General features: G+C 42.3%; 1 protein-coding gene across 1 annotated transcript; it reads left to right on the top strand.

Moving 5' to 3' along the window:
* The first annotated feature begins 3,686 nt into the window (after positions 1 to 3,686).
* HAS2 (hyaluronan synthase 2) lies at positions 3,687 to 21,480 on the top strand. Its single transcript, XM_068158624.1, has 4 exons — positions 3,687 to 4,377; positions 13,397 to 14,023; positions 18,256 to 18,357; positions 20,359 to 21,480. The coding sequence occupies exons 2-4, from the start codon at positions 13,397 to 13,399 to the stop codon at positions 21,286 to 21,288; spliced, it is 1,659 nt and encodes a 552-aa protein (XP_068014725.1). The 5' UTR covers positions 3,687 to 4,377; the 3' UTR covers positions 21,289 to 21,480.
* The last annotated feature ends 50,609 nt before the right edge of the window (positions 21,481 to 72,089 follow it).

Below are 72,089 nucleotides of genomic sequence, written 5' to 3' on the forward strand. Positions count from 1 at the left end.
CAGGAAGCTACCACTCCTCCTCATCATTCCGACAACTGATAAAGAAAGCTCGCTATTAAATGTGCCTCATGTCTAGCTTGAGTATGTCTACCTCCCACTTCATTCTTACATGAAAAAGATTATTATTATCTCTCATTTTCTTACTGTGAAGACAACTGTGCATTGCAAATAGTGTGACTCTTGCTTTTCTTTTTGTTAAGCTCTTCACTGTAGCTGATCTGTAATAAGAGTCTGTGTAGATCCTTATCTTAGAGAAGATGCAAGATAAGAGCCCTTCAAAAGTGGATGGGCTCAGTCAACAACTCCTTGCTGAGAGGTCAGTTCTGTTCATATTTTCCCAGCAGCAATGATACCAAGGACATTGTTTAGAGCAGTTCTGCTGCCAGTTATCACCAGCTGCTCATTTCTACCTAAGAACAGCCCCATCCCTCTCACCCTGCACACCTAGCTCATACATGTGCATAGGAGATGGCTTTCATACTTTGTGGCTGCTGAACACAGATTGGTTCACTGAAGCAATCACTCAAGCACTGAAAACTCTGCTTGTCCAAGTGAGGGAGCAGATTGATGTGTGTGTGGGAGAAGGATTGACACATATAAGGGTGGCAGGAAAGAATTGGCAGGAAAATTGCACATAGAGCCATCCCCTCTGGATAAACGCAAGTATTCAATAGTTGCTGAGAGTAACAAACATGCCATCAATTCATTCCTTAATTTGCTCTCTGGTAATCGATTTATTTAACCATAACCTATGTCAAACTCCCCCCAAAATATCTTTTGTCTGATCTCTGTCAAACGAACCCTTTGCTTGATTAGAAAATGAAGACAGGTTAGCTCATTAAGATTATTCTTCTACTGCTGGTGATCAGCTATGCCTGTGGACAGTGACAGCCAAGAAGTCCCTTTTCTCCACTACTTGCAATCATAACTCCCAGTTAGAAAATGTGATTTTTTGATAATGGTAACCATGTAGACATAACATAACATATAAACATAGATGTGATATACTTTCAATGAAACACATCTACATCTGTTTTCTATAGTACTGTGTGGAATTGCATTAATCATATCCCCCTACTTTTAATTCCTTCCTGGTAGGCAAACCTAGCTCCAGCGACCTACGTTTATCCCACTTGCCCTGAAAGCGCAATCACAACATGAGCTATGGCTGAAAAGGAAGTAGCTGTGGACATAAGAGACTCACCACTCCCATTATGTCATTTTCTAAAAGAAAGTTTAACAGTGATTTAAGTGCTGCTATTGCTACTCCTGTAATACAAGCAGGACGCAATGATTTGTGCCTTACCAGACTCTTTCCCTTGATTCCCGTTCAAACCTAAAGAGCACAGGATTAAGCAATGGGACACTACTCGTACACAGAGTCATCAGCAGAGGAGACATGTAACCTCCAAATGTAAACTACTAAAAGGTGGAATGAAAGAAAAAAATGAATTAAAAACTCATTTCATTCCTAACAAATGTTTATTTGGAAAACCCATTTGTAATATTTGGTTGCCATAAAAAAATAATAATTTCAGACATGATTCTAGATGTGAAATCCCCTGTGCAAGACATTCATGTCCCTGAATCAAGACAAGCCAAACAAGTGCCCAAGGAGCTTGAGAGTGGCTGACCACAACAGCTCCCGAAGGCAGAGCTTTTGGGGTAGCCACATTCAAGGATGAACCTGGGATACCTGTGTTACAACTTAATCCTCTTCTGCCTCTGAGCACCAGAGAAAGTTTTATGTCACAAAATCATACTACACCAACATTGAGGACTTGGTTATGTGTATGATGGTAGTTGAGCTTGGTGATAGCTCCTTGCCTGGCTAAATGATAAATGTTCATCAGGTTATAAGCCAGGTTTACACTAGGTGTTTGGGTGGTAGGAAGACTAGTGTGGACAGGGGGTTCAGTTGACCTCTTGACACCCTCCTGGTCTCCAGCCCTGCTTGGAGTAGACACTACTACTTGCACCTTGTCTGATGAAAGCAATGTACTGGGCTCTGAAGCAAAGGTTTGTGAAACACAGCATTTAGAGGTGATTGGAGTATGGGAATAGTGCTACCTAGGGAGGAAGGGCTGAAACAGAGGAACATCTGAAAGCCCTGCTGTACTTCATGCTTTCTAATCCATTATGTACATTCAAGGACACTCTAAACCGTCATAAATCACATTGTTTCCAGGTTGTCCTGCCTTCTCCCTGCAACAAATTACATGTTCTTACTTTTTTTTTTGCTGCTCCCTCTCTCCAAAAGCTGTTTAAAATCTGGGCCAGGTCTCCTGACATAGTGATGAGGACAGCAAAGGGACAAGAATGAGGAGTCAAAAGCAAAAGAAGGGTGAGACAGCTGCTTTCCCTGGCACTACCAGGTGAAAACAGCCCTAAAACTCTGACTTAAACTACAGTCATATTTGTTATTTGAGGCAGACCAATTGCTCTAGGAGCTCAGCTTTGATGCACATCTTAAAGCCACCCTTCCTCCTTTTGTGGTGACTGAGCGCACCTGAAAACCTGATCACTTTCCCAAGGTAGCAAAAAAACCCTCCCGTCTAGGTAACCACCGACTAGGTAACCATTTACTGCACACAAGAAGCCCCCAGTGCACTGCCAGGTTTTCCCCACACCTGAAGGTAACCCCCGGTGGTAACTCGGCAAGGAGTTGCTGGCATTGCTGGGTTTCCCAACGATATCTGGACACGGTAGCCATTGCGGGCTCGATGCCTCCAAGCAGCGACCTTTGTGATCGCTGAGACAACAGAAAGGGGGAACGAGAAGGCGATCGCCTCCCCTCCATCCTCCCCGGAGAGTCCCTTCCAGAGAGTGGCGAGACACGGCAGCGTCCAACCCGGCTCCACCCGCCCAGCCCCGCTCCGCGGCGCATCCCAGCTCTCGGCGTCACCAGGCTCCGTGTTGCTCCTCTCACGTCAACAGTGCCACCTAGTGCCTTTTTAAAATCATTTCGAGTGGAAATGGGGGCTCGAAAGTGGGAAATCCGCCTTTAAGGCAGAGGAGTTACAAAGGCAAGGAACCCGTGAGAGCTGCCGGCCCGCGACCGCCGGCGGGGTGTGCTGGTAACTGCTGCTGGCCCCAACTGACTGGAAGCTATCAACAGAGCAGAGTGAACATTTCTGGTTAAAATCAAGAAAAATAAAAATACAGGGGGAAAACCCAACAAACAGACAAAATAATAATTAAAAAAAAAAAAAAAATCGACGGAAAACAAACCACAATTGTCCAGTTCTTAAATTGCCTAATGTGTTTGCTGGGTTTTAACACAAATGACATGGGTATTAATGCCAGTGGGAGTTCCCCTGGGTGTTTACTACAGTAAATGCTTCTGAGAGTGAATGGGTAAAGCAGGACTGGAAACTGAAAAGTTCATCCATTCATAGAGGCAATTCTCTTATTAATAAAAACCAGCAGCGGCATAAACTGTCCCAGTCGAATAGTGGCTGTGAGAGGGACCAGTCCCACACTCCAAGCCTTGAGATGTAGGGAGTGGGCAAAGTGGGGGTCCCCCCCTGACTGTAGGGCATGAAGAGAAAATGAGGTGGTGGCAACATATTGTGCATTTCATTTCTCTGCAAAATTTGCAACTCAGCTAACTGAATTTCTGACGCTGAAAGGGTCCTTGGCTAAGATCATTTCAATGGGCAGGGTTGGTTTCGGTTTTTTTTTTTTTTCCTCCTTACAGGAGTTCCCTCCCCTCCTTCTTCCCATCCTCCGCCTATTAAAACAACTCAAGTCTCACTTGTTAAAAGACCCCATAACGTGGAGGAGGCAGAAAAGCAGCAGCAGCAGGAAAGAAAAAGACGTCTGGAAAATATTACCCGTTTGCTGCTGTTGCTGCTCAGAAACCTCATTGAAACAGTTACTTGGTCAGCAAGGCATCACCAAAGAGACTTTATCTGATGCTGTACATCTCAAACTTTCAGAAGCTGCCTTAGAACTTCTCCAAGCTCCTGGCTAGCTGGGTTTGAAATAAGATCTTCAGCTTCGACCACGACAAACTAATACCTAATTTATTGCTTTAAACTTTTTTTATTATTATTACTAGTATTATTATTTGAAGAAAAAAAAATATATCCCACAACTTCGAGCTAGAAACTGAAGCAAAGAAAGACAAATACGTGGTAATCGTGAAAACACGTGGGATAAAATGAGTAGGACTGAATAGCCTTAAACGATTTTTATTATTATTTCAATTTTTTATTATTATTTTTTTATTTCTGAGCGCCTCACTAAGCCCCTGAAAAGCACGATTTGATCTTTTACCTCAAACTTGGAAACTGTTCAGCGGGAGCAACGGTACGTGAGACCACACAGCTGGCTGGAGCCCCTCTATGACCAAAGGACAGAAGGACAAACAAGGTAGGTGATTTATGATTACGCTTCCGTCATCTCATGAGAAGACCCTCTCCTTCCATCCCCACTATTCAAGGGAGGAAAGCTGAAACAGGTCCCTAAAATAGTACCGGGGTTGGGGGGAGGATCTTACCGGCTCCACACTACACCTATGCCAGCAATGAATAGGATGAATGAGGTTTTCAGCTCCAACCCCTCCTCCGTGTCATCATTTAAGATACCGCTGAGCTTTAAGGTTTTTAGTATTTGGGGTTTTTTGGAGGGGGGGGTCCCCCCGGGGTCCCCCCCAAACCCCCCTCCCCCCCAAAAAAAAACCCACCCAAAACCAAAAAATAGCAAAACAAAAAAACCCAACCCAATCATAACCCCCCAAACAAAACACACACAAAACCCCCCTCAGCACCCAGCAACCAAACCCCATCCAAACCTAAAATTAAAATAAAATCGAACAGGTTAGGCAGCCGCTGTATGATCCAGGGTGGGGAAGGGACAGTCCAGGCTTCTCCCCGACTGTTCTCTGCCTCTGCATCCCGGGCCGGGAGGGGGGACGTGACAGGAGTAGTGGGAGGGATGGGACTTCAGGAAGCAAAGCAAGGAGGAGGCCGGTGGGATGAGGGCTGAAGTCCCGCCTCAGAGTGGAAGAACCAACGCGACGGAGCTGCCCGGCCGCCGCGTTGAGCGGAGAGGGCGCTTCCCGAGGGAGGAACGGGAGAGGCGGACTGCGGTGGGGCGGGAGCTGCAGGCTTGCCCGCGAACTTCCAGCGCGGCACGCCTGAGACCGGCCACGCCCCGTCGGGCAGGCCGCCGCGCCCGCCGGCGAGACCCCGGCTGGCGTCCGGCACCCGGCGGCGGTTGCGAGGACCGGCTGGAAGAAGGTCACGCCGAGAGGCTGCAGTGGTGGCGGGCGAAGGCAGCTCCGGCGCAGCCTTGAACGGCCCCCTGACCGGCCGGCGGCGGGCGGGGAAAACCGATCCCGTCCGCCCGGCTGTTCACAGGGATCGTAGCTGGCCCCGCCGGCCCCGCCACCACCAGCGGGCGGGAGCCATCAGGCGGAACCGGCTCCGCCCTCCCAATGACGTGGCGGCGCGGGGGATCCCCCCCGGCACTCCGCCCCCCCCCCCGCTGTGACGCGCCGCCCCGCCCCGCCCCATTGGCCGCTTGCGCCGGGCCGGGGTTCCCCCGCAGGAACAGCCCCGCCGCGGCGGGTGGGGTCACACGTGGTCGGCCGGGGCACGGCGCCTCCTACTCTCTATTTGGCCCTCGGGAGGCAGCGGGGTTGTAGGGTGTCTTTTCCGGCTGGAAACCATGCCAATGGCCTTCTGCAGACCTCTGTCCCTGATGGCCCTTCCCTGCACCTGTTCGAGTATCAGCTGTTGTCTCTAGGACACGAGCGAAACCCAGTTCTTGAGTCTGAGAGCCCTCCATCATAATCATCGAGTGGTTTAGGTTGGAAGGCGCCTTTAAAAGTCATCTAGTCCAACCTCTTAACCGCAGGGACATCTTCAACTTGATCGGGTTGCTCAGAGCCCCATCCAAAGTGACCTTGGATGTTTGCATGAATGAGGTTTTACCGCCTCTCTGGGCAACCCATTCCAGTGTTTCATTACTCCCATTGTAAAAAATGTCTTCCTTGTAAGTAGTGTAAATCTCCCATTTTAGTTTAAAACCATTAGCCCTTGTCATAATACAACAGGCCCTGCTTAACAGATTGTCCCCATCTTTCTTACAGGACCCTTTAATCCTTCAAAGGATGCAATAAGGTTTCTTATCTTGCTCAACTCCATAGCCACACCAGCAAAGAGGGATAAAAGGGACCTTAAAAGATAAATCACCCCATTTCCCCATTTTGAGAGATTACCTCAATGTACTTCACTGCACTGTCTAACCCTTGCTTTAGAGCCTGCAGTGTTAGCACATCTCCCAAGATTCCTGTGTGTTAGTGTTCTCCTTCCTTACAGATCTTTTCTCCATAGGTATACGCTCATTTTCTCCAGCACACCTTGCATATATCATGGGTGTCTTGGGGCTTCTTTCTAGAACCAGATAGATCGTTTCATTTGGGGATGATAGTGAAATGTGTTCTTTTTTCCAGAAACCATAGCAAGGTTAGAGTAGTTTTGTCGCTGCTGTCAATAAAGTCAGGATTTTATCTCATGCTGGTAAATCTTTCTTATTCTACAAGCAAGTGGTGAAAGGCCTAGGAAAAGGTCTTCCCAGGGGGAAAAGCAGCTTTTATGGATTCAGTTCATATTTATAGTGTGGAAACAAACTGACTACATTTTTTTTGCTACTCAAGATTAGTGTATAAAGGCAGCAAATTACTCCTTCATTCATTGTGGTGGGATTGACTAAGTCAAAAAAGGTATGACCTGTGCTTGATAAACACATTGCAAGATAGTGAACAATGAACACCAAACAAATACTTATTTGCTGGAAAAAGGCATGGAGTAGTCAGTCTTGTGCCAAAAGCAACCACAGACTTCATAACTAGCAACTGGAAAACATTTCTAATCTAGATTTTTGTTTAACCACAATCCAAAATATCTGGATACAAATTCTATTATTTCTTAAAACATTTGTCTGGGTTGGTTTGGTTATTTTTGCTTTCTTTTATTTAATTTCATAGCTGCTGTATAACTACATTAGAGACAAATCCAACCCATTCCACACTGGTTACTTGAACCTGGAGGAGACGAAATTTGGTCAGCTCAATATCCATTGAGCAGACAGGAAATTCTTGATTTGATGATCAAAGCCCGTGCATGCAGATAGAGTTTGCCATCATTACTAATCCTGTTTTTTATTTTAAACCTTACCCCCAGAGTTAATTTTAGTCTCTTGTGAGCCCTTTCCAGAAGATCAATGGTATGATGAAATCTGGAATTGATAAATAACCAAAAGCACCAGCTATGGTAACTGCTGTAGTAAAGATATACAGATGGAACATAACTTTTCAGTTTCCTCTCTGCAGGCTGTAAAATACAAGTCTGGACAGCTATTTTATGCTTGTAATTAATGTGTACCTGGAATCATTTGTACTTCAAAGATAAATTATTTTGCCACCAAAATAAGGCTAATAATGAATTTAATCATTGACTAATCCTCAGATAACTGTTTGCATGTATGTATGTAAGGCCACATACAGTATGTCAGCCTGTGTGTGCATACATTCACACCTGCACTCAGATATGTTTGTGTCATTGAAGCAGCTGCTTTGTTGAAATCAATGCTATTCCCACAAATTAGGTGTTTTTTTTCAAGGCTCACAAAAGATAGGTACTCTTATGTTGCTTGTGTGCAAAACAGCCTGCAGAGGCTGTACACAAATCTTCATGTGTTTTATGCTGCCAACCTCACTGATCTCAGACACACTGCTGAGTTGAGAGTTGTATGTTTATTGCAGATAAACCACTACTGGCCCTATTCCCCCTTCAGGTGAATATAGGCAATGAAAATAGGAAGTGGTTTGTTGGCTTTGTTGGTTTGGGGTTTTTTTTGTTTGGTTGGCTGGGGTTTTTTTTGATAAAAGAAAAAACAATTATATGGAACTAGAGAACCAATTTGTTCCATATCACACCAGAAAGAGTAAAATTGCAAATAGCAATAACCTAAGCCTTCAAGAAAGAAAGAACCTTTGTGTGATTATGATTCCCATTTTAAGGTAAGAAGGCTCAGACAAAGAGAAGTGAATTCACTTGCCTGAGTTCACCCAGCAGGTGAATGGCAACAACAGGGACAAAATCCAAACTGTCTAGGTCCTGGCCTGCTCTTAGAATCCCTAATGTAAGAAATGCAGTGGTGAAGCAATAACCCATCTGACAATCTTCACAAGGAAGGTGAATCTCTATAAGAAACTTGTCAAATGTATGCTTACATTTTTGTCATGAGTATCCCAGAAAGAGCAGCTTCACAGAAAAAGCTTTTGTTTTACATTTGCACTACAGAACTGCAAGATAAATCGCTCACTGATTCTCCTCTTAAGCAAAATACTTAAGTGCATCCTTATCTTCAATGACATGCTGACATGCATTGCTGAATCCAAAGCCTCAGCACTTCAGTTTCAGAGGACCATGACATTCAAGAGTTCAGCTTCTATACAGACATGTGAAAATGAGACAGTTGCAAAGGTTTACAGTGTTCAGCACTTCTGGTTGCAACAAAGATTTGCAAAATCTGATGTGCAAATTAGAGGCTGGTTTATATTAGCAATTTATTTGGAATCAGGGGTGTACTATTGTAGCCAATGCTACAAGTGCTCCCCTCTCCAACCAAATTGCTTGGGTTTGTATTGCAAAGTGATCACTGGGCACACAGACTGGATTCCTCTTGAATTAAGCTAATTGCAAATTTTACCCCTGGAGCACATGTTTCAGGTTTGAATAGACTTTCAACCCATGGAGTTTTACTGAATTTAGTTCACAGTAGAATATGGAAACATATGAAGGGTTGAGGTAGGTCCTCAGCACCAGGCTTTCCTCTTTGCAGAACTGTTCTTTTAGTATTAGACCATTTGATGTGGCCATAGCCCTAGGTGTCTAGAGAGGCACAGCTCCTTTGAGCCTTTAGGGGTGAAGTGGGCAAAGTTAGCATACTTGTGATTGAACCTTTACTGTTTTCTCCTGGACAAACACTGACACTTTTGCAGTGTAAGTTTCTAAAGATATGTCTGGAATTAGTAAGTGCTAAGTCATTTAAACAACCTTCCAAATCATTCTGTTTGTTATGTATGAACTCCCTGTGTCTACTCCTCTTGCTTTTTAATCTTCTTGGGGAAACCTGGCCAGAAGCACTACCTGGCAATATGAGGCCTGTACATGAGAGGTGACTTCTGAAATAGATGGTGTAGTGAGCTGCATCCCCTGTGTTGCAAGCAAATCTAACTTCAGGTTGACTTCAGGTCAGTTCCATGTCCTGTATCATCAGGTGTCATGGACCACGTGGTTGCTTCCTTAGCATCTACATAATGCCTGTTGCAGAATATGTGAACAGACTGCAGGTAATACTAATGTGTTTGGGCATCAATACTTTGAGCTTGTCTGGATATGTATTTATCCCTATTCTGTTTATTACTCTCTTGATGTGTTTGTAACAAATTAAGCTTTTTTCTTTTTTTCTTTACCTCATTACTTTGTAAATGGGTGAACTATCTCCACGTCCTGTTACTATCAGAGATGTATGAAAGCTGATTAATAACCATATGGACATGACTGTACTATATGATCTTGGAGTGGGGAAAAAGTGATACTTTACCATGGAACTTAGCAGGTTTCTTTGCTGAATAAAGACCCAGTCCAAAGCAGGACAGAAGAACCTGCTGAATTTTCATCAAACATTTAAGTCTTATTGAAGTTAGATCTATGTGCCTTTTAACTACAGTTAAATGCTACCCTTTTTCAGACTAGAGAGAAGTCAATCATATTTTGCTATGCTCTCCTAATTTGAGGTCTAAAGAATTATTCAGTGTAAGAAAGGAGTATGATCTCTAGTGTTATAGTTAATATCTCAGTCACTATATGTATAATGTAGATATCATCCAACTCTTTGCTATCCTGATTATTTTTTTTAATGAAAATAATGATGGAAGTCTGTAACCTTTAATTATGCCAGTTGTTAATATTAATGTAGAGTAAGTTCTCCTTCATCAATGGTGTGACCAAAAAAAAATTGCTCTTTGCATGGCTTTATCACGAGACCAAAAGAAACACAATGCCAAATAAGTCACTAGGTGGACTCTGATGTCAAGTACATGCAAAGTTTTGTTTCTTGGCCATGTTTTCCATAGGAGCCTCCAAAGAGAGGTACACATTGCCTCCTTCTGTACAGCTGCTACAAGGAACATATATACTTAGGACTGTCTGACAAATCTAAGTGTGCCACTGAATCGGCAACAACCTACATAGCATTAGGATTTAGCATATGGCTTTCATATTCCATATCTACTGGTTAATACTGACCAGCTCCATGGAAATAAACAGCTGCAAGACCATGAAAACAAATTGCTGAGACTTTGTAGTCTGTCTACATACCCATCTTATGCACACAGACCCTGAGCCTGTTTGCTGGAGGCCACGTTCAGCGTTGAAGGGTTATGTGAAGGTAGAGTAGAATTAGGAGTCCTCAGGCTTCCTGTGCAGTAGTACATGAGTGACATAGGCATCTCCAAAAAAACAGTCTAACACAGCCAGTGCAATCTTACTGCCCCCTAGGAATGTCCTCCAGGGCTGATGCAAAGCAGTGGATCCTCTATCTTCTTTCACAGCTAAATAGCTTTAGTAATAAAATGTAGTAATAATAATAATAATAATAATACAGGTACTATCTTCCTCCTCCTGCTTTATAGAATTGGCTAAAATCCACTTGACCTTAAAATCTCTGATGCAGCTGTTCCCTACCCTCAGTGCTAGTATTTGACTCAGCAGTTCATTTTTGGTCCCAGACTTGTACAAGCATCATTTCCTTTTAACTTCTTGGCTCAATTACTTCAGAAGGGTGGAGAGGTTTTGGCTTCTTTGCCATTGTTTGGGCACATTCAAGTTGATAAAGATCAGTTCTGCTGGGCCAAGCTATCAATAGCTCACGTGTTAAAGCTTGAGCAACTTTTTCCAGACTTTCCCTGAGATTCAGTCAGTTAAAAGACTATACATAAAAACCTCAATTGCACATACAAAGGGGAAGGTTTCTTTGAAGAAAGCCAGGAATTTAGATCAAAACACAGTTTATTTTCCCAGGGTTGATAGTGAAAGGATAGCAAAAAAACACCCACCCTGTTTTATTAAGACCAGAAAACCATTTCTTGATCTTAAAGGACCAGGTTTTTGCAAGGGAGGGAAGCTGCTGTGTGCTGTAATGACAAATGAGAGAATTCATTTCTTCTGCTTTTTTACGTTTTGTGTGGACATACAAGAGAGAGGAGAGAAAAGCAATAGCAAATTAATGTGAAAGAAGAAAAGTACAGTCAGTCAAATCTGAAGGCTTCAGATTTTCATCTGAGCCCTGTGAATTTTAGTTGTACAAGTAATCCATTTATTTAAACCATGTAACTCTCAATGTAAGCAGACTTTGACCCCTACTCACTAATAGGGATATGTGGCAAGAACAAAAATTCTGACAGGAAAAGAGAAATTAGAAATCAGAGAACAGCTTCCCCATTAATGAAACATTTACCTTAATGCTGGTGACCTGTGTGCTTGAGGGATTAATAAACACACAGGCTATTTGACTTCAAGGTAATCTAGAGGGGATCTATTGCTTAATCTGTTTTCTAAAGTGAGTCTATTTTGGGCCCTGAGTTTTAATTCACCCATAGTGGTGGTAAGAATAAGCTATCTTTTGTCAGCTTTCTTTATGACCCCTGTTGTGAAAGACTTTCAGACAGGCCAGAGAAGGATTGGTCCCTTTTGGTGGGTGATTACAGCACCTGTCAGAGTCCAGCCATAAGTATTCAAGGAAGTCTTAAGAGATAGGGTCCAATTTCTTTAACAGTGTCTCCAAATATATATTTAAGAGACTTTCTGCAGTCTTGAAACTTAAGACCCTAAATAGCCAGTGGAAAAAAAAAAAGCATAGTCTTTGTAACCTCAGGCTTTATATTTGCCTGGTTTATTTATATTTTGAGGGTGATTCTATGCTGGCCTTTTTTTTTTTTAATTACTATTTTATTTTCCCCCCAAGCCTGTACATTTTCAAATAGAAATGTAATTGCTGACAGCTATACTGCTGCAGCTTGGAAGCGTTTCTCCAAGAAAGAGTTAAAGGCATATCTGATGTAAGGAAGCGCTGTTCCAGCTTCAGCTTTGGCCAACAGATGGTGAAACAAACATGGTCAGCAGACAAGCAAGATGATAGCAGCAGGGAAAATATGAATAACAGTAAGAAAACACAAATATTGAGTCCATTACTCTGAGGGGCCTTAATTCATCAAAATATTCAAGCACGAGTTGCACATTCATTGACTTGCAATGTACTTGCTGGTTTAGCCTTACGCAAACGTCATCTGATATTGTCCTTAATATCAAATGCATCAACTGACATGAAACACTGTCATTAACTTTCCTGTAATTCTGAGAAAGCTGTTGCATGTAATGGTTAATGTGATTGTCAGCAAAAAGCAGTTAGGTACCAAACGTTCTGCCTGTCTGCATTGTTTGTCACAGGAACACCAGAGCATCCTCTGTGCCAGCCAGCTCCTCAATAGCCCAGAGCTTTAGTTGGAAGTGTTTACAACCAGGTAGTTTAAATATGCAGAAGGGGTCAGAATTAGCTAACGTTGTAATGGATTACTGAGTCCCAGGGTGGAGTCTTGGCTCTGTTAAATTAATGCGTACTTTAGCCACAGACTTAGTCTCAGTCAAGCTTTAGCCCTATAGAACACGCTCACACGTGCATATATCTATGTACACAAATGTATGAAGAATACGTTTTTGCAATGGTATTGAGAAGGCCTTTTAAAGCAGATGTCAGGTTATATAAATATAACTTATAAATATAGTCATACATCTGCTTAACAAATTATAAATACATGTAAACATCTGCTTTAAGAATGCCTTTCCAATATTTTTGCAAACATAACTAAGTGACAGAAACAATTCCGGGCAGGAGGCAGTCATGACATGGATGGGGGATGGGGAGGGGCTGCTCAGACATTCAGCTGTTCTGCTCACCCTCGACCATATTGAAGTGAGTGGTGGCTCAAAAGCCCCTTTTCCACACCCTCCAGGATAGTATGACAGAGTGTCTCATTCAGCAAGCCCAGCCTGACAAAATAAGACCCTGACACAGACAGCAGCTTCTGCAAAGACATTGCAAATGGTAGAAAAAATCCCTGGTACTTTAAGTGTGTCTCAGAGAAGAAGTACCGCAAAAAGAGGTCAAGCTGGGCAAGATGATGCAGTAAGTCCATGACACAGCCAAAAGCACAGGGTGTATCTGTTGATACTGAGCTCTGTGTTGTAGCCACGTGTAGTCATTACAAGGTCTTATATTAGCAAGTGGTGGCTCTGCTAAGGGTTTCTGTGCTTCTTTGCAGATGTATTGTGAGAGGTTTATATGCATCCTGAGAATACTTGGAACCACACTCTTTGGAGTGTCCCTCCTGCTAGGAATCACCGCTGCTTACATTGTGGGCTACCAGTTCATCCAAACAGACAACTACTACTTCTCTTTTGGACTCTATGGTGCTATCCTGGCATCACATCTCATCATCCAAAGCCTGTTTGCCTTTCTAGAGCACAGGAAAATGAAGCGGTCGCTAGAGACTCCAATCAAACTGAACAAAACAGTTGCCCTTTGTATTGCTGCCTATCAAGAGGATCCTGACTACTTAAGAAAATGTTTACTTTCTGTGAAAAGATTGACCTACCCTGGAATTAAAGTTGTTATGGTCATTGATGGGAACTCAGAAGACGATGTTTACATGATGGACATTTTTACTGAAATCATGGGTAGGGACAAATCTGCCACTTATATCTGGAGTAATAACTTCCATGACAAAGGTCCGGGTGAGACGGAGGAGTCTCACAGAGAAAGCATGCAACATGTATCTCAGCTGGTCCTGTCCAACAAAAGTGTTTGCATCATGCAGAAATGGGGTGGAAAAAGAGAAGTAATGTACACAGCATTCAAAGCGCTGGGGAGAAGCGTGGATTATGTACAGGTAGGTATTAGAGCACCAGGTCAGTGCCAATTCAAACACACTTTGAAAGAAAGCAGCTTTTGTATATTTTGTGCAGCATGTTAGAGGCCATCCTAGTCCCTGATGAACACAGTGCTCCTTTCAGTCTGTTTGGAAACAGCTTGACCGTTAAAAGCATATTTTGCTGCCTTTTAAAATGGTCAGCCTATCTGTGAACATGTTAAATCTGTGCACCAGCTACTGGAAATATCTGAAATCCTTCCCCAGACTTCAGTACTGCCCCTCCATCCAAATGGTTTTGCTTCAGACAAAGCCAGCTGTCTCTTCAAGACCCCATCTCTGCTGCTGCAGGTCAAGCTCTTGGGTAAGATTTTGTTTTGGGAGGTTGTTAGAGGCCCCATATGCAAGCTGACAAACTGGTGGCACCAGGGAGTATCTCAGAGCAGTGTTGGAGTCTGTAAAAAAGTTGGGGATATATTAAAGGCTTCAAAGGCTGTGCAAAATATTCAATGTGCAGCCTTGAAAGAAAGATTTTTTTTCTTCAGCTAAAGCCTGCAGGAGCTTTTGCTTCATCACTTACAGCTGCATTACCTCACTCACTGCAACTTGGCCTTTAAAGCTCTTATGACATTATTCACTTAAAAATGAGTTGGGCTGGGTCCTCTCTCCCTGTTTCCAAAGCAGCAGAGACACATTTCTCTCCAGCTGCCTTGGATCCTGTGAAAGATTTTCTGTTTTTGCCTTACACATGGAAGCACTTCTTGCTCCTGCAAACAGCCCTGCTGACTGTGGGAAAGGGAAGAGGTCATGTGTGGAGGAAGGTGGGTGGCATCAGGGTCTCTGACTGGACACTGATGTCATCTTATCAATCAAGGCCAGCAAGGCTCATTTGACTAATCCCACCAAACATGGGATGCTATTCCTAATTAATCACCCTTAGCCCTTTCCAACTTCTCCCAGCCTCAGAGCATCCAGCATTCTCTTCTGGTGGAGTGGCAGCACTTCATGAGATGCTCTCTGCTGGCTCAGGGTGGCTACACAATGAGAACAGTTAGGCATTGGAATAATCTCTCAAGAGAAGTAGTGGATTCCCATACACTGGTCAGTTTTAAGACTCAGCTGGGCCATCTCATTTAAACTTTACTATTACCTACAAAGATTGAACCAGATGATCCTTAAGGTCCCTTTCAACCTGGCATTCTGTGATTCTGTGTTTCTCGGGTCCTTCTACAAGTGCATGTGTGCATGCTCTGCATAGCACAACATCCACAGGCACATGTCCAAAGGACATGGAGAGGCTGTCAGCAGCTGGGCCAAGAGCAGTGAGCCCACTGCATACAGGATGGCAGAAACTGACAAGTGCCATGAACCTCTCTGTTATTGGAGCTGAAAGATTAAGGCAAAGATTAAAAACCCTTCCTCTACTACTTCCAAAATTGAAACTGATTTATTCTCTGGAAACAATGAGCTTAAGGTCTCCATTGTCAGCACATTGGTTCTGTACTGTGAGGATCTATGCTGGGATAAAAATACTGTATTTCTTTATTAGCATGGTTTTATAATCACTTCACACAGGAGCATCATAGCAGACAGAGAGGAAACAGATTCATTGCAACTTCCGTTCCTCAGTCCTGCTCCTGAGTTTGTGTGGGGAACCTGGAAAAAGTGTTTCTGTCTTTTTCAACAGTCAGAGTATAAACTGAGAAGATGCAAAAGGCATTTCTGGCCTTTCAGCCAATTAACACTCCTGACCTGGCTTAGAAGTCCTAATGAATGTGTTAGGGTCTAATGCTGATGTAAGCAGCTACAGAAGGCTGCAGTAATGATTGATGCCACAGTCATATCTATGTCAGAAATGCAGCACCACGGTGGCCCTGGCTGCTACATGGTGACAGTGCAGCTAAAATGTGACTCTGTTTTATGAATGAATGAAAGTTGAGATATTTCAAATACTTAATTTGAGCTCCAGAGTAAATTACTTTATACAGCCCCAACATTTTAGGGACTAAGAAATCTGCATTAGTGATCAAGCACTGAAAGAATTGGACTATTCAGTACTATTGTGCACCTCTGAAACTGTGGGCCTTATGGATCCTAAAAGAAACTTTGGGGTTATGGACAGACAACCATAAGCAGTCAGACCAATGCAGATAATAAGCTGTTATAATTAGTGGCATCTCGCTAAACACCTGAAACTGCTGTGAAGGGTTATTTCCATTCTGGAGGAGGTCAGGAGGATGCAAGAAATCAGGTTAGAGGAGTTAAACTGGCAGATATCCATGCAGAGCTGACCGGGACAGAGTGTGTAATTCATCTTGGCTTGATGGAGGTACCTGTGTGGACAGTCCAGCACAGCCTGAACTTCTCAGAGCAACTTGGCTAAACTGCCTTTGGTTATAATATCTGAACAGCTCTCTTAAGGCTGAGTGTCCCTTTCATGCAACTCTGTGACCCAAGTCAGTAATTTCTAGGTCACTCAGTCCTTAAGAGGAAAGATGGCAAATTGCCTTGTGGGCTGTGTGAGGCCACCCCGGTTGGGCAGACCTTGGTGTGATTTATTTGGGTTCCTAAATGTCTGTCTTTCTCTGTGCAAAACACTCAGAAAGCCCCAGTTTAAAATATAGTCATCCTTTCCCTTCTTCTTGAGTAGAATTGGTTTTGCTGCCTTTTTATCACCAAGTGTTGTCAGTGATGGCAGCTTTCCACCAAAGCTGAAGGCACACCTTGGCTAGGCTAAAATGGTGCTTCTTGGGGTGGGCCCTCTGAGGAGAGGAACCGGATGCATGAAGTTAGTGGGAGCTTGAGATGCTTGCAGATTTTCTCCTGACAGAAATAAAAGAGCTTTCATCACTTTACTCCTCTCAGTCTGCTCCAAGCAAGCATGCTGGCAGACACTCACCTGCATCCCAAACTATGCAGCCTAACTGTCCCAAATAATATCCTCACTTGCAACTGGTCCACATTAGAGTCCAGAAATGTTCTCCTCCTCTTCCCTAGACCAGACATGAAGGTTTCTGCTCCCTCAGAGTGAGAGGGCTTAGGGTGAATTGAAAGCTTGGACAAAAGGACACCAAAAATTAGAATAGCTAATATGAAACCTCACCAGAATCTGACTTAATATTTCCTTAATGCAGAGCTACTGACTTTTGCCCCTCTGTCCCCAGCTTACAGGGCAAAGCTTAAAGCAGTACTAGAATTTGTGTGGCAGGATTCAGCCAGCCAGAGAGGTGTTTCTGGGACAGCCTCCTCTGCTCCAGTTTTTGCGCATCTGCAAAATGAGTTTACACATTGTGGGGGCACTGCTTTCAGCAGCAACAGCTGCAGCAAGGAGACACCCGCTTCTTTTAAACAGGCTGCAGCTCCTGTCATTCTCCTCCAGGCAAATGAAAGCGATGCCAGCTGCCTCACAGACTGGTCAGCCTGTCTGAGCCCTCCTCCTACTCTCCAGGGGAAAGCCAGTTCCTAATGTACACAACGTTTAGTTGTCTAGGCGTGCTTGTGTGGCTGAAACGCCTTGTGTGTGTCATCTATTTCTGCCCTGGTCTCACGGAGGACTGCACTTCAGCACTCGCTCCCTCTGGCCTTCTGTATTTTTAGTAAGAACGCCAGAGGAAAATAGCAAATCATTGCTGTATATCAAATATCAAATCTCTGCACTACTAATAGCACACCCGGCATCTAAAATTAAAAGTTAGTTTGTTCTGGAATCCATAATACATATCTTACATGAATTGCTAAAGCCTTCTGTGAGTCAAAGAACTATTAGGTTTCTTCCCAGACTCCTAGCTGCATTTTTCTTTTTCTCTTTTTATAACGAGTGTCTGGAATTTAACTCCTTGCTCTTTCCCTCATATGGCAGTGGGAAACATTTGACCAGGGTGCTCTAACCCTGCAGCTGATACAGGGAAGCCCTGTGTCAGAGGCTCAGCAGGAATCTGCCACACACCCATGAATGTTGTCTTGCACTGCAGTGCCCCATCCCTGAGAGCATATCTTATTCAAAGAAGCCAGCCTAGTGTGCTGGTAAAGCTGATACAGAAGAGTGGATTTCATGCGCAGCCCTAACAAGCGCTATTTTTGTTCAGCACCACTCCATGCTGTGTGATACAAATGGTCTTTAACAGAACTACCAATGCAGACTGCAGAGAGAGATTTAATTGCATTCAGGAGAATATACAGTTAGATCACATGGTTTTTATTCCCGTCTCTAGAGTACACAACCCATTTTTGTTCTTGTTTTGCCTTACTTGTAGGTCTGTGATTCAGATACAATGCTTGATCCTGCCTCATCAGTGGAAATGGTAAAAGTTTTAGAAGAAGATCCAATGGTTGGAGGAGTTGGAGGTGATGTGCAAGTGAGTACAACAATTTTCAGATTGACAGAGGAGTTGCAGCAACTATTTTCACCACAACAGATTTCCCTGCCTGGAATATAGTGTGGTACCATTCTAGAGGCTTTTATGAACAATGTCATAACCTTTCCCTCTGTTGAATGGAAACTCTTATTCTTAGATGTGAGCACTGTATGATTTAAGCACCCATAGAAAGCCAATAAATATTTTTCTCTCCCATATATGTGAAAAGTGGAACACTGAAACTGTCAGGACTGTTGCAGCATCTTTAAGTTTCTGCTTGCTCAGGGAACCAAAGAAAAGCTATAGGTGAGCAGAGAATTGAGGAGAGGTCTTCCAAAGCAAAGTCCAGCATCCAAGCACTGTAATTATGTTACTAGTGGCAGCCAAGATTGCTAGAAATAAAAGCCTTTTAGAAATGCAGTGTGCTATGGAATCTGCATCTCTGTCAGAGAGGACAAGAAGCCCAAGTCAGCTAACTCTACTTCTGTTTGGATTTCCAGCATTGCTAAGTTTGGCTGACAACTACAGCAAAAGGCTGTCCATTTCTTTTGGCAAAATTGTTTCTGTTGTAGTTTAGAAAGAAAAATGCATATGAATGTTGCAGTTGGCTTTAGGATCAGTCTCCCATACTCAGCTGGGCTTTTATGTGAGGTGAAGGTGAAAGTGCCATCTGTATGAGCAACCCCTTATTAATGAATGCCCCAGTAGTAAGAATTATTTCAGTCATATGACTATTAACACCAGAAATTAAGATTCCCACAGAAGCCTGAATAGTCTTATGGCTCTGGACTGACTATGAAGCAGGTGTCAGACTCACTCTACACCTATGAAATGTCAGGGATGTGTAAGAAAAACTGGAGGAAGGCAGTTTGGTTTCAGTTATGACAATGGAGCTTCATAAGCATCCCAGTTCACTTTCCAATATACACCAAATACATTGGAGCCAGGCTTGAGCCTATGCCTCAGCCTTGCTGCCTCAAAAACGTTTTTGAATGAAACAGACACAAGATTGGCCCTTGGCCTTCAGACAAGGGACTATCAGAGCAAAGGACTAATTTTTATCTAGTTGCAGGGAAATGCTTTCTAGATGTAGAAGGCTGCAAATTGCCCAGAAAATCCCCATGCTAAAAAGGTGTCAGTTGAGAGCTGGCACAGCCATCCTGCTACAAACTTCCTTTCCCCATTTTTCCACACAAGCTGTGTACTGAGAACCCAGATGTGAGGAGACAGACTTGGGCATCTGCACACACCTGTAACTCCATCGAGTGTTCAGACTCCTAGTATATGTCTGTATTGTATTTTAAGTGTGGTTTTGAGCTTCAGGTGGTCTTTTGGCATATAGAACAGAAATAATGAGTCCTTTATGGTGGCCAAAGCAAGACTATTAGAAAATCACAGTATGTCTTGGGGTAACATAACAGGGCTGGTACTGCAGACACAAATCAGAACAGACTGTTCCTCCAGAGGCCTAATGTCAAATGTTGAGTCCTAGTCCAGGGTCAAAACTTTAGGGCCAGAGTTTTGATACCAATAATGTTGTCCGAAGACCATGTGCTCAGACTTTCACATGTTCTGGCATAACTTTTGGAGGGCTGGAAAAAGTTCCATGAGTCCAAAAGTAGTCTATGGGGTGCCAAGAAGCAGGACGCCAGGCTTGGACACCACCACCATTTCTTGGAAGAAATTGAGTCCAGCAGGTCCTTAGAGAAAGAAAGAATGAGCCAGAAAATAGCTTTCTGGGCAGAGAATAGTAAAATTTGCAAGGAACAAGAGAACATTTTCATGTAACAGACTTTTGAAGGGTTCATCTTGTCCTTTCTATCAATGTCCTGGACTGTACAGGTAGCTTCTAGATTTGCCACGAGTGACACAGGAGTGACATTCCTCTTGTACTTCAGGCCAACGGTGCTCTAGTCTCTGCAAATTCTTTATTGATTCAAAGTGTACATTTTCTGTCTTGTGAGCTCATCTAAATGAAACTTTTTTTTATTTATTTTGCAGATTCTGAACAAATATGATTCTTGGATCTCCTTTCTGAGCAGTGTGAGATACTGGATGGCATTTAACATAGAAAGAGCCTGCCAGTCTTATTTTGGCTGTGTGCAGTGCATCAGTGGACCTCTGGGGATGTACAGAAACTCTTTACTCCATGAATTTGTGGAAGACTGGTACAATCAAGAATTTATGGGCTCCCAGTGCAGCTTTGGAGATGACAGGCATCTAACTAACAGAGTGCTAAGTTTGGGCTATGCAACAAAATACACAGCTAGATCCAAGTGCCTTACCGAAACACCGATAGAGTATCTCAGATGGCTGAATCAGCAGACTCGCTGGAGTAAATCCTACTTTAGAGAGTGGCTTTATAATGCAATGTGGTTCCACAAGCACCATTTGTGGATGACCTATGAAGCCGTAATCACTGGATTCTTTCCTTTCTTCCTTATTGCCACGGTCATTCAGCTCTTCTACAGGGGAAAAATCTGGAACATCCTCCTCTTCTTGTTGACAGTTCAGTTAGTGGGCCTGATAAAGTCTTCCTTTGCCAGCTTCCTTAGGGGCAACATTGTCATGGTTTTCATGTCACTCTACTCAGTGTTGTACATGTCAAGTTTACTGCCAGCAAAGATGTTTGCCATTGCCACGATAAACAAAGCAGGGTGGGGCACGTCAGGAAGAAAAACCATTGTAGTTAATTTCATAGGACTCATTCCAGTCTCCATTTGGTTTACAATCCTCCTAGGTGGCGTGATTTTCACTATCTACAAGGAATCAAAAAAGCCATTTTCTGAGTCGAAACAGACAGTTCTCATCATTGGCACAATACTCTATGCATGTTACTGGGTTATGCTTTTGACTTTGTACTTGGTTCTTATCACCAAATGTGGCAGGCGGAAGAAAGAGCAACACTATGACATGGTGCTAGACGTATGATGTTTCCATGGGAAGTTACCCAGAGAGCTGTAAAGCAACCCCAACGACCCCGTAGTATCTGTGTCGTCAGATGAATGTTGCCAAGGGAAATGGATCACTGCTGCTGGGAATAGGACATTTATATTCCTCTGGGTTCATTTTCATCCTGCCAAAGTAAGAAGAACAAAACCATTTAAAAAATGATTTTTTTTTGGGGGGGTGGGGGTGGGGTGTTCTTTTGTTTTGTTTTGTTTTTTTTCCAAGGGGGAAAGATGCAAACCATCCACTTTCAACCTGTTCACAAGCAAATGGGAGAGCTTCTACGTTTATGCACTTTTAAACTGTGCATATGCCTGACAGTGTTACGTTCTATATACCTCACTGGTCATGCTTATGTGTGTCGACAGGAAGGAAAGGAGTTTGGAGAAGCGAGAAAAGGATCTTATAACCCCTTGCAACCTAATTTATGAACTTCTCTTGTTTTGTTTTGTTTTGTTTTGTTTTTTTTATATAGTTCTGTTTATAGGAAGGGTCTTTTGTGTTAGGCTGGCAAATGTAATGCCAAAGTTAAATTTTAAAACGCCATTGGCTGAGCTGTATTTTTATATTATTGTATTTTTTTTTTGTTTGTTTGTGTGTGTGTATTTTTAAGCCAAGTTTTTGATTATTATTTTTTTTATTAAATCACATATTTTATATTTTACTATCTGCCACAAAAAAAAAAAGAAAGGAAAAAAAAAAAAAAAGCTGCCTCCCCAACGTTTTGGTTTTGTGTTTTTTTTTTTCAAGTCTTTTTAAATACATCTGGGATAATAAAATAAGATCCTACTTTCTCCCTTCAGATTTGTTCTGCATTTACATTGTTCACAACAGAAAGAATTAAGAGTCTCTCTGAGTTTTTGCAACGATGAATGGTTATTTCTGTGAAAAAAAAGCAGCATTTAAATGTGGTCTCTGAAAACACTTAAAAGGAAAGGCCCAACGTTGTCTGGTTTTTGAGCATAAAATGTGCTCTCTGAAAACACTTATAAGGAAAGGCCCAACATTGTCTGGTTTTGAACATAAGCATATTTGTGCATTAAAAACAAACAAAAAAAAGGCCAAAGAGGTAGCTATGTGCAATTTGGGGTTTTGTTTTGGATGACATTGTAAAAGGGAAATTTGCTTCTCTGCTGAGGGCGTAATATCCCTGGCGTGCACAATAGCCATACGGCAAGGCAGGCCTCCATGCCACTACAAAAGACGTTGCTATAGGAAAGCTCCCACTGATTTTTATATGGGACATGAGGAGTCAGAAACTTCTGATCCAAAGAAATACTAGACACCCAAAACTACTACTGACTGCTCTGGTGGGTCATAATTGTTCATAATCTGCTAGTACCAAGCAGACAATTCATATTTTTGCGTTTATATATATATATATATAGATTGAAGGAAAACTGATCAACACTTTCAAAATGTGTTTTAGAATTAAATTTCTGAAGCATCCTTCATGCAGTTTCCCAAACCCCAAACCAACAGCTTCTCTGACATCCAGTGTCATACAGACCCCAGTACTCAGCTCAGAAATTTGTTTTTGACTAAAACATATCTACTGGAAAAGAAGCCAATTTTTTTATGAGAAAACATCAAGCCTTAGCAAATCCATCACTGCCTTGGTGCCTAATAATCAGTCTTGGGCATTTATTTTGGATCCTGGGTTTGAGAAATAACATTCAGGACTAAATTATGTAGTCTTTTCACCAGCCAAAGGAATGTGGCATTGAGCCCTAGCATACTTTATAAGAGCAACAGAAAGCCAGTTGCATACAGACATATGCCCATTGTAGATTCTGGTATTAAAAGCACTGTGGTAAAGCAGAAATCAGCATATGATGCTTAAAGAACTTAGAAGCATTTTCAGCTTCTCTTGTTTTATGCAGACATGAACAGATTCTGCTGTCTCTAGAATGAACTGCACACACACTACCTTACTTGTCTGGTTATCTTGAGGTACATGATTGCTTGAAGGTTGTACTGATACTATGTTAATGATCGGGGAGTTGATTCACGTTGATTACAAAATAGAACAGTATTAAAAAATGCAAAAGACACAGTAAAAATACAAAAACTTGACTATGCCTTTTAACTATTTATGATGTAAGTTAAAGCTTGGTTAACATTCAAATGTCAAATAAATCCTCTCATTCTATAAAAAGGTTGAATTAATTGCCTGTATTTATTCTAGCCATTATTCAATGTACTTCCAATATAGGTTGTATAGTATAAATGTTGCTTTCATAAATAAAATATTTTTGATAATATTATGACTAATTCATGGTATTTCTGAAGCCATAAATCTGCATGGTTTGAAGGCTGTTACCTTGTCACCAGCAGGAATTCGCCATCATGTAGCAGAGCAGTGTGTGCCTGGAGAAGACAGGGACTAGCGCCTGTTCTGAGGGACAGCACAGTGTATGGACAGCTCTCAGAGTCTTTGCCTGCCTCTGCCAGCAGCTACTAGATAAATTCAGTTAGCCTGGGGAGGTGGTGGAGTTGCCATCACTGGAGGTGTTCAGGAAGAGACTTGACAGAGTGCTTGGTTGCGTGGGTTAGTTGATTAGGTGGTGTTGGATGATAGGATGGACGCGATGATCTTGAAGGTCTCTTCCAACCTGGTCTATCCTATCCTATCCCATCCTATCCTATCCTATCCTATCCTATCCTATCCTATCCTATCCTATCCTATCCTATCCTATCCTATCCTATCCTATCCTATCCTATCCTATCCCCTTTTTCCTCAGCTTCCTGCTTTGTATAACAAGAACAGAAATCCAGCTTCCTTTTGGGAGCCTGAAGAAGAGGAGGCTCAGGGGAGACTTTATTGCCATCTACAACTACCTGAAGGGAGTTTGTAGCCAGGTGGGCTTGGTCTCTTCTCCCAGGCAACCAGCACCAGAAAAAGAGGACACGGTCTCAAACTGTGCCAGGGGAAGTTTAGGCTCAAGGTGAGGAGAAAGTTCTTCACCGAGAGAGTTATTAGCCATTGGAATGTGCTGCCCAGGGAGGTGGTGGAGTCACCATCCCTGGAGGTGTTCAAGAAGGGATTGGATGTGGCACTTGAAGCCATGCTTTAGGAGTCATGAGGTGTTGGGTGACAGGTTGGACTTGATCTTTGAGGTCTTTTCCGTCCTGATTGATTCTATGAAGTTTATGGTGAAAGTGCTTTACATGAAAGCTAGTGTTTTCCACCCTTCCTGCCCACTGGAAGTTACTACCCTCCATAGCTGGGTCAGCAAAGGAGAACTCATACATGGCCTTCCAATGCTCCTCAATGCTAATATTTTCAAGCCCACTTCACCCTGGCACAGTTGAAATTTGTGTATGTGTTTTTCATGAGGGTTATGGGTAGCAGCCACTGGCAGAGGGACAGAGTGAGCAGGGTGCAAAGTAACATCTTAGTCATCTCTCCGATCATAATAGGCTCCTCAGAGGTCAATTACTTAGGAGTCAGCTTTCTTAGCACTCTGTTTTTACCCCATGTCTGAATGCTCTGCCTAGTTTTGAGTTCCCCAGTGCACCGAAGTCACTGATAAACTGGAGCAAGTTCAGTACAGGGCCAGTGTGATGACTGGGCTGGAGCAGAGGGTCTGAGATAGCAGGGCTGGCTGGGATGGAGATCAGCTGGGCTTTGGCAGGAGGATGCATAAGGTGTCCTACAATAGCTGTAGGGAGGTCATCAAGAAAATGGAGCCAAGATCTTGGTGGGTGGATGAATCTCACAAGTTTTAGTTGAAAGAGGTGAGATTCAACCTGGGTATAAAACAGGACTTTCACGAGGACAATCAGGAATTGAAACAGGTTGACAAGAGAGCCAGTGCAGCCTCCATCCTGAGAAGGTTTCAAGACTAGTCTAGATAAAGTCTTGGGATGCCTGGTCTTCTCTCACAGATGTCCGTGTTTTAAGCAGGAGGTTGGACTAGAGACTCCCAAGGTCACTTCCAACACCTATTCTCTCATCCTTTCTGAGGCAGGTGCTGACAGTCTGCTTCCTAATGACATTTCCCACCCACACAGAAGCTTGTTCTCATCTCTTTCCCCACACATCCACCCTGACTCTCAGCACAAATAGCTCAGCAGCAGCTGAGTACCCAAAAAGTCAGAGCCCTTTGTATGATTCTGAGGAGTCACTCTCCTCACCATGTTCACAACTGTGTATATAAAAAAAAAAAGAAACCCAATGGCTTCAGCAAAAGCCAAGACTGCAAAACCATTCTTGATGAAAGTATGCTTAGACAAATTAGATTATTCAGTAACTTTTCCTTGTTTTCATTAGTAGCAAATAGAACAAGTTTAAAAAAAAAAAATCATGCTTTGATTGGAACTTTTCTAAAAACACAGACATTTTTCAGCCACTTCTGCTGGACAAATGTTGCTGAACACTCTGTGAGACTTCCACAAACTACAAATTCTACAGGACAGTTAAAACCCAGTGCTATAAATTGGCAATACCTGAGGCTAGCACCCATTTCCAGAGTAAAGCAATTTGGGTTCGAGAGCATCTGTTTGCAGAGACCAGGTGTAAAGCAAAACCTGAGGGAATCAGAGGTGCAGCAGGGAGGAAAGAGCCCTCCTGTTCTCTCAGCTAACAAGCTTCAGTTTGGCCAAGAACCAGGTTTCTTTCAATGGGAAGCACATTAATATTTAGCAGAACGTGCTGCCAAGCATGTCCCGATGCACAAGCTGTTGTGAATCTGTCTGTTAGAAAATTCGGTCTGAATTTTATTCTTAGCAAGAGATAGGATAGCAAACAGGAGATGAGATATACTGAGAGCTGTTGATGAGGTTTGGTATCCCTGAGGCTTTGTTAGAAATGCCATTATTTTATTATTATATTTTTTTTTCTGGAGTTAACACAATTAACTTAAATACAGTGCAATTTTTTCCCCAGCTTTTACTTGGCCTGAGTTTGCTGCTTCAGTTTCATATCTGGTTTATGGATGAGTGCCCCAAATTGTTGCTGCTTCTTTCAGCTATGGTATTTTGTATAATAAAGTATTCTGCTTCTCCCAAAGAAATTCAGCTCGATTTTTCTCCTAGAATAACCCTGACATTTCTATGAATTACCCTGGTCTGTGGCATTTTTTTTACCACAGGCCAGCTAGTGTAGCCCCAGATAATCTTGGACACAAGTAGAAGAGACGCATGAAGCAGAAACCAGCCTGGTATGGAAGATCATAGAGCTTAGTTGTGATCTCAGTCATCAGCTGGTCTCAAAATCGGAAAACAGTCTGTGGCTTTTGTTGTTTGGTGTGGGTTTTTTCTAGATTCAATATAAACTATCAGTATCCCTCTGAGGACAACAGCACAGGTCATCTTGCCCCTTACTGGACAACATACATGTGGGATTTTGCTCTTAAGAGATCAACAGATGTCTGTCATTAGTTCTGCAGTACTTGAAAACACCTCCCTCCCTCCCTCCTTCCCTCCCTTCCTCCCTTCCTCCCTTCCTCCCTTCCTCCCTTCCTCCCTTCCTCCCTTCCTTCCTTCCTTCCTCCCTCCCTCCCTCCCTCCCTTCCTCCCTTCCTCCCTTCCTCCCTCCCTCCCTCCCTCCCTTCCTCCCTTCCTCCCTTCCTTTTCTTTCTTTTCTTTCTTTTCTTTCTTTTCTTTCTTTTCTTTCTTTCTGTTTATTGTTTGTTGTTTTCTTTCTTTCTCTTTAAGAAAGCACATGTTTTCTAATTCCTTTGGTCATGTCCAGGAAGCAAGAACCAACATCACCCAGGAACCAAAAACTATTGTAGCCACAGCGCTCAGAGTCTAGGACCCATTGCATTAATATTCCCATTGTTTCTTTTACAGCATCCCTGCTGGGTTGCCTTTCTCCTAGTAGTAACCTACTTATCACCCAGGAATCAAAACCTACTGTAATCACAATTCTCAGAGTCTAAAACCCATTGCATTAATATTCCCATTGTTTCTTTTACAGCATCCCTGCTGGGTTGCCTTTCTCCTAGTAGTAACCTACTTTGACCTGCTCCAGGTTTTCATGGACTCTGTAGCAATTAAATGGTTATGACAGAACCTTTTCTTTTTTGGGGGAGGGCTGCTTCCCACAAAGTTCAGTGAGAACAGAGAGCATAAAGGGCTTGTCCATGATCAGTGCTGCTTTACACTACCCAAGAGAGCGATGTCTGGAATTTTGCAGTATCAGCCATGTTATTCCAGATCGCAGAATCCGCACGAGGAATGTCACGCAAAAGTAACAGCTAACAACTCAACCAACTGGATTTTGCAAGTTCTTCTGCCAATAGAATTATTTATTTTAGTTTTTAGGAGGGAAATCATCACTTTCAACTCTGTCTTGACCCTACAGTACTTTGGGTGCACATAAAACACTGTAGCCACAAAGAACTGAGATGAATGTGCAACTTGTTCTAAATGAATTACAAGATTGTGGCCTGCATCTGCTTCTCAAAAGCACTCTTAAATTTTTTAAAGTGATACTTTTTAAAGAATGACCCTTATAGGCTGAGCTCATCCAGTGAGGTGATAACTGCTGATCAACATTGATTTCTTTTGCCTTCATTCTTCATTGCATTCCACAAAAAAATGTGCAGGATCTTGCCAGCAGGAGTTGGTTCTGGCCTGGTTTCAGCCAGCATCTCTGATAACTGGACAACCATGGCAGCACTGTGAGATGTATTGGAAGATATCTCAGAATAAAAAGAGAAAGTCTGTGAAGGTGATAGGAGAAGGCTCCTCTAAGAAAAAATGAACCATTTAAGGACAGAGGGAAAAAAACCAACATTTCACAATACACAAAACACCTATTTCATGTATTCAGTGTAAAGAATAGAATTCCCTGCTTACAAGTGTGTGTTTCTCTTTGCTGACTATGGGGGTAGACTCAGGGATCAGCTCAGATCATCAGTTCATAGTGTAATTCAAACTGGAGGGACATCAGGAGATCATCTAGTCCAACCACCTGCTCAAAGCAGGGATGGCTATTCAGTAAGTAAAAATAATCTATCCATCATAAACATGGCCTTTCCTAAATGCTGACTTCTGCAGATGTTCACACTTAGTTTCCTGGTCTTGAAGCAAGAGTCCTTGCAAGACTCCTAGCTCCTGCTGTGCCATTTCTCTTAGACATCCATTCAAAATCTTTCACATAGCACTTTTCTCAGTTCCCCACCATACATGGGTTCATATACATATCTATAGCTATCTGTAACAGTCCAACTCTAGTAGTCTTCATATATGAGAACCTAGCAAGACAAAATCCTGGCAGGTAGCACAATTGCACATGTTGAACCTGCATGCTGCAGCAATATTGCAGACAGATATTCTTTTCCCTTTGTTATATTTGTAAACAACTCTATGTATACTTGATCTTTCTTAAAATGACCACCATGGAGACTTGCTGGCAGCTTTTCCTGGAGACAGGGGGGAGGAGGGGAAGTGAATGCTTAATGATCTGACCTGCCATCTGGCTGAGTAATTCATGTAAGAAGATTAATTATTCAGGTGCAAAATTTGTAATCCTTGATTCCAGCCAAGAGAAAATTCAAATAAAACCACCTAATAGGGGTATCCATGCAGCTCTTACTGTGCATGTGTCCCAGAAGTCTAATGTAAACCAGGTATGAGTTTGGAACCAAATCACAGCTGTTTTTCTTTTTCTTTTTCTTTTCATTTTTTTTTTTTTAAATTATCCATTTGATTTATTGTGGAGCTCTCTTTGGACACTTTTATCTAGCAAAATCTCTCTCAAACATAAAAGCTAAACAGCTACAAACCAAGTTTACATTAACGTAAAAACATATGCGCTGTGAAAACTCTGTCTACGCGAGAAAGCTTACCTGATGTAGCCAAAGCCTTTGTGATTTTCCTTAGGGTAGTGTCAGTGTCATTTTATTTGGGGGTGGTGATTTATATTTCTTAGGAAATCATGCCCATAATTGTAAAATTAGAATCCCCATTTACTAGCTTGAACAAAGAAGAAAGCTGCACTTAAATTGTGATAATAAATTGGTTTAATCAAACTGGCAGGGGAACGTTTTTATGTCAATCTATGCCAGATGCATTTTACTTCAGTCTTGCATGATTTACCTCAAAATAAGCTGCAGTGTGAATCTACAACACTCCAGACAGTCCATAAGGACTGCCCTGGGCAAATCTTTGCTATGCAGTCATTGTGAAGTAGTTTAGCCTGCGGCATCAGAGTCGTTAGTTACTTTGCATTTGCCATAGGGTAAGAGAAAGAATGAACAAATAATGCATGATGACTACAGCAATGTAAACTCATGCCCTAGGCTGCTCAGAGATGCTTTAAAATGTGTCTGTACCTTGAACTGATCTGGACTGCCTTCTGGGTAAATCAGGGTCATGTGCAGACAAAGACACCCAGGAGAGTTGAGGTGAATTACCAAGAATTCAAGCTGGTTATTTAAACTGTGGGAAGCCTCCATTAAGAATGTGTTTGCAGGATATAAGCAGCTCTGCTCTGATTTGGTAACTTCTCCCCCATCCCCCTTTTTTTTATGTTTTGGTTTTGGTTTTGTTGGTGTTTGTTGTTGTTGTTAAGTAGGACTTTGGTTTATGGTTTATCTCTTGCACACTAAAATAATTGATGAAGATGTGCCCACATGATCCCAAGTGTACTGAAAGTTGCCTTCCTGCAGGCACTGGAGGAAGATGCTGAGCACATACAGCAAAGCACATTTAACTGGGATAGTTTTAGGCACTCCTCTGGACATTCACCCTCTCCGCCTCATGCAGAACTCTGCACAGATCATAGCCAGCACCCATTGTCCTTGGGCTGTTCTCAGCTAAACAAAGAGCAGGCTGCCGTCTTGAACGACTGCAAATGCCCCTGTGAAACAACAATGCCTGCCAGATGCATGGATTGCATATATGATGTACTCAAGTGGTAAACCAGAGCATGCTGTATTGTATGTGCAGCAAACCCATATTTACCAGGAAGCACAGAAGTCCAATGTGCAAGCAAGACATCTGGTCCTGGCAAAGCTGAAGGAGAAGAGACTCCATCACTAAAAGGAACATAAGCAAGCCATACATATGCTGTCTCACTGCATGGCACATCACTTTGTGGTCAGATGAACGTTGCTCTGGGTGTTTTGCCTGAAGGCATTGGCACATCAGCCTGTGAGCACAAGGGAAAAAGAATATGAACCTACAGTGCATTATCCTGGGCACTACTGCCACAATACAATTCTAGTCATTCATTAATTGATGGTTATTTGGCTTCACTCCATTCCAGGACTGAAACAGACAATGTAATCAGTTGGATTGCAAGGTTTCTTGCAAGCATGATTAAAATACTTCCATGAAGAATGAATAACATTCATGGCTCAGGCAGAGTGTGCTTCCCCGGCATCATGAAAGATCTTGCACATCTATGTGTACCTGTTGGATAGCACATGCTGTCCACAGTTGCCAGTTTGGCCCCTCTGTCACTGATCTGATTGCTTCTCATGTTCTTAATTAAATAAAATGAGTGTGAGGTTCTGGCCAAGTTAATCATGGCTAAGAATCAATGTTCATATTTCTCTCACAGCTTTGAAGTCTGCCTAATCTATCCTGTTATCACCATGATGTCTGAGATGTGATGAGGGCTTTGTAAGTACACAGATTAGACAGATTGCAAAGTTAATGGGGACATATGGGTGTTGTTTCTCAGCCATTATTCTTTCTGTAATTGTGTTGGAAAGAATCTGTCAGCAGAAATGCACTCTTCAATAATACATGGCTGCAGCATGTTGGTAAATGTTGGGGAGAGTGCTGGTCTGTGAGTGCACGTTCTACACACACAATCAATCACTTCATACCTTTTCCTTGTGTTTTTGTTTAAACACCTCACCAATGACAGGCTTCTTTGGAAATATATTTGTCATTGACTTCAGCTTCCTGAGCACTGTATGCAGTTTTCTGGTCAACTTGGTGTTGGAAAAGCCCCCAAATCTTATTGTCTTCATGATTTTCTGCTTATGTCTTTTGAATGATACACTATGTGCTAATAAGCAAAACCCCAGGAAACTCCGTGTCCCTGCACGTAGCACCTGCATACTTTTGTTTTCCAGCCACTTCCTCAAATCCAATTTGTTACTTCTCTGTTTAAATCAGCGCAGCCAGGCAGGTATAAAATGAAAGTCTTAACCACCCCTAGCAATTACATGTTATGTTTCATAAGATTAGGCAGGAAGCACTCCATAAATTCCAGTAGTTAACACTTATGTTAATTGAATTGCCCCCACGTTTGAATGGAGCTGGTATTCCTCTGCTCTCAACTGGTTGCGCTTCCCGAAACCCGGCTGCATAACAACAAACAGATGTTTTCCAAAGCAGACAAGGCCACGTTTCTAGTGATGGGAAAGTGATGTCTCTATTTTGTTACATTTGTGAAGTCAAATTTAAAATAATTAGAGAAAAAAAAAAAAGATATTTTTGGCTCAGCTACACTGAATACATTGGCAGCAAAATTTACTGTGCTGTAGGACTGTACCATAGCAGAGCTACCTTTGCTTATTCATGTGAGGCAAACTGCTAAAATAATGTGCCTAGCACAACACTCTGTTCTAGAAGACTTAGCATCAAGACTGTCTCTATGTGCCAGATACTTCAGGTCAACTTAGAAATACCTGAGGCATGCAAGTTGCTCCTGCTGTTGTACCTGCAGCCACAGAAGATTTTTATGCTTTGCATCCTCACTCACCAGATCAGCTGGGTTAGTGAAAACCGTGTTCATCAATGGTAAGTTCAGATAAAATGTCTGAATAGCAATATTCAGGCAAATAGCAGTCTCAGTCCCTTGTATGACCCTAGTTGTGGAGGCAACAACAGCAGCCAACAACCAGGGATATTTACTTCTTCGAGAGTTACAGCTGCATCAGGAAAACACTGTCTGTCTTTGCCCTGATACATGTAGATTGTAATCCAGCTGGCATCATCCTTTACTGCTGCTGCCAAACCTCTGAAAGGGAGTGGCTGCATAATTTAAAGCCTTGTCTGTACATGTCAGTTTATTTAGTATATGCTAAGTCATTTATTTTAATCAATTAGATAAATTAATCTGCTAGGACTTTACTCAGGCACACCTGTTCTATTTTTCTTTTTCTTCTATGTAATTTGGAATCCAAGCCAAAAAAGCCATTCTTGTGCCACAGTAAGTATATCCACAAGTAGAGGAGGCCTCCCCTATGAATTGCCCTATATTATGTTCATACAAACAGTAAAATTCATACAAGCCGCAACTCATTATGAACAGGGATAGACAAAGACTAAAATGCTAGAAGGAGCAGTCTTACATTACTCATGTAGGATCAGACTACTCTAGAAAAACAGTTTGCAGCCCACAACTCTAAGAGCCCTCAAACACTGGTTGTGATCAGAGAAAATAAGCTGAAGACCAGACTGGCAGGCAGAGCCAATCTTGTAACTTCTGCTGTTTTGCTTGTAACTTCCACCCAAGAGCTAACTACAGTCTGAAGAACCCTGAAATTCTTTCTCCCATCTCTAATGGCTATAGTTTCACTGCTGAATTTCTTCTTCAATTTACCCCATTTAACTCTGAAGCCCCATGAAATGGGTTGCTATTTAACAGACTTCTGGTGAGAATAATACTCTTCAGAAGCTGTTTTCAACTTAAAGATCTGAAGATGTCTGGCAACTCCAGAAACAGTATTTTTATGTTCCATTAAATCAGATGTCCTCCAAAAAAGAATTCTAACATTTTAGGAACATTTTATAAAACTGGGTGAAATGTTTCAAAGACAAATCCACAAGCATTGCCCGTGCTTAATGATGGCTAGTTCAGATTCAAGTTCTATGGAGCCATTACCACATTCCAGAGTTTGAATAGAATTTCAACCACTATTTGAATGACTCCCAAGTTCCACAAATATAAAATGAATTTCAGACAGGCTTTGACTGTGTCCCCACTTAGACATCCACTTTGAAACGCAACCTCTGTTTTCAACCAGCTGTCATATAACTGCTGCCTGCGTGCTTTCAACAACCATATACCTTATAATGGTTCACTTGACCCCTTCCATCAGATTGTAAGCCCTTAGTTTGATTGTGACATTGTCCTATGAAATGTCTTGAAAGACTCATGAAAATTGAAAACAGCGTATCTGCAGCTTCCTCCTGTTATGCTCTCACATAAAAGGCTGTTAAACAGTTTGACATAATTTGTTCTTAGTAGAAACACATTAACTAATTTTATTATTCACTGTTTTCTGTCTTCCTTGCTTTTCTTCTCCTTCCCTTTTCATGATGTTATTTCTTTGCCAGTCTCCAACCCACTCGAGCCTCTGATGTCCCAGGAATTCCCTGGGACAGAAAGTTTTGGGTTAGCTCAATGAACACTCAAGGCCATACTAACTTCCATGCATAGCTTTTTCAGCTTTTTCCTTTGGGGCTAGATTGCAGATATTGAATAGGAGGCAACAGAAGGCACATGAGATGAGGTGCTTTCATTCCTATCAACCATGCCCTGTGCTTCTTACTTGAGCTTTAACTAGTTCCCAACCAATAGTCCAGAGTTGCTCTCCAAATTTAGGTGAATGTAAGGATCATGACTATATTCTGAAAGATGGATGTGAATGATTTTGAGGCTTTCTCCATCTGTTCTCACACACCCCAACCAATCTTAACCTTTCCCTCTGCAATTACTGTGGCAATAGAATCTTTAATTTCACCTTTTCTCCCTCAACAGGCTATTTGCTGGATTCGAAACCATCTGGATGGCCAAGCCCAGAAATTGGTGGGAATGGAGTTAAATCTTGTTGGTGGCCAGCCATTAGTGTTGGTCCCCAGGGTTTGTGAAAGGGTCCTACTCTCTTTAATATTTTTATCAATGATCTGGATGAGAGGATTGAGTGCACCCTCAATGAGTTTGTAGATGACACTAAGATATGAGGGAGTGTTGATCTGCTTGAGGGTACGAAGGCTCTGCAGAAAGAGATGGACAGCATGAATCAATGGACCAAGGCAATTGTATAAGGCTTAACAAGGCCACATGTCAGGTCCTGCACTTGGATCACAACAGTCCCATGCTGTGTTACAGGCTTGGGGCAGAATGGCCAGAAAGCTGCCCAGTAGAAAGACCTAGGGGTGTTGATGGATAGTCAGCTATGAATGAGCCAGCAGTGTGCTCAGATGTCAAAGAAGGACACCTGCACCCTGGCCTGTATCAGAAATGTTGTAAATAGAAGTAGGGAAGTGTTTGTCCCCCTGTACTCAGCACTGGTGAGGTCACACCTCAAATACTGTGCTCAGTTTTGGGACCCTCACTACAAGAGAGCCATTGAGGTGCTGGAGCAGGTCCAGAGAAGGACAACAAAGCTGGTGAATGGTCTGGAGAGCAGATCTTCAGAGAAATAGCAGAGGGAAATGGGGCTGTTTAGTCCTGAGAGCAGGAGGATCAGAGGAAACATTCTCACTTATCAGAAGTGATAGGATGAGAGGAAAGGGCTTCAAATTGCACCAGGGGATGTTTATGTTCTTTATTAGAAGAAACTTTTTCACTGGAAGGGTTACCAAACACTGGAATAGGCTCCCCAGGGAGTTGACTGAATCACCATCCCTGGATGTGTTTAAAAGATGCATAGATGTGGTTGGTACCAAGGGTCATAGTTTAGGACCAGACTTGGTAGAGTTAGATAATGGTTGGACACAATGATCTTAAAGGTCATTTACAACAAAAACAACAACAACTGAAATAATTCTATGATTTTATTTCAGCTCTTGGAGCTGTCACATCTGAAAGCAGATAGTTGCTACAGCATGATTTGGGTGAGTCAGAGTACTTCACATCCTCTGCCTGAATGTACTGTGCAGCAATGAGAAACTGAGTCTGTGTTGTTAAGCTTTGAATCTGCTCTTCCTGTAAGCTACAACTGAAGCTAATTCCCTCCAATTTGTTCCCTAGTCCAACATGGGACTCAGCGAATTCAAGATGTGTATATTCTAATCAAAAGAGACGCTGGGATAATGAGAATTACCTGATTGTCACATACCACCACCCACACACTTCATAAAATCCATACTCATATTGACTAGTACTACATTCAGAAGTAAGCTTTTCCCAATGTAAATATGTATAAAACTGCTGCAAGTGTCTGCCTCAGTGCTACGTAAATAGTGGTCCAGTCTTACGAGGTACTAAGCTCGTACACATAGCAGCAGTGGAGGCACTGAACTCATCTATAGGCCCAAATTCAATGTGTATTTTGCTTGAGGAATGACTAATTATTTTTGTAATTTCATTACTTGTTTTAATAAAAAACTCCTTGAAGTGCTAATTTGCTGCAGGATTTTTTGGTGGTGTATGCAGAATGTACTGCTTTGTGATATTTCTACATTTACTATTTTCTAGTGAATGTTTTACTATGAGCAATTCATTCCTTTGTTTGCTCTTTTGCTTTCCTGTACCAACATTTGAGCTCAGGGTGGAAACTTCCACTTCTCTGCTGGAAGAGATCAGACAGTTGGCAGAATTTTTGCCAAGGTACACAGAATTTTTGCAGGGGCTTTTTCTGCCTAGTTGACTGTAAGAGGCTACTTATTGGTCCTTTTATATTTTCAGTCAAGATATGATTGGTCCTTGCAGAAATGGTGAGCTTTTTCAGACCAGATTTCACAAAGCTGAGCTACACATCAGAGTGCAACATATTTCAGCAACTGTCTTTCATGCACTTCATTAAGTTTAAATGTAACAAGCATCCCAGTGTTCTCCATAATGAAAGGATTCTTTGAGAGTCAAATATTCCTTTAGTTGTTTTTAATCAAGCTTAATATGTGTGAAATTTGTGGGAACTACAGTCCCACAGACTAACAGCAAAACCAGGTACAGCCAGAAAGCCTGACTTGCCTAACATATTTATAACATGCCATCAGTTTTCTTTGCTTTTGGCCTTCTCAGACGATCTTGTTGGTCACTTTTGCTGTCATGGCCATTCAGTTGGAGTTCTCCGTGCTGTCTTTCAGCAAGGATATCCACAGGTGGCTTTTTGACGTAGAAACTTAGGGAGAAAGTGGAACATGCCACCTGGTTTCCTTGTGCAATTTAATTCACTCTGATATTCTGCCTGTGCTTTTACAGCTGGAAAGATGGGCAAGACCATTTCACAGCTATATTAGCCCACAGTAATTATTTTGGAGTGGGTTAACTTACCAGTTAGATAACAAGACATATTGCAGTAAAAGACTCCCAGCTATGGACATTTTGAAGCAAGACACAGAGCGAGCAGGGCAGGTAGAGATATTTGTTTCAACTTCACTTAAAACAATAGGCTTGAGGTGTTATTTGCCCTGTTCATTTCAAAGAGTTGTTAACTAGATGCCCAGTGCTGATAAATGTCATCACGCTGTGTCCTTTTTACAGTGTGTTCCAGATCAAAACCCTGGACTGCTGCACATGTACCCTTCTTGTGTTTCCTGCTTACAGAGCAATTACATCCTGGACACATTTGAGCCATGACAGAGCCAGGCAAACTCATCTTAAACTGCCTGTCCAAAGTGAACTTGCTTCAGCTTGACTTGGGAGCACTCAAAGAGCATGACAAGTGCTAGGAAAGGAAAAGATGCAGAGTCCTAGGAAACTCTATCAAAGAAGAATACAAGCAGGAGTGTCCAGCCATCTGTTCCAGTGACATAATACAGGCAGAATGTTCACATCTTCATGGGTTTCACTCAGATGTGCAGCAGAATCAGTGTAAAACAAGTTCTGTTTACAGCCCATTCAGTGCTACAACTCATCTTGTAAGCCTGGCTGCAGACCTTACAGGTTGACAAACATATTCTGAAGACTGTACAACAACACAGAATCATAGAATGATGGTAGCCATGTAAATCACATGCAATATCCATTTTAATGCTCTGAACTGTACTTTCCCTTTGTTCTTAATCCTTTACCATATACCACTGTACTTCAAACTATTTTCCTGCCTTGCCAGAGCAGCCTTCCAGACACAGGGCCATCTTCTATGTTTACTCACTCAGCAGCAGTGAAACATTTTCACATAACTCTTTCCTTGGTGACAGTTTAAAATGAGGGAACTTGGAGGCAGAAATTGTTGGTTAGTTCGAAAATACAGAAGTACATAGATACAGAAATATATATTCTTGTATGGAATGTGTGTATCTGTTTTAAGGTAAGAGGAGGAATAGGCATCACTTTTCCAGTTGTAAATCAGTAATGATCTGAATGTCAACAGCTTGTAAAACTTGAAATTAACTTAACTCTGCAACTTTCATTTTTTCTAGTCATGCCCTGTCTCACCCATCCCAGTGGTTTCCGCTCTTTCCCATCACTGTGTTCTCTCCTCGAACAGCTCCAGACCTGTCCACTCCCTCTCTCACTACACAGATGCTTCAGTGAAGCTCATTTGTTTCCAAACAACTGGCAAACTTTTGCATAGGGTCTAAAAAAAAAGAAAAGGAAGGAAAGTTCAGTAAGCTGTTTTCATTCCCAAATTCCCTAAATGTGAGGAGTGGGAATGACACATGTTTTTAGTAAAACCACACAGCCCCGTGGGACAGGGCCTGGACCTTGGAATAGCCTTTAGCTCTCAGCAAGATGGATCTGCTCTTTCTTATCTAATTCACTATAAAAGGGGCTGAAATGAATTGCCCTGCATCGGTGCAAAAGCTATGTGAGACAGCAATACCCTGCTGTATTCTTTCCCTCTGATTTCCAACCCATTTGAGCAAAATCTAACCATCAAGTCTCACTGAGCCCTTCTCTTTTGTTCCTCAACTCTAGCTTGAATGATCCCAGATTTTCCCCAGATCTTCAAACACATCCCCTGCCACTCCCTAGCCTGCACAGAAAAAAAGAAAGCAGGCAACTTCAAGAGCACCGGCCACTCCTCCTTGTTCAGAGGCCGCTGCACATCTCTGCTTTGATGTGGCTGACCTCCTCTGAACTGGAGAAGACTGTTGCTTCTCAACTCAGATTTCCCCCTGAGGCAATGAATTATCCTGACAACTGGCTACTGACAACCGACACCTCCCCAAAGGGCTCCGTCCTACTGTGGGAACCGACACTTCAATGGGAAGCTGCAACGTGTATGCCAGGCTGGAAGTGGGGCACTTGGTACTTAATGAATGTTTCTGTTTGGCCGAGAGACAGCCACAAGCCGGAGGGTTTGAGCTGGAATCTGAAAGTATTTCAGTGTGAAGTATGGGAATATCTCCAAATCCCCCCAATTTCTAAATGAACATTGAGATTAATTGAAGATGTAACTTCCACATCGAGTTTCCATGGATCATTGCTTTGTGCCTCCCTTTACTTCCTCGTGTGCCATCCTTCTCATGCACATCTCAGCTTTCCACTTTGAGCAAATAAAAGTTTGTGAAATGATTATGCTACTCTATCAGCAAAAATTTCACAAAAAATCAAGAGTGTTGAAAACAAACAACAACAACACAAGTTGTCTTAGTTATTTTAAATTAACTGCATCTAATATTTTTTGTCTGGAGGAATTACAAACAAATCGAACTGCATAAAGAAAATACGAAACTATTCTTAAAAGTTTTCACAGAATCACGGAGTGGTAGGGGTTGGAAAAAGACCTCTGGAGATGGGTCTGGTTCAAGCCTCTTGTTAACATGGGTACACAGGTTTTACATGCTAAATCGACTCCCATTGTGTCCCAGCTGCAAACCTGCACACGTGCAACACAGTAGCGTTCAAAAAGCCATTCAAAACGTGTGATTAAGGGCTGGTCCGTTCTGTGGACTGGAGGTTCAGGTTAACAGTTGTTTTGTTGGTTTTGTGGGTTTGGTGTTTTGTTTTTTTTCTGGGATATTTTACTAGGAAGCATGCAACTGGAGAAACCCACCTGGGTTATTAAGTTTGATCATAAGCAAGCCTGTATAGTGAAGGTGACTTGACAGATCAGTCAGTCCACCACGACCATAAAATACTTTCCCTGGAAAGAAAAGAAGAATTAAAAGGCACCACTAGTGTCCTTGATTAGTTTGAATCAAAGCCCAAAAGATGAGCACCAACATATAAAACCAAAATTCCTCCCTATCTGCCGTTGTGGCTCAGGACACAGCCTCCTTGCAGGCTCACATTTAGTGGTGTGTTTATCCTTGAGCATGCAAAGTAGACTGAAACCCCTGAGAGCAGAAATATTATGGAATCTTTGCAAGCATTAGGAATGGCCTCTGTCAGGTGTACTAGGATTAATTCTACATCTTTAGACATTTTTTTTTTCCATCAATGAATGCAGGAAGAACTTGTTAGGAGCTAGTCCTTCAGTTTGTATAAATCAACCTTGGTCGTCAAATTTGTGCTGATTTACACCAACTAAATACACACTGAGCTTTGGATTGATTTCTGCATGATGTTCACACAAATATGGGAAACGTACTTTATTCTTAGCAATATTTCCTTTCCAGCGAAACAAAATGAGGTTGAGCTCTGCTTTTACAAAGAAAACAACAAAAAAAAGCTTTTCTGCAGGTGCCTCCTTCTTCATTATCACTGATGGGCACCAAGTAATTGCAGCTGATGGTATCTGATAGCCACGGGATAAGAATGTGCTAATCTTCCAATATAAACAACAGTTTGAGCAACTTTTTTCAATGTAAATGGTTTGTTAGGTGCACTTTATGACACAGTTTGTGCTTTCACAAGCACTGGTCATTGTTTGCCTTTCTTTAAAATGAAGTCGAAGTATTTCACAGCCTTGTTTAGCATCGAATAAATTAGGTCCCTTTGTGTACAGTTTAGGTGCGAGCATGCACGTAGGCATTTGTGCTCAGTTGGTTTTTGTTGTTTTGGTGGTGGTATTTTTAAAGGGATGTAGTTTCCAAGAATTCAGAAGACCTCTCGAATTTTTAAGACATGCACTACCACTGCACGTTCAGACTTTTGTTTGTGTCAAGGAGCAACGGACATGTTAGTTACACTTAGCTTGAAAATTAAACGGTTTTTATTGCTCAGATGATTTCAGGCTATTGAGCTGCCCAAAACAACAGCAAAACCTTCAAGTCAGAAAAAAGGGATTGGACACTGTTTGTACATAGTATTTAAAAAAAAATATCTTTTCAAACCCCAACATTAAATGAACTTCCCACTTCAAGTCATTGAACTCACTTGGAGATGAAAGGCTTTTCTTGGTCACTACTCAGCACTTTCCCTTGGTCCTGCGCTGTCCCACCACGGAGGTTATTAACTTTTACAAGTGCTGCTCACATCCTCCCTTTGATGGATGGTGCTAAGTTTGTATTTAGATTACAGGATTTCCCACCGAGGCTGTGTTGTTACTGAGGGGGAGACCACTTTAACACAAAATGTGTTTTCACAGCAACCACTCAATTTTCCCTACAAAACCATGCAAGGCCGTGGGTATCCCAACCACAAGATACAGTGGTTAGGTTTTGGGCTAGTCCTCTGCTCATTGTGCCTGAATGCAAGGTGCACGAGCGCTTTCCTGGCAGGTTTCAACATTGCTCTCCTGCAGCTCCTATCAGGATGCAGAAATCTGGGGTGACTCGCAGGAAGACTAAGGAAGAACAGAGAGGAAGGGGGAAGAAAGGCGAAAGAAAGCACGTTTTTGCCTCTCTGAAACTCATCTTATTTCAAAGGTGGTGGTGGGGGAGAAGGAAAAAAAAAAGAAAAAGAGAAGGTGGAGAGAGAGGTCAGAGGGGAAGAGATTTCCTTGCCACCTCATTACTCTCTGCTTACTGTAAATTCCCAGTTGCGGCCAACCTGGCTCCCATCCTTCTCTCCCCTCTGGCTTCTGCACCTAAATTTTTCACAACATTTCCCAGATGGAAATGTAAATCAATACACACTCAGGATTAACACAAAAAAAAAAAACCAACCAAAACAACTGAGCAAGTATGTGCCATTCTCCTTTACACATTACGTAGGAACTAATGTTGTTGGCTTTCACTTGCTCTAACTTCTGTGATTTCTTGCTGAATTTTCATGAATCATGAACTTACTTTTCTGGCATTAATTTCTTTTTTTTTCCCTCAGTGGAAAAGATCTGACACCAGATGTTTCTTTAGACTCTTCCCTGTCCTGAGTGCATAAACATCAGAGACAAACAGGCTCTTCTGTCAGTCTGCTCCTTTCCAGAGTTCCAAAAGTTTTACCACTTAGTTAAGGGGGGCGGGAAGAAAGGGGGGGGGGAAGAAAGAAAAAAGAGCATTTAAACTGCTGTCAGATGCATTTCAAGCTAAAGATATTTAAGTCCTCACTCTTGGAAGTGGAGGTTTTTACTCATTAATAATACAACTATAAATGTGCACTGTGGTGTGATGCACAGATACAATAAAGCTCTTGTGCTGCACAAGCCCTCAGGTCCGACAAGCGTGTCTCCTGGCCCAGGAAAGCAACAGCCCTTTCTAAGAGCCACCCATCGGTATTTTTAAACCTCCTCTCCTAAAATAACATGTCACTGTTTGCCTATCTGAACTTACAGGAAGGCTGAATGAAAATTTGTGGGCACACCACTGTAAATGGATTTTGTCACGGTTTTTATGATGTCATGAGACTGTTTATAGTGCTGTGCTGAGAAAATGAGTGAGAATTGGACTTCTTCCTGCAGCCCCCCTTGCCTCCTGAGGATTTTTTGAACTCTTTAACACCTCTGAAAGAGGGAGGTTGAAATTGTGGACAGCAAACTACCCCTTCAGAGACGAAGGTGAATGTGTTGTATCTGACCAGTCAGTGTTCAAGCTTGCCATGTTAATTACAAACACATCCTGGAGTGACCCATAAAACAAACACCACAGAGACCATTTTAATTCCTTCCCTGTCAGTGCTGCCATTCTAGGCCAGGCATGAAACTGTAGCACTAGCTGGTATTTTCTCTTGTGCTGCAGGTAAAAATCTACATTTCTTGCATAAAAACCCTCTTTGAGAGAGAAGGAAAAGTAATCAACCCCTCAGGTCAGATGTTTGAGTACTGAGGCCACTACATCTGCCAGTTACAGATATTCCAAGCTTTGTTCATAGGCATAGAGTGGTAGGCACTACATGGTTGATTAATTAATGTTATTGTAATACAACTTTTCATGTAGAAAAATCTCAGTTCCTTTCAATTCCTTCTTGGTTTAACAAGTAATCCAGAGCACAAATGCTTGGTGTAGGAGTTCATTCACCTTAGCATAATTGTTTAACAGTAGGTTTCACTTTAGATTCCATCTGTAGTCAGAGGACAGAGTTATGTACCTTCAGGGAGCTTTTTGCACCGACACTGAGGCACAGGCAGACTCCTTTCCAGCAGGATCTTGGAGTGCCCCAGGGTGGGACCTAATCATGTGAGTGAGTGTTTTTCATTATAGGTCATAAAACACATTTGCACATATCTGCATTTTTTCAGCACAAAGTGCACTAAGTCATTTGCATCACAGTTTCCAGATAAATGTCTTCATCACACAACCTGCGGGGGTTTGGCCACAGCACTGGGACAGGTGTCATTTGGTTTTAGATGGTGGGAAAGGATTTCAGGGTGCAAAGCTCTCTGATACAGGTCTAAGAGACATATAGGAGGGAGGGTGGTGTTGTCTCGTAATGTCAATGGGAAGTTGCCCCTGGAACAAACCCTCCTAAAACCGTAGCTGAGTTATGTCTTAATGGAAACCAGTCACTTCATGTTGGGAAAGGTCCTGAGTGAGAACCAATGCACAAGCACTGCAGGTCATGGAGGAAACTGGGACAAGGGAGGGAGCAGCAGAACTGAAATAACTGGGAAATGGGTCTATCAGCTGCTGTTTAAGTAGTGCTAAAGCCTTTAACGTAAATTAATTCTTCTTCAGTCCCCAGCAGCTTGTGCAATGCAGTCCATCCTGTGGAAACCATTTACCTAAGTGTGTCTCCTAGCTAGTGTGCACTTAAATAACCTTGTCATAGAATCATAGAATGGCATAGGTTGGAAGGGACCTTGGAGATATCTAATCCAACTCCTCTGCAATGGGCAGGGATGCCTCTCAACTTGCAGAACTAAGGGGCCATCTCTTTCTTAGACAATGATATTTGTGTACCAGTAAGACAGAACATGATAGTCTTCAGGGCTGCAGCAGGGTTGGGGTTTTGTGACAGGGTGTCAAAAACTGTTTGTGGTATTGTTTCCATTTCCTTTGGAGTTTGCAGAGTCACCTCACTTCCTTTAGTACCACAAACCTTCCAGATGGATCAGGCTAATAAGTGATGAGAAATTGCTTTGCAATTTTGCCACATATGGAAAATATACTCTGGAAAATGAATCTATTTGTCTTCTTAAAGGTGAATGTAGAGGGTTTCTCATATAAAGCATATTTCTTAGTCTTTGGTTCAATTTCCCAGTAAAGATCTATGTCTTGTTTCCATCAGAGTGAACTTTAAGAACATATCTGTTTTGCAGTCAGGAGAAACTCTGCTTTATCCCTGCTTGTTTGACATTTATGCACCATCAGTTCCCAGAAGATGTGGTAGGAAGGTGACTTTTTTGGTCATCTTCTTCTAGCCAGGACTTTATGACAATGGCAGACTTAGAAGTGAAGATTAATTCCTGTCCCTTTAGACAGGATTAGCCCAATCTGTGCTCCAACATACACATCCAGACCACCTTACTGCAGCCAGCTGGCATCGAATCACCTATTGCTCTTATTTTACTCCTGAAGGAACCAGAGTCTTACAAACTGGAAATCTCCACAACCACATGCAGTTGACACTCCAGTTAATTCAAGTACTTGAGATTCCTGCCATGAAAACACTACCTTACAGAACTTCTAATTATAGAGATGACTGTATTTCATTTTCAAGGTTTTATATTTGGGGGTTTTTAGAAATATGGTCAACACATGCAACATTTTCCCTCAAGATGTCTGAGATTACATTAATTAATCAAACATTCAGGATAGGAAGCATTAATCATTTGTCTTTACACATTGCTGGGATTATTCCAAACCTCCTTCCTTTCCTCTGTCAATATAAATAAAGAGAGAAGAGGAAAGTTTAACATATGGTCAGAGATAAAGAACATGTCCTTTTCTGCAGGAGCATACATCAAAGATTTGTAGAGATAGGATGGGTTCAACAGCAGCACTCTTAGGCCAATACAGAGTTAAAGATGTTAAAGTCACATGTAATGTGACTTTAAAACTCCATAAACAATTTTCTAAGATGACACAGTAAATTTGTATTTTCCTTGCTCTGCTCCTACATACAATATTCTACTATAAAATATTCTCTCTGTAGCAATTCCTTTTGCCTTCATCACCAAGATACTGAGAATGGCCATGGATATGAATATGTGAAAATCTCAATTTTTGAGCAGACTCCAGAAATGAAACTCAAAAAAACCATATCATGAATGAGGATGGAACTAAATGAAGTGTCAAATCATCTTCTAAGGGCTTGTGCCCATGATGTTGGTGATGTAAGGGAACAGATAATATCACGATGTTCTTAAGGTGCATTACCTGTTCATATCTGACACAGATGAAGTTTTCTGGAAGAAACTTTCAAGTAAGCTAAAGTTAAGACTGTAATTTCCTAGAAAGATCAAGCTGAATGCTTCTACTCCCCTCTCATGAGACGCCACCTGGAGTACTGAATCCAGCACTGGGCTCCCTAGTGTAAGAAATACATGGACCTTCTCAAATGGGTCCAGAGGAGGGCCACAAAGATGATCAGGGTGCTGGAACACCTTTCTTATGGACAGGTTAAATTAGATATTAGTGAGAAATTCTTTACTATGAGGGAGTTGAGACAGTGGACAGGTTTCCCAGGGAAGTTGTGGACCCTACCTCCCTAGAAATGTTCAAGGCCAAGCTGGATGCAGCTTTGAGCAGTCTGTTCTAGTGGCAGGTGTTCCTTCCCATGGCAGATGGTTTGGAACTAGATGGTCTTTAAGGTCCCTTCCAACCCAGACCATTCTGTGATTCTATGAATGCCAGCTGCATGAAGCATTTTTCATCAAAAACGAATAGTCATACTCTGTCCTCAGCTACATGAGAGAAGCCCAGGTTACCACAGCTAAGCCAGCAGAGTTGCTCCAAACTCTTAGTTCACTTCCAGGAAAGTGGTGGAAGCCCCCTTATTTCATTCTCCTTTTTTCTCTTGATAGTCTCGATTTCCAACTAATTCTTAGTTTACCCTCTCAAAGTTTAGGCAGTAAATCAGGTTTACCATGCTTTAGGGGGGTTGTGACAGAGAATCTAAGCTATCTGATCTTCTTTTCTTAAATTTGAATGGAACCATTAGTGTGAGTTTGCTTTCAATGGTACTGTTCTGAAGAGCTAAGCTATCCTGAAATGATCTTGGTCTCTGGAATTGCATGGTCAAAGTTAACTACAGAAAGATCAGTCAAAGCCACAGTGAAGACATGCAACTTGCATGAGCTGTGATACCTCGGTTCTGCAGTTTCCTTACAGTAAACAACATTTTGTATCAAGCTTCTCTCCCAGGAAGTAGAACAGAAATGAGTTGGGGACAAAAGACTTTCTCCTGCTCTCTGTCGGATCACAAGGAATTAGAAGGCAAAATATTAGATAATTAAAAGGAGCAGCAGGCTTTGAAGGAACAGAGTACTATGATCAAAAGGCTGCACTGTATCCAAAGCTAAAGAGTTTTTCTGCTTATACTTTTAAAGTTAAGCCATTTGGGTTTGCTTTTGTAAATGATGCCCTATGGCCCTGGAGGATAAAATCATATGGGAAACAACTAACTGCCTGATATTCTTGCCCTCTTATGAAGTTGCTGCACCCTTGTGCAAGAAAGTCAATGTTTCTCATGTCTGTAGCATAACCACTGGGCCACCCTCTTGGTTTCAGCTGTCCCCTGAGGCACCCAATCCACATCAGCAGTCAGTGTACTTTTGCAGATTAAAAAGGGGGTGGCTCCACTAGTCAAGGCCTGAAATCCACACTGAAGTGACAGCATGCCAAGCTGCACAGATGCTAGTGAATATATGCATAGTTTCAGAATTGCTTCAGAAAAATGTCATGGAGCTCATTACCTATCTTTCCCACAAGAGAAACTGCATTGAAAAATAGAATACATATGGCTTTAAATGGAACTGCTAAGTTTTTTGTTACTTACAAGTAAAAAGCCAGATCACACTGGCAACAATGTGGATTTTTCTTCATTTAATTCACAAGTCTGCAAGAAAAGGGAAGTGTTTATCACCTCCCAGAAGAAATATTGAGCATTTGGCATGAAATACAAATGATTTGTGCTAAGTGATTTTTCTTTTCAGCATGACACACAGATAGAGACAAAAATATAGTTAGTACTGGTTTGGAACAAAAGAGGAAAAAAAAGGGCCATTTTTTAGTAAGTAATTTTGGGGGAAAAAAGAGCATTGCAGAAGTCTTTGTCCTGCCTCATTCTGTTTTACAGAGTTCCTTTGCTGTGGAGATCCTGGCAGAAGCCAGTTTGTTAATTGCCAGTGACAAAAATTAGCCAAGTAATGGTTTTTATGGAACATTTTACCCCATCAGTTGGCCAAGAATATGTTTACACTTAATCAAATGGCCTGCTTAAAGAATTTCCAGGGAATAAGATGTGCATTGAAACAACTTCCACAAGAGATCCAGCCTCTTTTGGGTCAATTTCAGGAGGCTTCACAGAGAGGTAGTACCCATGTGTGTGCGGCTGCAGATGTGGGTGTGACATCTGTTACCACATTGATCCAAGCCCCACTGGTCATTTCAATGTATACTTTTTTTACATGTAACATGTTGACACTTTGAGAGCTTGGATTCATTGTAAGGAAGGACAAAGAAGAGGAGAAGGAATGGAGAGGGAAAGGAAGAACTACCCAAATACACAACATCTCTGGGAAGATGGCAAGGTGGATGCTCCACAAAAACACCACCAGTCTATGGAGTGCTGCAGGCAAACTGAATTTTGCCATCTCAGCCTGAGAGTACTGGATTTGGTCAGCATCTCCAAAGACAGCTCCCTGGATAGCAAGTCCTACAGTTCCTCATCTTTTGGTCATATTCCTGGTCAGGAGGTCACAACCATGGGACTTGATAGTGGCGCAAGCAGGAGCCTCCTTGGACTCTCTATTACTGCCTTCTTCCTACACCTTTCTGCCACATTAAACAATAGCAATATAAATATGAACAATTCCTGTATGGGAAAGGGTTAACTGCTACCAGAAAGTGACTCTTCCAGAACAGCTGCACTGTTCAGATTTGGGGTGGCCTGAGCACTCTTTCTGTATTCATGGAATGGTCAATTAAATCAACTTCTGTAGGGAGAAAATTCGGAAACAAGTAAAGCCACTGCAAAAGCACCTGGGTCAATGTACCAAAGCTGGAGCAAAGTGTGCACAGTGTAATTCTCTACAGGAAAGCAGTAGAGTGTAAGTATGGTTTTGTGGGGATCATAGAGCCATGAGAAACAGCCTCAGGGGATACCCACAACAAAAAGATAGAGCTTTACTTCTGCTTTCTCAGAAATGCTGTTTGGGGGATTTCAGAGCAAGGAACTACTGACAGTTCTCAGCATCCATGAGGAAACAGATCCTTGTGCCCATTTTTTGGAAGAAACCTAGATGACAGCAAAGATGATGCCCTGTTCATGATACCAAAGTTTCCTCCCATAGAAGGAAAAAAGAAAGAGAGTTCTGAAAGGTCTTGAATAGTAATCAGATGTTCATAACATAGGGGGAGAAAAACCTTGAGGAGGCTGAGTTAATGGATTCATTTGTGAGTGCTTCAAGATTTTGCTGTAATGCTTGGGGGGAAGCAGAAAACACTTGTTCTGTACGTATTTGCAACTCCCTAAATAAAGACCAGAGTGCCATGGCTTGAATTTCACACATTAATTCACAGGCACCTTCAAGCCAGACACAAGGCTCTGAAGTTGCGAGGAAAATAGTTCTTTGCTGTTTTTCAAATCTATCTGATTAGGTAGATTCCTACCATATGAGAAACCTTACAGTGAAAGAACTGTCACTTCTTTAGAAAGCAGCAACAAGCACAGCTCAGAGAGAAAAAAAGGTAGTGTCTGCCTGTGATCATCAAGCAGTCTAAATCTGTGCTGATCTGGGCTCTGTTTCCCACAGCAGAGGAGTGGGAAAGTGATCTTTCCTTGCTCTTGGGATAGAAATGGTATCGGATGAATCAGCCTCTTACAAGAGCTTTTTTGGACTGAATGCAGGAAAATCTTCATCTGATTTGGATTTCATTAACTCACAAATGTTATTGTTTTACATTGTTGGCAAACACAGTTTCATTAATAATAGTATCTGACAACTGCTGCTACTTTATGGGACTTATGACAGCTGAATCTATGCGTCAATAGCTTATAGTCTCACTCCTGTTACAGGACTCTGCCTGTGCAGGTGGCAGGGACCTTGCCCATGAGTGCTGGGCCCTGTGCTCTTTAACATCTTTATTGATGATCTGGATGAGGGCATTGAGTCTATCATCAGTAAATTTGCTGACGATACCAAGCTGGGCGCAAGAGTTGATCTGCTGGAGGGTAGAGAGGCTCTGCAGAGCGACCTCGACAGGCTGGACAGATGGGCAGAATCCAACGGCATGAGATTGAACACATCCAAGTGCCGGGTTCTGCACACTGGCCACAACAACCCCATGCAGAGCTACAGGCTGGGGTCAGAGTGGCTGGAGAGCAGCCAGGCAGAGAGGGACCTGGGGGTACTGGTCAATGGTAGGCTGAACATGAGCCTGCAGTGTGCCCAGGCAGCCAAGAGGGCCAATGGCATCCTGGCCTGCATCAGGAACAGTGTGGCCAGCAGGAGCAGGGAGGTCATTCTGCCCCTGTACACTGCACTGGTTAGGCCACACCTCGAGTACTGTGTCCAGTTCTGGGCTCCTCAGTTTAGGAAGGAGGTTGACTTGCTGGAACGAGTCCAGAGAAGAGCAACAAAGTTGGTGAGGGGTTTGGAACACAAGCTCTATGAGGAAAGACTGAGGGAGCTGGGGTTGCTCAGCCTGGAGAAGAGGAGACTCAGGGGTGACCTTATCACTCTCTACAACTACCTAAAGGGAGGTTGTAGACAGGCGGATGATGATCTCTTCTCCCAGGCAGCCAGTACCAGAACAAGAGGACACAGTCTCAGGCTGCGCCAGGGGAGATTCAGGTTGGATGTTAGGAAGAAGTTCTACACAGAGAGAGTGATTGCCCATTGGAATGGGCTGCCTGGGGAGGTGGTGGAGTCGCCATCATTTGGGTGGGTTGGATTGGTTGATGGGTTGGACATGATGATCTTGAAGGTCCCTTCCAACCTGGTTTGGTTTATTCTAATAATAAAGTTTATTCTAAAGTTTATTATTCTAATATCATCAGTTTCCACACAAGCCAAGCCAGGTTAGGGGTCTCAGCACTTTGCAGAACTGACTTTTATATTTCTGTCCTTTCTAGCAGAATCCTGGGGTATTGAAAAGAGACAACTAAAACCAAAACAAACCACAAAAGGCAGCAAGAGAATAGAATAAACCAGGTTGGAAGAGACCTTCAAGATCATCGTGTCCAACCCATCATCCAACACCACCTAATCAAACATAGAGCAGAATAAACTCTTTGAATCGTAGTTCTGGACAAAGCTGCTCCAGTATGCATTAAAAAATGTAAGTACTATGGCCAGTCAAATCAAAGGCCCATCTAGCCAAATATCCTGCCTCTGACAATGATTATTAGTAGATATTGAAACAAAAGTATGAGAATGAAGGCATATAGAATCCTTTCACTGCCTTCCAGCATCCAAAAGACCAACAGCTTAGAGATTTCCTGATACTCAGATTGCATCCAGAGCATAGTATGAAATGGTCCACAAAGAACTCATCCTCCATTGCTGTGTGAATTCCTTGTGGAGTTTATTTATTTTATTCATTTGGCCCCAGTGTAACTACAGGCCACACAGAAAAGTTTTCCTTTTTTGCCTATTTTAAACTGTGCCTGACAACTTTATTGGATGCTGTCTAAGATTTTATGTTCTGAGAGACTGTAAATTGTCAGTCCCTGTTCATTTCCCCTGCACCACCTTGGTTTTACAGAACTGTGCCATATGCTGTCTCCATTATCATTTTTCCAGCTTGAGGAACCCTGTGATTTAATCAGCAGAACAGAAAGCCACACTAAAGAAGAAGAGAGATTTGTGGAGGAGAGAAGAGGTTCTGGAGACAGGTCTTGCTCTGGATTTCTTCTCATCCACACTGTAGACCTGTGAAGAACAGATAGATACTACATCCTGGCAGCAAGGATATGGAGGTGTATGTTAACTGTCACTTAAGGGTGACAGGAGAACCCATCTACCATGTGGCCCTTAAAAGCAGTCTTCAGCTTCTCTGATGCATGCAACTGCCTGTGTTGAAGGTCTGAAGGAAGTTGGGCAGCTGGGCAGCTGAGAACAGAGGAGAATTTTCTGGGTGATTTCGCAGGGAAGTCTTAATGTCTGACCAGGAAGATCAGCTGATGATGCTTCTTAGAAGCAGAGAGGACAATCACCTAAAACACAGCATTTGGTGTCAGTGGGGAGATTTTAAGTACTGGGTGGGAAAGAAAGTAGACCATTGACGGTGTGCAGATTTGGAGAAGGGGTTGGGCAAACTCTTGTAACACAGAAAGGGAATGAAAGTTAATGAGAGTTAAGATTTATCTTGGTCTGATTGTAAGACATATAGAAAGATGGAAGATGAATCAGGTGGTGCAAGTAATAAAAAGAGAGAGTTTGTCATGTCCATGGCTAAAACTTCACAGGCGGCAGCCAGAGTGAAAGGAGATGGGGAAAGAAATAAGGCAGAAAGCTCCTTCCTGCAAGTTGGCAATTGCTCCCAGGAACAACAGTAATAATGTGAGCACAAATTGTCTCACAACAGATATAGCCTAGGAAAGAAAGCATGAGATCAGCTTCACTGACATTTAGCTTTACCAACCTTAAGAGAGTTTATGGCTGCTATAGATAAAATTAGACACTTACAGGAAAAAGTCCTTTTCCTCTTCCTCTCAACTCAGGTCTGGTTTTGAGTCATTACTTCATAAAGTTAAAACTTCAGGATTAGTTCCTTTCATGAAGAGAAATGTTAAAATATAGTCCTTTAAGGCTGTCAAAGTTTGGAGCTGAGCTGGCTACTAAACAACCTACAGTTGCTCTCTATTAATATCTCTCCCTTCCCAAAGGGAAGAGAAAAGGAGTAAGGGAGAGAAACTTATAAATTGGAAAAGAAAATCAAAACTACTTTGATGAAAATAAGAATAGCACAATTGAACATATACAAATTGATATGAAAATAATATTGAAGCCAACCCCCCTGATGGTAATTAGTCACCATTAACACTGACACTGTGAGAGAAGTCCCAGGCTGAACTCAGCAGCAGACAGGAACCAGATTCTGGAACTGGATTCAGGACATCATGGATCAAGATGGAAGGTATGTTGGATAGAGTTCTCCTCAGACACCAGCCATTGAAGAAGAGGCAGAGAAGAGCTTGACCCTCATGATCCCTCAGCTTTATACTGAATGTAAAGTGTATGGAATGGAATGCCTCAATGGTCAGTTTAAGGTCACCTGGCCTGTCCTTTCCTCTCTGCAGGTGATGACCAATCCTCAGTATTAGCCAGAAACATTGAGCATTATCAGTGCTAGAAACAGATGCTGTCTGTGAAAACATGCTGTTAATTCCAGAAAGTGCTGTTACTTGTAAGAGACTGAGCTGAAAAGTAAAATCACTGAAGAGAATTAAGTTCTCTTCTAACTCAAACCAGGAAGAGAGGAAAAACCAGCAAGAAGCACATTCCCAGAGATAAAAGTCTGTGCAGGTTCATACAACATTGGTGTGACTTTGCAGGAAAGGAAAGTGTGAAATGAACAAATGTTCAAATGTAAGTGTTCAAAAACTTATATACAGGATAGAGAGATGGCTCTTTCCCACCACACAGATAAGCCATGGACAGGCCAGAGTTACAAGTGCAAGTGAAGCTTAGAGGCACTTGCCCCAGTGCCCTTTCTCCAAGTTGTCTGAGCTGCTGCCAGAATGAACAGATCCGGAGTGTAACACCCCATGGCCTGTTGTGTGGTGTCACACTGAAAACTCTGCCTCACTGATAATTTTGCAGACTGTTAATGGAAACAACTCCCTGCTTCATAGATTTCAAACAAAAAACCCATCATCAATGTGATTTGGCAGCCAGAGAACACATTTTCATTAATTAGGATGTTAGCCATGGAACCAACAAGATCACTGCCAGACCTATAAACATACCCAGGACATTCAGGACTAGAAAACTTTGCACTTTGTAGGCCTACTCTTTCCATGATTCTTTGTCATGTCTTATATATCCAATATGGCTTCAACAGCATGTACCTTCCTATGGTAACTTGCATCACTGTTTCTTTTTACCTAGAACACACTGTCTAAATAGCTACTTGGCTTAACTTCAGAATATTGCTTGCTAAGAACTGAGTGCTTGATTTAGCAAGCAAAACCAGATGATATTGTAGTTTGGACAAAGCATTATACAAAGGAAATGCAGCTTTGTGACCCCTAGCTAAAAGTCCTGTAAGTTTGGATAGGTTGTCTTGTTAATAGAAGGATAGTGAGGGCTGTTTTCTCACACACAGTTTCTGCTGCCCCACCCTTCTCTCTGCCTTGTGAGCTCATCCCCATGGACAAACCAAAATCCTTTCAATCAGTGTCATTCCTTGAGCTGAGACTGGAAATGGTTTAACTACAAGTCTCAGCCATTCTTGTTCTCAGCGCTATTGCAGGTTCCCCTGCCCACCTCTGCAGGAGAGATTAAGATCTGTAGAGAACTACAAAAAGCTTCAAGATATGCTGTGTAAATGAGTATGGTTTGCAAAATAACTATCCTTCTGGTACATGTAACTTCTCATCCCTGTGCTTGGTTTTCCAGAAAACATTTTTTAGCATCTACCTTAAGGTCATGGTACCTGAGACCACTGGAAGGTGTCATGTAGTTAGCCATTATATTTGCAAAAGTTGTGGTTTCTTTCCTTTAGCCATTTTCTCTGAAAACAAAACAAAACAACAAACAAGACCAGGCCTATCAAAACTACCATCCTTACAGTTTCTATATCAAAGTATTTGACTCTGCCTCACTGTAGCAAGGAGAAAGCAGAAGACCTTATTCCCATCCTCTCTTTCAGCAAACACCTTTTGGCAAAAAATGTATAGAGACAAACTTTTTTCAAATGTTAGATTAAACAGGTATCTAAATGAACAGGAAGGAAAGGTGAGGTCTGATTATGTTCTCAGTCGCTGGGTCTGAAATAATTCTGGAGTATTCCACTAAGCGTTAAAACCACTGTCAGGGTCTGGCAAAGCCCAGGACCCAGAGTTCATTATGATCATCCTGGTTGGAACTAAAACACAACTGAGGTTATGTATCAATTGGGAAAGCTCCAAAGCTGTACTAATGAGAGAGATAGACAGAAAAGGAGGAAGGATAGGACAGGAGGAAATAAGCAGAGATAATTCTTAAGCAAAGGATAGTCACCCCCAAGACTTTGCTTTTGACAACCACATTTAGCAGACTTCCTTCTCCATCATTATCCATGCTTTCAGCTTCAAGATCCTGATTTAAGGTTGTGCAAAAATCCCACTGCACAAGAGCCAAGACCTGTTGCCTCACTAAGTCAGGGGAGCTTTTCCTTTGAATTGTGGTTTTAGAGGAGGACCTTCAGCATAAGGCTGTTGCTGCAGCGTTTCCCTCCTGAACCCTGACAGGTCTGTCCTCTAAGTTCCCTCACCTCATTTCTCTGCCAGTAATATGATAAGAACAATAAATAATTAGGTTAAAAGAGGCACCTCCATCTGCTGAATGTGCATTTTGTCATTTAAATTAAAAGCTTAACTTGTAGTCACTAACAGTTTAAATATTTAGCCAAAGTAATACTTCAAAAATTACTTCTTCCTTAAACCTATGAGGTAATACATAAGATATTGTCATTTGGGAACCAGAATAAATATTATGGAAGGCAAAGGATGTCAAATCTTGTAGGCGATGGAATAACCTAAAATTAATTCCAGTAATGAATTTTGATAGAATGATTTCTAACGTGCCTCTTTGGAGTGATAAACAACCTGACTTCAAAACTAACTCAAAATCCAATATTCAATACATTTATGAGTAACCCCACAGTAAATTGACAGCCAGTTTATTTCAGTCCTGGAGTCTGCCTCAGCATAGCTGTTTGTGATAAACTTTTCAGTTCTTTCTTAGCGGGGCTGCTGGAAACTTGCCAGGTACAGAAATCTCTGGCAGTTGCAGAGTGCAGCTGTGGCTATCTGCTTAAGTTTCTATGAAATTAATTTGCATCAGGCAATCTCCAGCATACACTGAGTAAAACACACTCAGGTACGCCTTTAAAAGTGCTGTGGTGATTTGATCCCAGCACAGCTTTCCTGCACCGTATTCATCATTTTCATACATTTTTATTACCGTGGCAGGTAATGCAAAGCCTGCAATTGGGGTCTTTAAGTGCTTCAGAGTACACAGGCTCTTCTTGACCATGTAACAGAAAAGAGAAAGAAAACATGTCTGATGTAATTTGTGTGTGTGTTTGTGCAGAGGCAAAGCCTGGAAATCAAAGTGAATAACTGGTATGCATCAGATCTTTAGTGACAGGAATCCAGCTCACTTAGTATACACAATCTGTAAGTATAAGATCCCTTCCTATCTTTTAAAACTATGGATGAGGTGAAGCCTTTAGAGATTGCCAATATTCAGGGGAAAGAAATAAATAAGGGAGGGGAAAAAAACCCAAACCAAACCACTCTTTTTTGTCAACTTCTAAATCTTTTGCCAATCTTTAGCTCATAGTACAAGTATGAAAACTAGGTAGAGAAGCAATTGGCCACTTTCACCTGTACATTTGCTGTAACCGATTTAAGCATCATACCAAATGTTTCTCTCATTATTTTGCCAGGTATGTGCTTCTACCAGCATAAAGATTTAGCTAAAATTGCAATTCCTTCTGTGTCATACTTATAGCAGTACAAACTATATTAGCATTAAAGTGTCTTTGCCAATACTGTCAGCTCTCTGTTCCCCAGGCTAGTGGGAAGCAGGAAATTGCTCCCCATACAAGGGATCTCTGTCCTTGCACCCACCTCTAGCTGGACTCACATTTCATGGACCCATGATTGTGCTTCTGGAAAGTTTTAACTACTGAGAGCCAAACTGCACGTGTGCACCTACCCTGCTACCAGCACCAGCAGCTGCCTGATCACAGCACAACTGTGTCCATCTTCTGTTGATGCTGCACCAAGAAATCCCACTGCACTCAAGCTGGTTTCACACGAGGTTTCTGACATGCTTTGCATCCACATGGATCAGACTATTTGGTTAAAAATTTTGATTGCAGTAAGTTGCTTTATTTTCCTGTGGAACTGTTCTGACCTGCACCTACACCAGGAAGGTGCGCTCATGCAGCCAGAACAGTGTGAAGACAGCAGTAAATCATGTAAAGTCCTCAATAAAGCATTTATTTGGCCTGTATATGTTTCATTAATCATATCCACCTATGAGTGTTTGATCCTCCCTGTCTTCATCTGATGTGGCTTTGATCTACTCTATACTGGCTGCCTTAACTCTAGTCCACATATAAAGAACTCAAAAGAGTTTAGCATGAACATGAGGTTATTGAACTACATCTACTGAGAAGCAAAGAAGAGGCACTAGTAAATACTTGGTAGTTTGCTTTGGCTGCCCCTCTTGCTGTTACAGTCAATTGGCTGTTCTAGCCATCTCAGCTATCTCCTGCTACAAATACATAGGAGCTGCTTTTTTCAGTATGGATTCTTTCAGGCTTGGTAGGTTATCTTAATTTGCAACATCTGTTTTACATCTGACAGTGAAACATTGCTCAAAGAAAGGGAAGGGAAACACACTGGCGAAGGATGGTTTGATAAAGTAGTGTTTCTGTCAAGATGTTCTTTGCAAAAAAAAAAAAAAGATGAGCATTTTTTGTTCTAAGGAAATGTTTTGATGACCTATGGTATCACAGCTGGATCTCAGGGAAACTATTAATATATATATTTTAATAGAGAGCAGCTTTCCAGGACCTGCATCTGTTCAGACATACAACTGAGTCTATAGAGAAGGGCTGACACAGGCCTCCATGCACCAAGAGAAGTGCATGGAGATATGTCTACTGTATTTGTTAGCCAATATCAGGGGTACATGAGCCAGGGGAGGTTTAGGCTGGATGTTAGGAAGAAGTTCTTCATAGAAAGAGTGATTGGCCGTTGGAATGGGCTGCCCAGGGAAGTGGTGGAGTCACCATCACTGGAGGTGTTTAGGAAGAGACTGGATGAAGCACTTGGTGCCATGGTTTAGTTGATTAAATAGTGTTGGATGATAGATTGGAGTCAATGATCTTGAAGGTCTTTTCCAACCTGGTTAATTCTATTCTATTCTATTCTATTCTATTCTATTCTATTCTATTCTATTCTATTCTATTCTATTCTATTCTATTCTATTCTATTCTATTCTATTCTACTCTACTTTACTCTACTCTACACTACTCTACTCTACTCTACTCTATTCTATTCTACGGCATTCAGAGGAGCAGAAATTGGTATCACCAGGATCTAAGATTTTTGTCTTATAAATTCACTCAATACCAGTAGGCAGGGGGGGTAGGGGGAAGAGAAATCCCGTAAGGTATTATCTATGGTCTTAATCAGCTTCTCCAGGAAGGCACAGGTCTTATACTGAGCCTGATATCTTTATACTGGACACACCTCACGTAGCACTAGATATGTAGGCATATGAGGTGATATTAATCCAGGTTCTACACAAACCCAGAAGTTCGGGGGGCGGGGGGGGGGGGCAAGATAAGGATTTCAAGGCTGTTTGCCCCAAACTCTGTAATTACCGCAAAGAGGCAAGTCATCTTCAGAAACTGACAAAGAATTTGCATGTCCTTAAACTCTTTTAGTGAAAAGCTCATAAGCACTAAACTTTCAACTGAGGAAAAGAGAGAGTGAGCAATGGAGTGTTTTCAGGGATGTGCACTATCAGTGTGTCAGTATAGCATTGTTGCCTATCAGGCCTCCTTTTAGCCCTGGCTTATAGATGCTATTACTGGTAGGGGTGAAATTCAGCACACTTCCTGTTCTTAAACCAAGCTCTGTGCATTCAGTAGCTCTGACTAAGCTCAGACACCAGCTGTACTTCCTTTCTGAGAATTTGTGTGGAAAGCAGGGACAAAGCAGACTAAAATATTGTTTAACTTAACAACAGGATTAAACTATGCAGAGAAAAAAAGCGTGCTTAAAACACCAGCATGCATTCTATATTCCTTTAAAGTTGTCTCAGCTCTCTCAGACACTCAGTTACATGACCAAAAAGAGAATAAATCTTTATTTAGAATAAACCAAACCAGGTTGGAAGAGACCTTCAAGATCATTGCATCCAACCCATCAACCAATCCAACCCACCCAAACAGCTAACCCATGGCACCAAGTACCCCATCAAGTCTCATCCTGAACACCTCCAATGAGGGCAACTCCACCACCTCCTTGGGCAGCCCATTCCAATGGGCAATCACTCTTTCTGTATAGAACTTCTTCCTAACATCCAACCTGAACCTCCCCTGGTGCAGCCTGAGACTGTGTCGTCTTGTTCCGGTACTGGCTGCCTGGGAGAAGAGACCATCATCTGCCTGTCTACAACCTCAAACAGCCCTCAAACAGCATTATTAGTATCATCATAGTATCATAGTATCATTCAGGGTTGGAAGGGACCACAAGGATCATCTAGTTCCAAGCCCCCTGCCATAGGCAGGGACACCCCACACTAGATCAGGCTGGCCAAAGCCTCGTCCAGCCTGGTCTTAAACACCTCCTGTGACGGGGCCTCAACCACCTCCCTGGACAACCCATTCCAGTGCTTCACCACTATAGTAACATTTTTCCTACAAACAAATTTAGAGCCTCTCTTGTTGGAGTTCCTTTCTTAAGCTACTACACTTCTTTTGATCTCCATAAGGTATAGATATTCTCCTGTCTTGATGATGTCTTTTAGAGTTCTCGTACACTTTGCACAGAAGCAGTCTAGTTTTAGCTATTCTTTCTAGTCTCCCAGGTAGCCGATGTCCTCTCTATAGCTTTTATGAGACTGAGACCAGAAATACATTCTGAAAGTCTTTACAGTAAACAGCTAGGTCTCCAGTACTCACATATCATGACACAGGAACGTATTCCCTGTCTTTTTAGAGTGAATGCATGAAACTTCCCCCTACCCCCCCAATACATCTATTTCAGAAATCATTATATCTTTGTGGTTTTCTCATGCAAATATGATCAGATGCCAAACTTCATGAATTTCACTGATCATGGAATAAGACCTTGCATAGCCTATAAAGCACTCTCTTCATGTCTGTGAGTTCCTCATGTCAGGTCCTTCTCAGGTTAGAATATCTTGATTTTAAGGAATTTTTCCATTTCCCTGATTTTAAACATTTTTGTCAACACAATTACTCATGAATCGATCAACATTAGCTGTGTCAAAGCAAGATTTGTCTGCAAAGACTACACAAAGGCCATCTCTACACCTACAGTGGAGGTTTTCCTTTTACAAAGCCTGTTAAAGAGCAATTCTATTGTGCAGATATTTGATTAAGCCTTCTCGTTTTGCAATTCACACAGCCTAAATTGAAATAGGACTGCAAGACTGAGCTGAACATCCAAGATACTTGATCTGACTTTGTTCCAAGTGTTTCCCCATTGCTGGCTCCTACACACTTTTATATTATGCCATAAATGCTATCATCAAATGAATCATACTATACTGCATATAGGTCATCTGGAGAAAGGTTGCCACTGTACATGGTATAATGTTGTACAAAGAAGGGGAGCAAAGAAAACAGTAGGAAATATGACTGGTCATCTACTTAGCAGGACATTTTGTTGTTTAGGTTTTTTTTTTAGGTTCCCATCAGAGGTAACTTCAACCTCAAAGGAAAAAAAAAAGGATTTCAGCAGGAATTAGGCAGCAAAAAATTTAGCATTGCTGAAGGCGCTAGTTTGCTTTTGATAGCATGACTAAGAGAAATGAGCATTCCTTCCGTGGACTTGCCTCTTTGTGTCTATGTATTTTCCTCAAGATAACCCCAATTATCTTGAGTCCAAATTAATTCCTTTTTTTTTTCGATGAGTACCTGAGATTGGGCAAAGCTCTCAATAGGAGCAGTTCTGCTCAGCAAAACAAAGGTGCCTGAATTGCTGTAATCTGCCTTCCAGGGAGGACAATGGCCAGGAAAATGCAGCATCTTGAATGTTATCATATGCTAATAGCAGGGTTCAAATGCTTTAGAAACACTGGCAATACACTTTGCTTAAACACTTCTTCTAAAGCTTATAAGCGTCATTTTTACTGCTATTGCAACCTTGGCTTGCTACTGCAGGGATGCTAGACCTTGATAAAATCATAGGATGATTCTACTGTGCAGGCAAACTCTTTGTAACGAATCGCCTGAGAACAGCTGGGGGTGATGCTCACCCCTAGAAGGAGCATGATTGTACTATACCATTTGAGTTCCATCTAAGCTCTAAAAAGAGAAGCCTCTTGTTCCAGAGGAAATTTCATACCTTGTCCTGTTTAACCTAGTTCTTCTTCCCATGGAGGGTTGTAAATGGGTCCTTTATTCCACCTACAAACCTTAGAAAACTTTTTCATAAGGCTATCTCTACTGAAGACACAGTGATCTCATTGTTGTGGCAAACACTGAACAGACCATTCTTGCAATGACACTTCCACTTCAGAGCCCTACAGTACCCTAAGAACAGGCTTTACCAGAAGGCACTTCATTTTGTATATCTGTACTTGGCTTGTTTGTTTCTTTTGCCATCAGACTGCAAAGATGCCTTCTCCATGAAGCTATGGTGATTTGTTTGCAAGAGCTTGGTCCACATGGATTTTACAATGACAGTCATTGTGTTCATATATTTCAAAGGGGAACTCCGGGACCAACAGTGAGCTGAGATTTGAGGAGTATGGGGAAATAAAAAGCAACAATTCCCTGTGCTTGCAAGTTCCTCATCCAATACCAGGAAGCCTGGAAGCCATGATGTCCCCAAGCTGGAGGCTGAGATTCTGTACAATGGTACTTGCCCAATCTCATCTCTTGAGGAAACCCTGTATTAAGTCATAAGGCTGCACTGGAGCTGTGCGCCTTGACAACGAGCCAAGTGAGCTGTCAAGAAACCAAATAATTTTCTGATGGCAGCTGATTTCCTGGCAGGAAGGATTTCCTCAGAGCTCTGCATGAGTTTTTTCAGTTTGCCAAACCCCACCCATTTCACAAAACATTTTGATTTCAACAAATCACTGGTTTCCAAAAACCCAGGGGGAAAAAAGAAAAAGAAGAAGAAGAAGAAAGAAAGAAAGGGGGAAAAAAAAAGAATAAAAAAGGGCTCTTTGAATACAAAGTTCCCAACCAATTCAAATTATTTCACTCAGTTTTCCCAAAGCTATAAATCACTGCAATTGCTCTGTTTCAAAACAGGAGCTCCCAGTCATGCCTGCCAGTTTGGAACAGTCTTACATACCAAGTCTTGAGATGGCTGACAGAACTGCATTGTGCAAATGTCCAAATGATAACAGTATGCCTGGATATAACCTCCCACTCTCTTGTGAAGATCCTCCTACAGTCCCCAGCACAATGTCCATGTGTCTCTTCACTGGGGAGATGAATAGCTACAGCATTGCTCTTACCACAGAGTCCTTCATTCAAACTAGAAACTGCAGGCTCTGGAGCGTGGAATTTGTTCACTGCCTTTCTATGTCCTGCTATCTTCAAGTAGAATTTAAACAGGACAGGTAACAAGCAGTAAAGACACCCAGGTACATCCGGCAGTCAATAACAAACTGCCCTGCCAGGGACACTGGGTAACCAATCTGGCTCCTTACCTGGGTTAGATCAGTGTCACGGCGACTTCCTTAGGTAACAATAATTCTATTTTAAAGCACCAGTAGAGCCAGGATTCTTAGCCAGCTTTGCACAGAATGCCTTTTTCCAGTGATTATTCTCTCTGATTCTCAAAATGAGCTTGTGGGGATTGGTACCTCTGTTGTATGATTGACCAAAAGATATCACGCAGCCTAAACAAGAGACATGGGCACATGACAAGATGTATGGCACACAGTCATGCAAAACTGAATTTACATTCTGTGAGTCAAAGATGGCAGGGTTGCTGTGCAAGATTTATGTCTAACTGACATTCACCAGTTGTGATTGGTTCATACTAACTGGCATGCTTTTCCTGCATCCAGAGGCACAGCTGGCTTTTCCTTCAGGGCAAGCCACTACTTCCACATGGTGTGAATTTCCACCAGGTTCAGCTCCAAGAGCAGGGAGTCCTCCTCTTCATGCCATGCATGGTAGCATGCAGGAAGATATATAGCAGGAAGTAGGTGAAAGTCACTGCATTTCACTTTGAATGATCAAATCACAGGGTCTGTGCTAGAATACTGTGAATGTTCTGCTCTTTTACTCAGGCAAAACAGGCCCTACAACCAACCACTCATTTCCCACCTCCACTATTCCACTCTGGATCCCATCCAAAGATACCTCCCTGGTACTACTTGGCTGCACAGCAGGGCTTGGGCCTCAGAAGTGGTGGGGACAGTGGATTTGTGGAGTGTATGAGCTCAGAGAAGGGCATCAATATTTAAACAGGGAGTAACACATGATGAATTAAAGTGACTAGCTGGGACGGCATAAAGTGAAAGGGGACCACCAAAATACATGGGAATGAAGATGCGACCACAGAAGTATTAGCTAGTCACATTAAAGCTAGGGCTAGCTGGACAGGCTACTTTTCATACCAAAATAACAGAGTTCATAAGAATTATAAACTGCCCATGCAGACAAGCCTCTAATGGTTCAATAAGAAAAGAAGGAATTGCTGTCACTCAAACTGAGCACGAGCCTTGTATGTCAGGAACGTATTTCTGCTGCTGCCAGAAGTCTTACCACTCCCTTAAATAAACTTGCTTCAGGTAACAGAATTAGACCTGTAATTTCTGCAGAACTGCTGAGTGCTCAGGCTGGGCCTGCCAAAGGTTTCTGTTTATTTGGTATAATTTGACAGAATACTATGAGAATGCTGGGGAAACCCACCAGTGCTGCCTTAGCACTGACAAATAAAGTACATCCCAAATAACCTCCCTGAAACTACAAAAGCTGCTTTTTATGATGACTGTTTCTAATAAAGTCCAAGTCCCTTGGTTCTCATCTTTGCAGTCTTTCACAATCAGCATGGCACTTAGACTGTGCAAGGCACTGTTTGCAAACCAGCAGGCTTTGCTCTGTGCTCCACAAAATGCGGACCTCAACAAGGAGGTAGCACCAGGTAGCAAAGCCATGAAACAGCAGAGGTAATCCATCAGCTGGTTTAAAGACAAACTCCCCACTGTTTCGCTAGCCTACTTTCCACCCCAAAAGAATGTGGGGATGTTTACAGACTTGGCGTCCCTAAAGCCAGCACAGCTGCACTTTCAGCTCAGCTGGCAAAATGCTCCCACCGAGAGCCAAAATGGCCAACATGCTGCTCCTGACAGCAGATCTGTTCCTTAACGCTGTTTATTAGTTTCATGTGTGCAGCGATTTGGAAATGTTACGTGAGCACCAGGAGAAAAAGCATATCTCAAGGGGAAGCCAAAGAGGGAAGGAGAAGATGGGAGGACCGAAGGTTGATGTGCAGCTGGAGGGAAGCACCTGGCCGTCTAGATGGCTCCTTTGAGGGAGTTTCTTGAGGACAGAGGTGAGCCCAAGTCCTGAACATCTGTGCCCTCTAGTGGCTAATAAAGGAGTGAAGACAGAGGAGGTCACTCCTGTCCTCACCTTAATCAGCGCCTAGGTGATACAACCGTGCTACAGGATGATCCTCTGTAGAAGAGGCACCACACGGACTTACAGCAGACATGGCCAGATGGGCAAGACAGGGAAAATGCCCCAAATCCTTTTTGTGACTCGTGTGTGATAACTCTCTCTCCAGATAAGGTTTGCACCTATTGGAACTGATGACACAAGGAAAAAAAAAAAAAAATAATAGAAGGTTTGGAGGCCTCTTCTCCACAGCCTCTTCTCCCAACAAAAGCACAACACTGACCTAATGACCTATAACTTTGTGTTGATTTGCTGAGCAGTCTGGAGTTACCTAATATCTGGCTGGCTTCCCTCAATGGCTTTCCAGCAAAGTCGTTTTCATTAGATACCAAATGCTAACTACAATGAAGTTCCTTCTGAAACCTCTATTAGTAGTATCAAAGGCCTCGATGCTCATGTTGCTTTCTTTTCATGTTATTTTTCTTTCTGCCTGCATGGATGATGTGGTGCTGGGGGGACATGGTTTAGTGCCATCCTTTGTAGAGTTAGATAATGGTTGAACCAGCTGATCTTAGAGGTCTTTTCCAACTGGAACAATTCTATGATTCTGTGATAATCTTCTTTAAGCTACTTGGCCAGGAGATACACCCCCCCACACACACATAAATTTATGTAGTTTGTGTTTAATAATACATGTGTACATTTCTACATATCAGTAAATACAGGTGCACACATACGTGCAGCCTAGTCTTACCCATGGTACTGCCATTTATCTTACAGGCAGATAATACTGGATCAGAATCTTTGTAGCAGGATTCATTCAATATGCCCAGCAGTGGAAGCCAGGGAACTATAAATTCCTGAATAATCAATCCATGAAATGCAATATATTGTTTTACTGATAGATTTTTACAGAGAAAGACAAGGCTTGGACTTAGCATAAGACTTCGTCCTCTGCTTGTAAAGCACTCATGACACATTGTTTTCAGCCTGTGTTGGGAGCGGCCTCAGTGGGCTGTTAATTCATTCGAAGAGGACTTCAGTGCTCTGGGCCCTGGGCCTGAGGCCATGCCACTAAGGTTATTTAGATTACTGGGGCAGCACCAGTTAAAAGCTCTCAGAAATTTGTTGGCTTTAGGGCCTAATTTGTTTTGCTCCATAACTCTTTTAGGTGTGTGCCTGAATTCCTTCCAGCTTATCTGCCTTTCTTCTGCTCTTGGATCAGCAATCATACTGGTCATATTGCACACCCATTCAGGTGTAAAACTGAGAAAAGAGAATGATCACTGATTGAATCTGTTCATAATGACTTGATGGTGTTGAAGGAAAAGGGAGAAATGCAAAATTAATGCAGGCAGCAGTTTCCTGACTTGCAGACAGTGGCTTGTAATTACAGTCTTCTCATTGACAACCTTGAAGGGATGGAGATGCTGCTGCCTGCTCCCCACAGCCCCTGCTAGACCCTTGCAGGCTCTCACTGAAGCTGATAATCCACAATTTGAGAAACACAGTGTAATAAATACATAGAAATATTGTATGGAGAGTGATTTGGTCGTAGAAGTGGAAAAGAAAGTGGCACATCAGTCCCTCTGCATTTCAACACCATCCAGGAAAAATCAGACGTTTTGCATTTTGGCCTTGGTAGTGAATTCAAGTATCAAGGCCTTTTATGCTTCTACAATTCAGAAGTAACGTGAGAGGAGAGAGGAGAAGCTTACCACTCAACCTCAGATGAAAGGTATTTGTAATGGCTACAAGTTCCAATTTTAAAAGAAAATATTTTAATTATGATGCAATGCAGTGGTAGTTAAAGAAGTTTATATTTCTATGTATTTTACATAGTGGCCAAGGGGTTTTTGGGTTGGTTTTTGTTTGTTTGTTTGTTTGCTTGTTGTTTGTGGGGTTTTTTTTAATCCTAAGGCAACTTTACCTTAGTAGTATGTCTGAGCTAATATGGGAAAGCACAAATCCATGTGCTGAATGTTATGATACAGAACTTATACAAGATAAAACCTGATTTGTGATCATCAAGAAATCAAACAGGATTGCTTGCAGTTAAGGCAGAGATACTTCACTGTTACAAAGTCAGTACAACTCTATGCATTACTTTAAAATAGGAGTTAATAACTTAATAATTTAGTTACCAATCTGTAACTAAACAGAACTTTAGGTCCCTGAGCAACATCATTTGCTGCAAAAGATACACCTGATTGCCTAGTGGCAGGGCAAAAGCCAGTTGTGGTCCAAAAGCCCTTTGGACATCTTAGCTTGCTAAGTAGCACCTCCACAAACAAATCTGACTCTCAGTGCTCTTGCTGTCACAGGCAAAGTCCTGGATGATCAAGGCTACCTGGTTTCAGTGCTACAAAACTGTCCCCTCACTGTTAGCCTGTAACTGACTTTCCAAGTCAGATTCACCAGCAGATGGGATACAATTGTGAGCAGTGACTAGATGATTTCATAGAATCATAAAACGGTTTGGGTTGGAAGGACGTCAAGGTTATTTAGTTTAAATTCCTCTGTCATTGGCATGAACACTTTCATCCAGATCGGGTTGCTCAAAATTCCATCCAGCCTGACCCAGAACATTTCTAAGTATCTATTTCTCTGGGCAATATGTTGCAGTGCCTGACCACACTCACCCTGAAGAACTTCTTCCTAATGCCTAATCTAAATCTACCCTCTTTAATTTTAAAGCCATTGCTCCTTGTCCTATCACTTGTCACAAGTCCCTCTCCAGCTTTCTTATAGAGCCCCTTCAGGTACTTGATGGCTGTCATAAGGCTTTCCTTCAGCTTTCTCTTCTCCAGGCTGAACTCTCTTGGCTTGTCTTCATAGCAGAGATGGCTCCAAACCTCTAATCATCTTCTTAGCCCTCCTCTGGACTTTATCCAACTTGTCCATGTCATTCTTATGCTGGGGGTGGTAGAGCTGAAGCCAAAGATGTATTTTCAGAGGCAGATGCTTAAAACCTCATTAAAAGTCAAAGAGAAATAAATTTGTGAGTTCAATTCAAAACAGAATTTCAGTCTGTGTGTAAGCATTGCTTTTTTATCTTTGGGAATGTATTTTATTGTCAATTTAATGAATCCAGCCTCTGGATTTTGGACTGGACACACTCACATATAAAGAGAGGAGAACAAATTCTTCTAATGTGGCAATTAATGGCTGAAGTAGTATGGTTTGGACTCTGCAAGTATTCAGAACAAGTTACACAGTGTTTCATCCATGGCCTGAAGCTATTGAACAGGTCTTTCACTCATATAAATAGGGAGAGTTTCATCACCTTCAGTGCCATTTCTTTGCAATGTTGACTAGAGATGCTTTCTATCACTGTATGAGCAATCATACCTCAGTCATCGGTTCAGGGTTTGTGGGAGGAGAAAGAGGTTATGAGCTCTATAGGTACTGCATTTTCCTCTTCCCTTACGGTGGCACAGCCCTTGAATTCTCGTCATCCCTTCACAATCCCCAAAGGGAAATTTCAGTGCTGAAGCATCCCCAAAACCTGCTTTCAGGCCCCCACCAGCACCGTCATTTATCCTATTTTGGGAATGTCAGCACCTCGAGTCTTTCGCACCCTGCTGTCACGTGCCAAAGTGATTGACACTGCTAGCAATGATCTGTCCACTCCTTCTAAATGTGGTCTTGGGCTGTCGATGCTGCAGACACGCAGACAGGAGGAACACAGACCCTTGAAGAGTGTCAGATGGCCATCTGCCAGCCGAGGCACAATATGGTGGCTGCTGCCAAGCCAGCTGGGTCCTCACTCTTCCAGCTGGTACAAAAGTTGCCAGGCAGCCTCCACTCCAAGAATATTCAAGCATCTGGGGCTGTAATCTATGCCATGTGTTTCTCTGTTTTTACTGCCTAGTGGAAAATAATTTATTCAGCTCTGCTAAATCATATAGTTAACATTCCACAAACAGTTCATTGTGAAACTCAGTTTTGGCACTAAGCAGAAAATGCAGTACTTTGCTCATTGTGCATATTATTATAATAATGGTCCTTTATTGTTTATTCTAAATATTGTAGCTCGTGTATTGTGTTGAATGGCAGAACCAGTGCTCGGCTGCATAGTTCTGCCGCTGTCTATCAGTTGAGTGATGACTTAAATATTTTACACAGAATCACCAAGGTTGGAAGAGACCTCAAAGATCATCAAGTCCAACCTGTCACCACAGACCTCATGATTAAACCATGGCACCAAGTGCCACGTCCAGTCCCCTCTTGAACACTTCCAGGGATGGTGACTCTACCACCTCCCTGGGCAGCACATTCCGATGGCTAATGACTCTCTCAGTGAAGAACTTTCTCCTCACTTCGAGCCTAAACTTCCCCTGGCACAGCTTGAGACTGTGTTTACAAATAATTACTGAATATTTTCTTTTTTCTGGATGACATCTACACGTTTTGCCCAAAAGAATCCCTCATATTCTTTTCTTTTTAGTGCATATTGAGAGTCTATAGCAGACTCTATAGCTTTATCAGAATAAGGTCTGAAGTGTTTCTTCTGAGCCACTCAGTATGACTCAGATCTTGAAAGAGGAAATGAGACATTCTCACTAAAGAAAAAATGGGAATAGAGCCACTCAGGCCTGTAAGCCTGAGATTAAAAGATCTTTACCATCTGAGCCTGATGAGAATTTCCTAATGTTAGCAATGGTATGGGGCTTCTAAGCTTTCTTTAGTCCATAATCAGACATTAGATGGCACCTTCCTCAGATAACAAAACCTGCCCCTGTTTGCACAAATTTAAAAAAAAAAAAAAATCAGCATAATTTTCATTTCCTTCTTAATTTTTAACTTTCACTCTGATTTCCATGGCTTTTTTTGATACAAGCTCAAAAAAAGAGCAAATACAGTTTTGTTTTCTGTTGTGTACTGGTTTCCAGGAATTCCTTTCCTCCATTAGACCTACCATGTGACTATCTAGGACTCTACCTTTTTTCTTTCTGGAAGCCCCCTCAATCTTTCACTTTCTTGTCCTTCTCTACCCACATTTCACATTCTGCAACCATTCCACAACAGAAATGTCCACACACTGAACGACAGAGCAGTCACAAATAAATAATTTCAGGAAAAAAACCCACAACTATTTAACCTCTCTCTTCACACCAGTGCAATATGATTTCCAAACTCCCTTCACAAGGCCACGAGGATGATCAGAGGGCTGGAGCACCTCTCCTATGAGGACAAACTGAAGGAGTTGGGGCTGTTCAGTCTGCAGAAGAGAAGGCTCCGAGGTGACCTAATTGTGGCCTTCCAGTATCTGAAGGGGGCCTACAGGAAGGCTGGGGAAGGACTTCTCAGGATCTCAGGTAGTGATAGGACTAGGGGGAATGGAATGAAACTGGAGGTGGGGAGATTCAGGCTGGATGTGAGGAGGAAGTTCTTCCCCGTGAGAGTGTTGAAGCCCTGGAATGGGTTGTCCAGGGAGGTGGTTGAGGCCCCGTCCCTGGAGGTGTTTAAGACCAGGCTGGACGAGGCTCTGGCCAGCCTGATCTAGTGTGGGGTGTCCCAGCCCATGGCAGGGGGATTGGAACTACATGATCCTTGTGGTCCCTTCCAACCCTGCCTGATACTATGATACTAAGACAAGCAAAACCAAATGATCCGGTTTTATCTTTGCTGTGATTTTATTTTAATTGAAGTTTATCACATTCTTGTACTGATTTTCAAATGCCTCACTCTTTTTTTTTTCATCAGGAAGGGCAATTCCTAGAGACATGTGAAATGTTTCATTTGAACTACAAAAGCCTGGAAACAGACTTGTCAAGAATTCATCCTGTGTTTGCAAATCATCCGTGAACTGTTAAACTCTCGTGTTTGCTGACTTGTCTGCAAGCTTGCATCTGCTGTCACTCTCAGGTGTTACTGGATTCTGATCCTCTGCTCTGGTGATATCTCACCTGCAGTACTGTGTTCAGCTATGGTGCCCCCAACACAAGAGAGACACAGGCCTGCTGGAACAGGTCCAGTGGAGGACCACAAAGAAGATCAGAGGGCTGGAGCACCTCTCCTGTGAAGACAGGCTGAAATAGTTGGGGTTGTTCAGCCTGGAGAAGGCTCTGGGGAAACCTTAGAGAGCATTTCAATATCTGAAGGGGATCTACAAGAAAGCTGGGGAGACACTGTTTAGAAGGGCTTCTAGCAACAAGACAAGGGGCAATGGTTTTAAACTGGAGCAGGGTAAATTGAGGTTGGACATAAGGAGGAATTTCTTTACAATGGGATTGGTAAACTACCGGAACAGTTTGTCCAGGGATGTGGTTGAGGCACTGTACCCAAAGACATTCAAGATCAGACTCAATGTGGCTCTAGGCAGCCTGATCTAGTTGGAGATGTTCTTGCCATCTGCAGGGAGGCTGAACAAAATAACCTTTGAGGGTCCCTTCCAGCACTATGCAATCTGTGAATCTTGTCCATGGGGACTTCCATGGCTGCTGCTCTGGGGCATTTGCAGGGAAAATGTGGCATTTAATACTTACTAATAATTTGAAGTTATCAAAATGCCTTAATGTTAAAACATGGCAAAATAAAACTACATTATCACTGTAATTCTCATCGTAGTCTATCTTTGAAACTGTTAACCCATCTGTTCAGACATCTTAGAGATGTGAGAATAAGCTCCATCAAATCTTGCTAAAACAATTCAAAATGATGCCTCCACCAGGGTAGGAGTCAGCCATAGAGCAAAATATCTGAATGTCTAAATTGAAACATATAAGCTCCTGTCATCATCAACAGAGACAGTCACTAGGTGCCTGTTGAGATATCCTACATGTACCACCTCACCACCAGCTGTCATCCTGGGTTATATCTGCTGGTCTCTGAGTTGTGTCTTTGTGAGTGTTTCAAATCACCCTGAGCATCTCAAATGCCTGATGAAGGCAAATGATTGAATTGTCAGCCAACAGAAAGGCAAATGATTGAATTCTCAGCCAACACATCTGAGGAGCCTGCAGAACAGTTTGCAAGAATTAAGTGCATTTATCAACAAAGCTACGATATAAGGAAGAAATAGGACACACCACAGTGAGTGCCAGCAGCTTCTCTGACCACAGTAAGTATGAAACCAGGGAGCCTCATCTTTCTCTAACTCTCTCCCTACTAAATCCAAGAGTGTTTGACTAAAGTCAGCCTAGCTGGAGCAAAAGAGGACACAGCTGTGAAAAAACAGTGTAAATAGTGAATGAATCGGCAGCACCCAGCAACCCTACTAACTTGAACTATAGCCTATACCTCCCAAAGGGCCAGTTAACTTGTATGGAAGAATATTTCCACATTGAATAGAAGGGCTTTGCTTGTAGATGGAATTCAAATTAATAGCAATTCATCAATTATATCTTCAGCAAAGGCAAATTTTTACTGTGTAAGTGTGATCTAATTTTAAACTGGGTTTAAAATCGTTCAATGAAAGTAAGTAATTCTCTCTAGGTAAAGTGTACATAAGCTTCTTGTTGTTATTCCATAAAGACAACCAGTTTAGTTATATCCTTCAATATTGACTTTTCTCAAGGGTGGCTTCATAGCTGGTAAATTCAATCAAATGTTTCTGTGAAACAGTTTCATGCCACTGCAAATGGCTGCAGATCAGGAAGAAATGCTTTTGGACATACATTTCCTTTGAATGTGCCTGGATTCTGCTTTTGCACCGAATTACACTCAGGTTCTTGTTCTGAAAATGTTTTCTTTCAGATTTTGTGCTTATGCACTGCAGATCATCAAGGACGTCTTATAGTTTCATAGTTTCATTCAGGGTTGGAAGGGACCACAAGGATCATCTAGTTCCAACCCCCCTGCCATGGGCAGGGACACCCCACACTAGATCAGGCTGGCCAGAGCCTCATCCAGCCTGCTCTTAAACACCCCCAGGGACGGGGCCTCGACCACCTCCCTGGACAACACAATAGTTTAACAGTCTTAAACACACGGTCATCAAGGAGGTCAGAATTCAGCTGTCCCTCCCAAGTCTGCAGATGTCTTGTGTTCGAGGGAATGTTGACAGGTCTAAGGAAATTGGCTACGGCAATCTCATGCAGAGCTACAGGCTGGGGTCGGAGTGGCTGGAGAGCTCCCAAACAGAGAGGGACCTGGGTGTGCTGATTGACAGCCACCTGAATATGAGCCAGCAGTGTGCCCAGGTGGCCAGGAGGGCCAATAGCATCCTGGCCTGCATTAGGAATAGTGTGGCCAGCAGGAGCAGGGAGGTCATAGTGCCCCTGTACTCTGCTTTGGTTAGGCCGCACCTTGAGTCCTGTGTCCAGTTCTGGGCCCCTCAGTTTAAGAAGGACATCGAAACACTTGAGCGTGTCCAGAGAAGGGCAACAAGGCTGGGGAGAGGCCTTGAACACAAGCCCTATGAGGAGAGGCTGAGGGAGCTGGGATTGTTTAGCCTGGAGAAGAGGAGGCTCAGGGGTGACCTCATTGCCCTCTACAACTACCTGAAGGGTGGTTGTAGCCAGGAGGGGGTTGGCCTCTTCTCCCAGGCAACCAGCACCAGAACAAGGGGACAGAGTCTCAAGCTGCGCCAGGGGAGGTTCAGACTCGAGGTGAGGAGGAAGTTTTTCACTGAGCGAGTCATTCGGCATTGGAACCAGTTGCCCAGGGAGGTGGTTGAGTCATCGACCCTGGAGGCGTTCAAGGGGAGATTGGACGTGGCACTTGGTGCCATGGTCTAGTCATGGGGTCTGTGTTGATAGGTTGGACTCGATGATCCCCGAGGTCCTTTCCAACCTAAGTGATACTGTGATACTGTGAAACACTGTGTCTGAACATAGCAATTCTTGTGCTTCATACTGAAAGCACAGCCCTGATCTGACATATATGCAGGGAAGTGGAGCACCTGATCCTAATAGTCCACCAATTTTGATGAAGACCCAACCTTGCAAAACTTAATAGACATCCTTTTTTCCTAAGTCCATTCCCTATAACTATTCCAAAGCTTTACTTTAGAGATACCTGTGAGTTCCTGCTACATGGAGGTTGCAAAGTAAAAGTGGCCATGCTGTGGGTTTTATTAAATGCTA

Source organism: Melanerpes formicivorus, unplaced genomic scaffold (genome assembly GCF_026170545.1).
Source record: "Melanerpes formicivorus ecotype bairdi unplaced genomic scaffold, bMelFor1.0.p_v2 SCAF_40, whole genome shotgun sequence".
In the NCBI taxonomy this organism is placed as follows: domain Eukaryota; kingdom Metazoa; phylum Chordata; class Aves; order Piciformes; family Picidae; genus Melanerpes; species Melanerpes formicivorus.

Excerpts from the sequence above, each read along its gene's own strand:
- HAS2 (XM_068158624.1), top strand. The coding sequence starts at position 13,397 with ATGTATTGTGAGAGGTTTATATGCATCCTGAGAATACTTGGAACCACA. Across the intron at positions 14,024-18,255 it reads GAAGCGTGGATTATGTACAG|GTCTGTGATTCAGATACAAT; the intron begins GTAGGTATTAGA and ends CCTTACTTGTAG. Across the intron at positions 18,358-20,358 it reads GAGTTGGAGGTGATGTGCAA|ATTCTGAACAAATATGATTC; the intron begins GTGAGTACAACA and ends TTTATTTTGCAG.